The sequence below is a fragment of the Molossus molossus genome, unplaced genomic scaffold (assembly GCF_014108415.1).
Source record: "Molossus molossus isolate mMolMol1 unplaced genomic scaffold, mMolMol1.p scaffold_m16_p_19, whole genome shotgun sequence".
Lineage (NCBI taxonomy): Eukaryota > Metazoa > Chordata > Mammalia > Chiroptera > Molossidae > Molossus > Molossus molossus.
This window is the reverse complement of record NW_023425354.1, coordinates 30076825-30148913: the sequence shown is the minus strand read 5'-3', so window position 1 is coordinate 30148913 and position 72089 is coordinate 30076825. Positions and strand designations below refer to the sequence as shown.

General features: G+C 42.0%; 3 protein-coding genes across 3 annotated transcripts; 2 read left to right on the top strand and 1 right to left on the bottom strand.

The window, feature by feature from the left end:
- The first annotated feature begins 24336 nt into the window (after positions 1–24336).
- KRT20 (keratin 20) lies at positions 24337–32018 on the top strand. The gene is made up of 8 exons (XM_036269789.1): positions 24337–24732; positions 26646–26728; positions 28268–28424; positions 29164–29325; positions 29454–29579; positions 30419–30639; positions 31367–31404; positions 31921–32018. Exons 1-8 carry the CDS (start codon positions 24337–24339, stop codon positions 32016–32018), a joined length of 1281 nt encoding a protein of 426 aa, XP_036125682.1.
- A 6195-nt stretch (positions 32019–38213) lies between these two features.
- On the top strand, positions 38214–44334 carry KRT12 (keratin 12). Its single transcript, XM_036269406.1, has 8 exons — positions 38214–38798; positions 39465–39547; positions 40524–40680; positions 41533–41694; positions 41793–41918; positions 42029–42249; positions 43366–43436; positions 43908–44334. Exons 1-8 carry the CDS (start codon positions 38283–38285, stop codon positions 44003–44005), a joined length of 1434 nt encoding a protein of 477 aa, XP_036125299.1. The 5' UTR covers positions 38214–38282; the 3' UTR covers positions 44006–44334.
- A 12526-nt stretch (positions 44335–56860) lies between these two features.
- On the bottom strand, positions 56861–57209 carry LOC118634700 (60S ribosomal protein L37a-like). Its single transcript, XM_036269407.1, has one exon. The coding sequence runs from the start codon at positions 57189–57191 to the stop codon at positions 56913–56915; it is 279 nt and encodes a 92-aa protein (XP_036125300.1). The 5' UTR covers positions 57192–57209; the 3' UTR covers positions 56861–56912.
- Positions 57210–72089: the final 14880 nt, after the last annotated feature.

Here is a 72089-nt window from a genome sequence, read left to right as displayed (position 1 = left end):
AAAATTCTTTCTAAATTCTCTTCAAGGACCATTTCTTTATTCAGTGAACCAAACCATGGCTGAAGTTTTAAGAAAAACAACAATAATTCTGTGAAATTATATTCTACTCCACACTAAGCTAAACCAGCTTGGACTGGTTGTTTTTCATCATTGTTATTGATGTTAGTATTCTTTCTTTTCAAGAAATTTACATATGAATTGGAATTAAGACCAGTCAAGGAGTCCTTCAGCCTCTAGCATGTGTCTACTATGGAGCCAGTCACCATCAGGAAGACAAAACAAGAAAGTTCATGAAGTCAGAACTTCAGAGAAGGAAATTAAACATACAAAACAGTCCCTCGGCGCAACTGCAATTCCTGTCACCCATAATCATGGTAAGTAGTCATGATAATTACGACCTTTGCTGGTGTTATGATAAGGAAATTGATTTGGGCTGAGAGACAAGAAAAAGCATGTTTCATCAGTGAAGCTCTTCCACCTCCTTGACATTTTCCCCCACACCCAACAACAACTTTGTAAGCCATCGTGACCCTCTTACCCAGTTCTACCAAGTCAACTCCTCTGCCTGGCCTCACACCCTTCTCAAACATCCAGAGGCCCACCTGTTTGCCCAGAGGGCGGCAGTCATTACCTGAATGGCAGGTCTGCGCGGCAAGCTGCCATAATGTGGGGTTTTGTAGACATCACGCCTGGGTTGTCATTAGTGTCCTCTGAAAATAATAATCAGCTGGCAGACCGAAAAAGGGCACTCCAAGAAAACATGAATTCAGGTGTGTGGGGAAGCCATGGAAAATCTAAATTCATTTGTATTTTAGTTACTCAAAGAAAGATCTAACGTATACACGAGGATGATCATCTAAAAGTGTATGGACAACACTTGCTACAGTGCTGAGCTGGAAGAGGGTACACACCTGTGGGTCGGTAGCTCTGGGGAAGGAGGCAGCATCTTAATCCTTCCTGCCTGTACAGGGGGGCTGAGCCTCATTGCTGGGACACCAGTGACTCCATCTCTCACTCTGTCCCTTCTTCTTCCTTCTACAATGTTAGGTGCTTAGAAGGTTCTGAAAGAAGAGGCCTCTCTACAGGAGACAAGACATCACCTGGCTACCCCTCTGCCCCCACCGCTAGTGTGGCTGCACCTAAGGTCTATGTGGCCCAAGGGACATAACAGCACTCAGCTCTTGTCTCTTCCACCCCCGTCACACTGTCCCTGGGCCAACCAGAGGTCAAAGTGAGCAGAACAGCCTTCTGGGTCAGACACACTGAGGCTGCCTTTGAATAGCAGGTGTCCAGAGTCAGAGGCTCTCCGACCACAGGAAGCAGAAGGAAGAAGCCCCCCGATGACACGCACAGCCCTGCTAATACGGTTACAGCAGGCAAAGCAAATGCAGCCTCCAGGAAGCCTCCTGCAGTCTTCAGGCAGCTGGCAGAAGGAAGCCGGGAGCCTGCACCTCTGGGCAAGGCAGAGACAATCTAGGAGTCCAGACACAGGGCAGGCTGGTTCAGAGGGACCCAGAGACACCCGAAGTGGGGCAACAATGGAGGGTGGAGTCCGGGGCAGGGAGTTCAAGGCTGTGATATACAAATATTTCTTCCCGGATCTCCCTGGTGGTGGTTGGAATCTGATCCACCCTCCTTCCTCCTCTCAGGGTGTGTAAGGAGAATTCAGAGCTGACTCCCATAATCCTCTGGAAATAAGACTTTCTAAGTGGTCTCTGCCATCCTTAGAGGATCCAGATACTATAGGAAAGGCGCCCCTGTGCTTGTTTGGGTCCCACAGCAGGGAAGGCTTTGGGGACCTCTCAGAAATTCGCTTCCTGCTGGCCCCCAGCCGTGTTCTGGTGCCTCCAAGTAACCTCTGACAATTATATGTTTGTATAAAATTATCTCGATATAAAAGCACCTCCAGTGCCTTTCCTCTTAGTCACCTCCCCTCCCCTCTGCAGTCAGCCCCAGCCAAACGAGTCCCCGAAGAGACCTCGCTCTCAGAACAGAGAGGGGGTGGGGGAGTTGGGAGGAGATGAAAAGGGACTAAAACTGCAGAAATTATGTTACCTCAGTTTTCCCCAAACCCACTCAAACGTGGAAGAGACAGAACCCATTCACAGAAAAAGTGCAAAGGTGAGTTTGAGGTCAGGCAGGAGACCAAAAATTCCAGTTCCTGCTCTTGCAATCATCCGCCTCCAAGTGCTGGCTCCCTTTCCAAGACCACTCGTCACAGTCTCTTTCCACACTGGCATCTGTGTCTTCAAGGCGTCCAAGTATCTTGTGTATCTTCCACCAGATCAAAGGGCAGGAAGAAAAATGTCCTTGGATCGACTCCTAGAAAAATCTGAAAGCAGATTTTCCAGGGATATGTCAGGCCAGTCGGTGCCTGTTATTGTACACCGTGGCAGTTTTCCTTTAAAATGTGGATTACATGATACCGCAAGTGAAAACATTAAAAGTTCACAGCTCCAGCAGCACTGGTTTCTAAAGTGCTGTGTTATCGACTCAAAAACGTGTGTGGACGTTTATCACCTGCTCCCTGGGGCCGCTGCCTTCTTTACAGGGAAATCAGAAGGCTGAGCTTCCCCACCGGCGGGCAAGGATGCTGCTCAGGGACGTGTCGGGGGTCCCGGCCGCAATTCCAATAGGAGCGGGACCAGACGGACAGCTGAGGTTCGATTCTTTTCTTGTTAAGTAGAAGACAGTTAAAAAAAAAAAAAAAAAAAAGTTTGAGTCCATAAAGAATATAAAATAACTGCTACATGGAGGAAATGAACTGGTCTTTCAACATGCCTACAGGAGCCACGTTGTACAGTCTCATCAGCACACAGCCACCCCACTCATTTACATGTTTTCCACGGCTGCTTTGGGGGTTACAACAGCAGAGCTGAGTCATTGAAAAAGAGTCCTTCTGGCCCACAAAGCCTAAAATATTTTTCACCTGGCCTTTGCAGAGAAAAATTGCCAACCCCTGCTATACATACTAGTGGGAGAAAATGAGTGGAAATTACATGAGGAAGAGGAAGGCCCATCTGTATCAACCCCTCTGCCAGGGCAAGGCGACCGGCTATTAAACCTTTCCTAGAATTCAGAGGGCCTGTGACCCCTTGCCCGCTACTCAACATGAACATGACTAATTTCAAGAACACCTGGATAGTTTAGGGCTGGTGTAACAATTTTAAAAATTGAAAAGTATCTGCTTCTTCCCAGGTGATTCATGCTTACAGAAAAAAATAAAAGTAAGCCCTGGCCAGTTTGGCTCAGTGGTTAGAGCGTCGGCCTGCGGACCAGAGAGACCCGTGTTCGGTTTCCGCTAAGGGCACGTACCTCGGTTGCAGTTTGTCCGCAGCCCTGGGGTTGCGTAGGTGGAGACCAGTTGATGTGTGTGTCTCTCTCTCTTCCTCCCCCTCTCCCTCCCGCTTTATCTCAAGATAAATAAAAAATGTCCTCAGGTGAGGACAAAAAATAAAAATAAATAAATAAAATAAATAAAAGTAAGATAAAGAATATATTTTGCTTTTCACTTTTAAAATTGTAGGGTTTCCCAAACGCTGTTCGAGATGACTAGTCAACTGCTGCTCACCAAGAAGTAATGCTGTCCTTTGCAAGATGCCAACTTGAACACAGTTAAGAAGGATGGTGATGATGACGCACAAGCTTGGGTTTCAATAGGCGCACTGGAGGGGTTGCCTTGGTCTTTATTAAATACGAAGAGAATGAGCGCCCCCTGCTGCCCAGAAAGGCAACTTGAGCCTGAATTCATTTTCCTGAGCAGGACTCTCCGGTTGGACAAGGATCAACACAGACTTGTGAAGAAATCAAGGAATATCCTATGCTCACAATTCACGGCCCAAGGCATGGTAGCAACTTTAAATCTCAGTACATAGTTTGTAGAACATGTATGATAACAAAGAATGGAAATAAAACTACATATTGTCTTCTAGAACTTAAACACAAATTCCTTTAACAATAACAAATAATTTAATTCCTCATTTTAGAAAAAACACTGGCCGAGGGTTTTGTTCGAAATAGGTTGAACCATATGAGATTGCCAATATTCCACTTATATGACCCATAGAAATGGTAATTTCATCTGGTTCTACCTGAATATTATGAGCCCACCAACAACTGACAAAGATATACAGTAGAGCCTAAAGGTGTAAAGTTGGGAACAGGCTTCCTTTTTAGACTGACAGACACAATGACTGGAGGCTGGGATACAGACTATAAGCCTTCTGGTCTCACATTTGTTACATTTAACCCAGGACATTCTCTGAATACCTCTGACCAATAAAAGTAGAGGCTGGGATTTTAAAGTATCTTCTTGTCATGTAACTCTGCTCCATGTTAAAAAAAAAAAATTGTAAAATGTTTTTCTTTTTTCTTTTTAACACAATCATTCTAATAAAGGAGATTTCGGAAAGAGGAGATTTTAAACCCTGACCTCACCGTTGCCTGACCCTGACGTTCCAGAGAACAGGAACGTTTGCTACAGGTGGAGAAGCCCGCCCACGAACTGTCACTGTGGGGCTGCAGGGACTGACTGTGCGACGGAGACCAGTGGCAGTCCAGGACTGGGGCCAGGACAGACACAGACCTTGTCAAAGACCAAGTGCTCAGAGGGTAGGGACTTCTGATTTGAAAGTGGAAGAATCTGGGACGCAAAACATTTTTTTTTAAATTCTCACCCGAGGATGCTTTTCCACTTATCTTCAGATAGAGTGGGAGGGGGAGAGAGAGAGAAACTTTGATGTTAGAGAGACACATCGACTGGTTGCCTTCCTCATGACTGGGGCCCGAACTGCAACCGAGGTACATACGTGCCCTTGACCCGAGATTCTTTGGTCCACAGGCCAACAATCTAACTGCTGAGCCAAACGGGCCAGGGCTGGGACGTGAAACATTTAAAAGTTCTGAGTGCTAAGCAAATTAACAGGCAGACTTGTTAATGTATCCGAGTTTTGCAATAAAATTGACCACAGTGGCCTACGTAATAAGCACTCCTGTGGGCCCATTTATCAGGAACATCAGCTATGAGAGTCACAAAACAATGTAAGAGTTATCGGAACACTTTGAAGGAAAATAACAATGACAGAAGACACGTAGGACAGCAACTCATAGTCTTATAAAAACCTGGCAGGACCTAGAAGGCAAATTCTAAGTAAACGTATGTGAAGGGTCAAATCAGGAGAATGTATGAGTGACCATATTCTGAACTAGTCCAATAGTTTGATATAATCCTTCAAATGTCCATGATGATTAAGGCAGTGGTCCCTAGATTAAAAACACAAAGAATCATGGTTTCTGATTTCTCAGACTTGAAAGCACCGTGGCCAAGTGCCATCCTGCAGGATATAAACACTAAACACAGTAAAAGCCTGAATTACATACTTAACCTGTACCATCAAGCACCCCAGCCCCACCCAGAGAAACCAATGTGAAGCCAAAGGATAGGAACCATTGAACTGAAGGGTTTCCTTTGAGTCTAATTATAATTCAGTATAATCGTGGGGCTTTGTAAGTATAAAAAAAAGAAATTCCTACAGCCATGTAATATAGTCATTATAAGCCCAAAGCAGAAAGCCAATTAGCCAGCAGGGGGAGCAAGAGGCAACTAAATACTTTTTGAAGTCAAAACATAGAATCAAGAATTTAGAACCCAGATGATTCCTTTTATCTTCATATGGTTTATTTCTTTTTGCTAAAGAGTAAGTAAACTTGGTCACAGTAACACAGAGAATAAAATTTTATATCCCGGAACTCCAGGTCCTGTGTTCTTTCCCAGGACGAAGCTGATACGAAATGGTATTTTATGCTCATTGCCCTACAGAAACATACATCAAATTCCTTATTTAGACTAAGAAATATGGCAAAATGAATTTTCATTGGTAGTACACAATAATAACAGAAAGGACTTTTAAGGGAAATACAAATGATATTTCTTCCTCTTTAAAACAGATCAGTTGGACTCCTCATTCATTCATTTGTTCATTCACTCACTAATCATAGTATCACTGCGCACTTCCTGTTAGACATTGTGTCCACACCTCACCTAAGATCCCTTTACACCCCTGCATTGAAGTTTGGATTATATTAGCCCTTCTTCAGATAGCCCACGTCCTCAGGTATTATCCTACTAGGTGTTATCATGCTGTTTCCTAGGTGACTGTTGGCGTTACACTTGTACAGTTATATTTAGGGGGTAAGATGGACAGAATACTTCCAGACGAGCCTTCCAGAGTCACTGCACTTTACACGCTTACTCATTCAGCACACATTTGTTGGCAAAGGTCCTGTGATCAAACTTGAAAGTTCAGAAATTTGACTTTATCAGTCGGCTCAAGCGGAGCAGCAGCGAAGGAAATGGAATCACAGACACCCCATTAACAGACTCCTGAGCATTTACAATGAAAGTGGTGGTGGCGGTGGTGGTGGTCTACCATTATCCAGTATTCCTTTGTCTCGTGATTGATGTGCCTACAAACCAAATGGAATATCAAAAACTGTTTGGCAATCACGGAGGAAAGACGAAGGCTGTGAGTAGGCTGGAAAGGCGTTTTTCTAAGGAGTGGGGAAGCTCCAGACAATATTTTGTGATGAGAATACTCTCCCTGCCAGGTGGCATCCGTTCCAGTCTCCGCCTACTCCCCACTTTCACCAGGTGCTCCCGGGTGCTGCCACCTGCAAACCCGAGCTAGCCGCTCCGCCTGGACTGTGAGCCCTTGAGGGGGGACAGGATTACTCACATTTGTACCTAGATGACCTTGGTTCTCAGCATTTCTAATGACCAGATGGGTGGATGAAAGGGTGGATTGGGTGCATCAGGAGTGAAGGCAATCCCAGTTACCCGGACTCCTACGCTTCTTTCTCGCTCTGAGTCATCATTGGCTTGTGCTTTAGCTTTTTATTTTCATTTCTTTTTTTTTTTTAATGTATCTTTGTTGTTGAAAGTATTACAGATGTCCCTCTTTTTTTCCCCATTGACACCCTCCTCCCCGACCTCGCCCTATTTTAATGTCTTTGTATTCAAACCTGTGTTTTCCACGGATATTACTCTGCCTTCTCAAATGATTTTAAAGAAAAATAAGCATTTGAAATAGTGTGTGTCATCTATTTGGTTCATTTAAAATCAGTATTTATAAATGTGGTCTATATGTCTCTTTTTGAAGATACAGGGGATTAACTTCCCATATCACATGGAGTGGAAGCCAGCATCCTTGAGGGACCATGCCGTCTGCACACCATCCCCTTACCTGTGACCTGTCCTCGCACTCTCCCTCCATCACTCAGCACCAGCTCTGGGCTCCCCACTACGCTAGCCCTACTCACACCTCCAGACCTTTGCACCTGGAAGGTCCCCCACCCCAGATTTCTACATCACTCTTCCCTCCCCCCTGCAACTTCTGGCCATCACTCAGACATCACTCTCACGGTGAGGCCAATCCTAGTCACTGTATATACAAGCACCCCTCCCCACCCAACCTCAACCCAGCCCCTGCATCTGTCTCCATTGCATGGACCACCCTCTGACACACTCTCTTCGCCTCTAGTCCCCTCCACTGATCTCAATTCCATGAGGGAAGAACCTGGTGTTTTTTCACTACTGTGCCCCCAGAGGGCCTAGCACACACTTGAAATACTTATAAATATTTGTGAATGAACGAGTGAGTGAATGAACGGATGGAGTGTCAAATATTCTACAAGGCTCATCCCCAGTCTCCGCACTCCTGAATCTTCCTCTCCAAAATCTTTCAAATATTTCTTCAGGTGTTCACGTGCATGCTTCCAAAGAACATGCTTATGCTGCTCTTCCTTGATTATTCAACTTAAGACATCAAAGACCTCAGTTCCTCTTATGGAAGATGGCAATCCAGGGTTTATACCACAGCCGCAGTTCCCCTTCTAGTATAATTATATCACACTGTCTTATAATTTATTTATATCATTTTTGTCTGTATCCCTCTAGACATAATACAAATGAATGTATCAGGACAATTGGTTGATACAAAACAGTCCCTCTAGGTATAATTCTAGCTAGAATAAAGCTCCATCACCAGAAATGTTTGTAGGACTTGCTCATTGAAGTATCCCTGTGGCCTAGACCGATGTCGCACACAAATACATATTTGTGGAATGAATGAATTCTCAGAAGTATAGCATGTAATTAACCACAAGTCGTTCAAGCTGCAGTGGCGTGTGACCACCGCCAGGTAACGTTCAGTGACTCCCTTCATCCACTTTCACTTGGGCATCCCTCGTCTATATCTCCAAACTTTTCACTAACACTTACACTGATGTATAACAACTGATTTACTAATCAGCTTCTCCAACGAGGCTGCAACCTCCTTGGCCTCATGGAGTGTCTTGCTCATCTCTGAAGCCCACTGTCTATCAGAGCATCAGACCTATTGGAAGAGTCTCGAGAAGTTCTAAAGGAAGAAGGCATGTTGCTGATGGCCACTTGGAGGCAAGAGAGAGATGACTTCTTCCTGTCCCGAGTGAGCTCTTATGACAAGACACTCACTATATAATGAAGTGGGAATCAACTGCTTTTCCTTTCCCTCTTTACTCCCCTGGGTTAATCCCAGGTCATGTCGTTTTCTTTACTATGGCAACCATTTCGCTTCTTTCTATCCATTCCCTTCTTTCTATCCATTTCCTTTGTTCACATCTCCTTCAAAAATAATTTCAACTGAGTTCAATGAGAGCACCGGGGCTTCTTTCAAAGTTGGAATTGTTGCCTTAGGAAATCTCTGATTTGACATTGGGCTCCATTTGACGAAATAAAACATGTGAAACTAAAACGGACAACCGGTGAAACAGCCTCCTACGTCACTACTAGCTTTACTTTCTAGCAGGGGTTCTCGCCATGCATCAGAACCACCTGGCGGATTTAAGACAGACCGCTGGGCTCCCATCCCCAAGGTCTCAGATTCAGAGGATCAGGTAGGGCCTGAGAATCTGTGTGTGTGTGTGTGTGTGTGTGTGTGTGTGTGTGTGTTGTTTCGTTTGTTTGTTTGTTTTTTCAGAATTGAAGAGACTTTATTTTTTATACAGAAATGTTTTGGATTTTTTAATGCCCTGCCTGTATTTATTATTTTTTCTTTATTTTTATTGTTGACATTATTGCAGTATCCCCCATTTTCTTTCCTTTGCCCCCCTCCACCCAGTCTCCACCCCAGTTCCCCCTAGCCATCACCACACTGCTGTCTATGTGGGTTATATATGGCCATGGGTTATGCATATATGTTCTTTGGATAATACCTTCACCTTCTTTCATCCAGTTCTCCCCTGCCCCCTCTCCTCTAACAGCTATCAGACTATTCCATTATCCAAGCCTCTGTTTCTATTTTGTTCATTAGTCTATTTTGTTTATTAGATTCTAAAGATAGGTGAAATCATGTGGTATTTGTCTTTTTCCGCCTGGCTTATTTCACTTAGCACAAAAATCTCCAAGTCCATCTATGCTGTCACAAAAGATAAGCTTTCCTTCTTTTTTTTTATCCTCACGTGAGGATATTTTTATATTTATCTCCAGATAGAGCAGGAGGGAGAGAGAGAAACATCAATGTGAAAGAGACACATCGATTGTTAGCCACCCACATGGGATGAAACGCAACCGAGGTACATGCCCTTGGCCGGAATCAAACCCACAACTCTTTGGTCTGCAGGTTGACACTCTAACCACTGAGAAAAACTGGCCAGGGCAAGTTCCTTCTTTTTCATGGCCACATAATATTCCACTGTGTAAATGTACCACAGTTTTTTTATCCACTCATCTACTGATGGGCACTTGGGCTGTTTCTAGATCTTGGCTATTGTAAATAACGCTGCTATGACATAGCAATGCATATATTCTTTTAAATCGGCGTTTCAGGATTATTAGGACATAATCTCAGAAGTGGGATCACTGTGTCAAAATGCAGTTTCATTTTTAATTTTACTTTATTTTTCCCATCACCATTAATCCCTTCTATACCCTCCTCCACCTCCACCCCCACCCCACAATCACTACACTGTTGTCCATGACCATGAGTTCTCTCTCTCTTTTCTTTTTCGTTTTTGTTCAATCCCTCCACACACATCCCCAACATCTCTCCCCAGAGCTGTCTGCCTGTCCTCTATCTATGACTCATCTCTATCTTGCTTGGTAGTTCAGTTTGATCATTAAGTTCCACATATGAGTGAAATTATATGGTCCTTATCTTTCTCTGGTTTATTTCACTTACATAATGTTCTTGGGTTCATCCATACTGTCATAAGGGGCAAAATTTTCCTCCTTTTCATGGCTGAGTAGTATTCCATGTGTAAATGTACCATGGCTTTTTTAATCCACTCATCAAGTGATGGAAACTTGGGCTGCTTCCAAATCTTGGCTATTGTAAATAATGCTGCAATGAACATAGGAATGCATCTATCCTTTCAAATTAGTGTTTTGGGTTTCTTTGGATAAATTCTCAGTAGTAGAAGCACTGGGTCATAAAACAGTTCCATTTTTAATTTTTTGAAGTAATTCTATACTGCTTCCCACAGCGGGTATACCAATCTGCATCCCAACCAACAGTGCACAGCGTTCCCTTTTCTCCACATCCTCACCAACACTTGTTGTTTGTTGACTTACTGGTGATAGCCATTCTGACAGGTATGAGGTGCTGCTATCTCATTGTTTTAATTTGCATTTCTCTGATGATTAGTGAGGTTGAGCATCTTTTCATAGGTCTACTGGCCATCTGTTTTTCCTCTTTGGAGAAGTGTCTGTTCAGATCTTTTGCTCATTTTTTAATTGGATTGTTTGTTTTTTTGGTGTTGAGTTTTATATGTTCCTTATAAATTTTGGATATTAATCCCTTACCATATTATTAGCAAATATGTTCTCCCATTCAGTGGGTTGTCTTTTCATTTTGTTGATGGTTTCTCGTGCTGTGCAGAAGCTTTTTAGTTTGATGCAGTACCATTTGCTTATCTTTTTTTTATTTCCCTCACCCTCGGAGACATTTCAGCAAAAATATTACTCCAAGAGATGTCTAAGATCTTACTGCCTATGTTTTCTTCCAGGATTTTAATGGTTTCGTGACTTGCATTTAAGTCTTTTATACATTTTGAGTTTATTCTCGTGTATGGTATAAGTGGGTGGTCTAGTTTCATTTTCTTACGTGTACCTGTCCAATTTTCCCAACATCATTTATTGAAGAGACTGTATTTATCCCATTGTATGTCTTGCCTCCTTTTTCCAATATTAGTTGACCACATAGGCATGGGTTGATTTCTGGGCTCTCTGTTCTGTTCCATTGATCTATATGCTTGTTCTTATGCCAGTACCGGGCTTTTCTATTACAATGGCCTTGTGGTATAGTTTGATATCAAGTATTGTGATACTTCCAACTTTGTTCTTTTTTCTCAAGGTTGCTGAGGTTATTTGGGATCTTTTTTAGTTTTATATACATTTTTAGAATATTTGTTCTAGATCTGTGAGATATGCCATTGGTATTTTACTAGAAGTTGTGTTGAATCTATAAATCCTTTGGGTAGTATGGACATTTTAATGATGTTAATTCTTCCAATCCATGAACACAGTATATGCTTCCATTTATCTGTATTTTCCTCAACTTATTTTTTAATGTCCTACAGTTCTCCAAGCACAGTTCTTGTACCTCCTTGGTTAAATTTATTAGTAAATACCTTATTTTTTTGTTGTTGTAGAAAAAGTATTTTATAAAAACAGCATCCATTTATGATTTAAAAAAAAAAAAAACTCTCAGCAAAGTGGAAATAGAGGGAACATAAAGGCCATATATGACAAACCCACAACACCATACTTAATGGGCAAAAACTAGAAGTGCTTCCCTTAAAATCAGGAACAAGATAGAGATGTTTGTCCTCACCACGCTTACTCAACATAGTACCGGAAGTCCTAGCCATAGCAATCAGACAAGAAGAAGAAATAAAAGGTATCCAAATTGGAAAAGAGGAAGTAAAACTGTCATTATCTGCAGATGACAGGATACTATACATAGAAAACCCTGAAGACTCCAACCAAAAGCTACTAGAATTGATAAATGAGAATCTGTATTTGTAACAAGTTCCCAGCGATGTTGATGTCGCCATCTGAGGACCACATTTTGAGAACCATGGCTTCCCCATAACTCTCCAGGTCTCAGGCACTAAGCTGATGCACTTATGAATGAGTTACACTTCCTGCCATCACCACCCCAACCAAGCTAATCAGCTGCTGAGCACATGATCACAGAACTTCTCAAACTTTAATATGCACACAAATCACCCAACGGTCTCTTGAAAACACAGATTTTCATTCAGCAGGTCTGACGTGGGGCCCAAGATCTATATTTCTAACCAGCTCCCAGGTGAGGTCAATGCTGCTGGTCCACAGACCAAACTTTGAGTCTAAGGCATTACAAATTGTACCAAGTAGATTAGTATTAAAATTGAATAATTGTCTTAGGTGTCAAAGCTTTGAGTTTGTTCAAAGCATATGATTTTTGCATCTGAGTACTAAAACTATCTAATATACTTCTACACTTTACTAAAATTTTTGACAAAATAGAAGCAAGTTAACATTTTAACTTTCACCCATATGAAACTTGCAATATAAACAGGCCCAGCTGACTCCTTGGCACTGCCCAGATGTACCCAAGCTCTGTTCAAACAGTGCAGATAATCATAAACCTGGTGGAGATAGCTGGTAGGGTGGGGCTATTCATACATGTTGTTGATTTAGAAACTTGCTCTTTGTCCTGTGGTGAATGGTGTTTTGCTGCATAGTTGTAGCATTGAGTCTTCATTGACATCTGGCTTTAGAACACCATCATCTAATGCATTATTGAGCCCTCCCCTCCCCCTCTTCCCTGCAAGGCCTGCGTTATCTCTTTTATTTCTTAGGCTATAAAAAGATTGTGGTGATCAGGAAGTGAAAGAGAGCATTAGCTCTTCCCAAAACCTACCTAATCCACTTAATCTTTTATAGCTGCATATAAATATTAAGTGCATTCTTAGGGGAGGGCAGGACCAGCTACATAATTTGCAGGGCTCGGTGCAAAATGAAAATGCCAGATCTCTTGTTCAAAATGATTAAGAATTTCAACACTGTGACAACAGAGCATTAAACCAAGAGCTAGGTCCTTGTGAGGTCATATGCCCATGAAACCAATTGTGGAGGAGAGACTCTAACTAACATCATGAAAAAAATCCATGAATTAGGAAACTGACCAGACCCCTCACTCTTCCCCGTCTTCCTCTCGAATCAAACGTCAGAAATGAATAGTTATGATGAGAATGGTGGTGTCAGTGGTTACATCGTTGACCAAAAAAAAAAAAAAATACCCATCTTATCTCTGTCCTGCCTTACCTTTGGTTTTTACTAAAAATATCTCAACTTTCTGATGAAGAAAAACCTAACTAGATGCCACTGAATCCAACCAGAGTGAGACTGAACTCTGTCTTTGGTTTAATTCTGATAAAATGGTTTACCAATCGATGATAAAAAATGTAACAGCACAAATATGACGGGAGGAGAGGGTGTGTAATCTCAAACAACAGCTCTTCGAGTCATCAAGCAGCACATTTCAAACTTCAGTGGTTCACTGAGGATCTCGTTAACACGTAGATCCTGATCCGCAAGGTGGGTATGGGACCCAGGGGACACTTGTCCTGAGACTGAGGACCACACCTTGAGACGCTGAGCACTAGAACTGCCCTCTCCATTGAGTAGCCACTGACCTCACGGAACGGCGGTCTGTCCAGGTGATGACGCGCCGCGAGCGGGACATGCACACCGCCTCTCCACGCCCGTCCGAACAAAGGGGAACTAGCTCGATAATTTCATATCGAGTATATATGTTTTGGATATATTGGCTTAAATAAAATATATCATTGAAATGAATTTCAACTGCGTGTTTTTTTACCTTTTTTAATGGGGCACCCAGATAATCTTAAATCACATGTGTGGCTCACTGTTGGACAACACTGTTTCAGAAGCTTGACGGGAGCTTCACTTATGCATGCTCGCCATGTCACGACAGACAAGTGGGGGTGGGAGCGTGAGACCCAGCGAGGGAGCGACGTGCCAGTGAGTTCATCTCTCGAGGTCTCACCACACCAAGTCTGCTTCTCTGGCTCCCTCCACCCCAGCACGCGCACATACACACACGCATGCACGCACAGATGCACGCACAGACGTGGTGCAGCCTTGAGAACGGGACCTTGTCTTACACATCTTTCTATCCTCAATGCCCAGCACAAAGCCTATTATTTAAGTAATCCATGCATGTCTCCTCCCACTTATAATACTTCCAGGTCACAGCATATATTTCCAAGTTATCACATGCTCTCTGTTATATTTTCATCCAGAAGATTGTCCCTCAGTTTACCTAGCTACATGAGCTCAATCAACAGCAATGACACAATGCTACTAGCCTGGTGTACTCTGAATGGTAAATGTTAGTGACCCTTTTCTTGTCACCATCCCCAAGTTTTTTAATGACTGCACTTCCACAGTGATCGCTGCTGCTACCAGTAGTTACGAGTCAGTGAGAGCTTCCTACATGCCAGGTGCTAGGCTAAGCGCTTCAAATCCATCCTTTCGCTTAATCCTCACAACAACGCCATGCTGGGCATCATCACCATCCCCCACTTCACATGTGAGTAGAGTGGGGCTCAGAGACACCAAGACCTTGCCCACATTCGCACAGCAAGCAAGTGGCAGAGAGAGAATTCGAATCCAGATCTCCGAAGTCTGTGCTTCCGATGCTGGGTCTCTGTAACCCCGGCAGCGTGGGCAGGGTCGCAGTGCAGCGAAGAGGAGGAAGTGATACTGGATGGTTTCGGATCGTGCTTTTTAATATCCACACCAGGACAAAGGTGTTCTTTAAATCTTTTTCTGGGCCTATTTTTAAATATACTACTTCTTGATAAATAAGAAAATAGAACAAAGTCATCAATCTTTTCCCCTACTAATCAGGGGACATGTAAATCTGGCATTTCCTTTATACCAGGTGTTGTGAACATATGTATCTATACATATACATGGATTATATACAAATATGTATGTATCCACATGCGCTGCATTCCATTAGTTTTTAATATGGGGTATATCAAACGAACACATTGGGCACATAGGCCTGTAAGGAAGAGTGGAAGGATCATTTCAATCAGTTACCAGTGAATTGTTTCATGATAAAGGCACAAATATTGAAATGATCTTTGAAAACCAGATTTAAAAATTGGGGGTTAGTTTCAGGATTGAAGTTTTTCCTCATCCAAAGAACTGGTTCGTCCCCAAAGAAAGCTTTATGCTGGCTTCTACTTTGGGGATTGTCACCTGTGTATATAAATATCTTAGTACAATTTTAAAATACCACAGCTTTCAAATAATATGCAAACTATTTGCTAAATCCATTTTGACAGAACTGTAAAAAGAACAAAGTCGCCCTGGCCGGTTTGGCTCAGCGGTTGGAGCGTCAGCCTGCGGTCCAGAGAGACCCAGGTTCGGTTCCTGCTAGGAGCACATACCTCGGTTGCAGTTTGTCCCCGGCCCTGGTTGGGTCGTGCGGGTGGCAGCCACTCGATGTGTCCCTTTCATGTCGATGGTTCTCTCTCTCTCACTCTATCTGAACAAAAAATGGAAAAATGTCCTTGGGTGAGGATAAAAAAAAAAAAGTCCATGAAAGATTTCTTGTAGTTCTACCAAAGGAGATTTTATTTAAGTTTCTGCATTTAAAATGTTGGATAAAATTCCTGAAATGCTAAGATGCAAAATGATGGAGACAAAAGAATCACAATCACAGTGACAACATAGTTTAAGGATCTTGGTTTTAACATGAGAGTGTGATAGGCCAGAAAACTTGGTTTCCATTTTCACTCTTTGAAAAAACTGATCATTGCTTCTAGGGTCAATTTTGCTGAATTTTTCCATTTTGATAATGCTAAGTTACTGTAATTTGAGGTGATGGGGAGTCTGCATTAAAGATTAAAGACCTGAACTCTGGTCGAATGTCACACTTACTATATTCAATAAACATAACTGGTAATTGAACCCACAGCACAGTAAATACTATGCTTTTAAAAAGCCAACAGGTAAACCTTTAATAAAGCCTCAAATGACTTACGAGCAAGATAAATACTGCAGTAAAAAACAAAATGAGTTATTGGTACAGATCACATTGCCCAGAAACATCATGTGTCAACATTAATGTCAGTTCCTCGGAACCAATATATTGCTCCTTAATTACTCCAGGCTTCCAAAACCCATAGTCCTTCTGACAGCTCATTTCACAGAGATGCATTTATTTTGAAAAAGCGTATGGAGCCACCAGCCTGTCCATTCTGTCAACGAAAGACTTGTCCATAAAATCCTGTTATATTTCACTCTGGGCAGCAATTATTAAGTATCCCTCAACATATGTGTCAACACATAAGCAATTGCTCCAGGCTCTTTCTACCTTTTCATTGCTTCAAAAAAGCAGAAAACACCAAACAAAGAGGCCTTCGTAGAACATAAGGCATCAGAAATATTAGTTGTGTTGTGAGAGCCAAAGAGTAGCAATTCATTCTCGAAAAACATCAATAAACCAAGTTTCCACTGACATCTAGTAAGTCCCCAGAAAGGTGTAAGGCCCCAGGTCATAAGGCCAGGAAACATCACAGAAACAAAACACAAATCCGCAAAAAGCTATACTACCTGCAATGGTTTCTGTGGCTTGTTGCAGTGATAGTGGTTCTCTGCCTCCACTTTTCTTTTTTTAAATCCTCACCCGAGGGTATTTTCCATTTATCTTCTGACAGATTGGGAAGCAGAGAGAGAGAGAGAAGCATCGATGTGAGAGAGACACATCAATGGGTTGCCCTAATCAGCACGGCCCTAATCAGGTCCAGGGACCGAACCGCAACCAAGGTATGTGCCCTTGACTGGAATTGAACCCGAGACTCTGTGGTCCTCTGGCCAACGCTCTAACCGCTCAGCCAAACTAGCCAGGGCTCTGCCTCCACTTTCCTAAATCGGGTTAAATGGGGCTCCTTACTGTAGGTTGTTTTCTCCTGACCCTCGGATGCCCACGCTGGATTATCTGGGAATGTATTATCTTATTATACGTTAGCATCCCAACTCCACAATTAATACACATCCTGGACCCCAGGGCCTACAGACTGACCTAACTCACCTAATTCTTTATCGTCAGGGTCCCTCGGGTCTCCGTGTTCTGCTCTCACATCGCAAACTTCCATCTTTCTTCTCTACCCACGTGAACATTAAAATTAAAATCCATGTCAGTATTTCCCCTGCTTGACCACAAGCTCCTCGCAAGCTCTGAACACCCTTTTTAATTGAATGTAAACATTCAGCGAGTACTTGTTGAAGAATAAATGATTTGATTCGTTTACCTGGTTATTTTTCTACTTTTAAAAGCTGGTTGTCAAAACTTCATTCCGTGCTTTGCCAACTGCCTGCCTCAGAAAGTGCTGATCTTTACACATGCGGTCTTGTTCACAACTCCTTCCAAACTCAACATCAGGAAATGCTTTTTCTCTCTCAGTCTCTATTTACCTCTCAGGCATCTAGGGGTTCTCTTTTAATCCAAATTATACTCTATATAGTTCTTTTAACTGAAATGTATGCACACGAAAGAGTAACGGCAGAACACCCAACCGAGCTGAACCGGGAACACATCTGCCGTCTGTGCTCTGAAAGGTGAATGAATAATACATCTCTTCATCTGGCTTGACGTGTCTGCATGACACCGCCTTGCTCCAGGCGTCCTCGGAGGCCAGTGATCACTGCCCGTCTTAGAGCATCTATTCCAATTTGTGCTATTAGGAGCAAATGAAGAGTAAGTCTTTAGCCCCAGGGTGGAAACTAGCATGTGAGGGTATTGTACCTTATTTTAGTCTTTTAAGCAGTAATTTAATTGGTGAGAGTTTTATTTACACATCAGGGTGGTGTTTGTAAAGCAGCTTTCCTGGGTCAGGCAAATTCACTGGAAATCAAATTAGAGAGCAAACATGATGTTGATTAATCTCAACTTTCTATATTTGTATTTTTTGCTATAGGCAAGTCATTCAACCTGTGAACACCTCAGCCTTCTTGTCTGTAAAATGAGAAGGGTGATTTTCAAAGTCTCTTCCAGGTAGGAGAGTCTATAGTTCTTTGTATTTAAAAATAAACACCATAAAAAATAAAAACACATGGTGAGTCATTACCACTTGCTTACTTGTTTTCAAAAGTACTAAATTTGAGTTGTTCAAATAACATAAAAGTACACCATAAAACAGAATCATTGCTCACTTCTTTCCTTAAATTATAATCCAAACAGTGCAGTGCTAGTTGGTTATTACCATTCAGTTAGCTAAATCCAGTCAGGATTTTCTGGGTCTTTCACAAATCGCGCCCGAGCACCATAAATACCACACTTTCATGCTGTTGAAATGAACGGTGCTCGGTCGCGTGGTGATGCAGCGGGGTCGTCTAGACCAAGAGAAAACCTCTAGGCAGCCCCGAGGGCTGGGCTTCTCCCAGTCACCTGTGGCCTCTGGTGCAGAGGGTTGACTCTGAGTTCTGAAAGACCCCGAGTAAATTCGAATTACAGTGGTACTTTATGAGGGACAATGTCACCACCACCAAGGTCAGAGTCAACCTTTCCTCCGTCTTATGACACACCTCCAGCCCAGTTCTCTCCAGAATACCAGTGGATGAGAGTTCCCCTCGACAGCGGTTGATACTGTCCGACCTTCTGCTGTATTCCAGTTGGCAGCTGAGAAAGGGGCCGTTTAGCTTTCCTCTTCTGTGCAGGTTTATCCGTAGTTTTGCCCACTTTAATCATTGGGTTGTTTTTCTTATTATTGATTTGTAGACATTCTTTTCATATTCTAGAAATGAATTCCTTGTCAGTTACATGTATTAAAAATATCTGCTCTTCTGTTTGGGGCGTTTTCCATTATAATTATGGTGTCCTTTAATGAACAAAAATTGTTAAACTGGTATCAATTTTATACTTCATAGTTTGCTTTTTTGTCTTATTTAAGAAATACTCCTTTACCCTGATTCCTAAAGATATTATTCTCTATTTTCTTTTAAACATTGTATAGTTTGTACCTTTCACCTTATTTCTTGAATGAATCTGAAATATATGCATAGTTGTCCTGAGATAGAAATACAATTCCATTTTTTAAATACAGAAATACTTAAATCTTTTTCATACTTATTTCTAATACCAAAGCAGCTGGAAATGATGTCTCCACATACACTATATCTGTTTCTGAGCTTTTGCTGCTGATCCATCCATTTATTTGCAGATCAATGTAGAAGCCATTACTCATCATGTAAAGAGCAAAACAATAAAACAATAAAATGTAATAAGCACTCTTAGCTTGTCAATGTCTGGAGTTAATGGGCACAGAGAACCTCTCCACAAATGCTTCTTCTCTCCTGGAAGCTGGACATCAGCACTTTCATTCATTCACTCATTTGTCATTCATATGGTAAGTGGACATCAAGTACCTACTATGTTTGAGCCACTGTGAGACAACAAACCTACCAACTCACGGAAATAAGACAGAATTACCAAATAAGCACAAATCAAAACTCGAATATGCCAATGCATAACCAATGGACACAGACAACAGTGCAGTGAAGGGGGGTGGGGGACAGGAGCTGAGAGGAAAGAATCAATGGGGGGAAAGGGAGGGACATCTGTAATACTTTCAACAATAAAGACAAATTTTTTAAAAAACTTGAATATGCCAGATTAATGGTGTAAAATACAATAATGTAAGTTTACTGCATCTGGATCTTTAAATGTCTTATTATAGAAATGTTCAAACCAACACTAGAGTAGTTAGAACAGTATAATAAATCCCATGTATCCATTTCCTAGCTTCAACAAATAACTCATGGCTAAACTTCCTCCATCTATACTCCCACCCCCCTTCTCCCTCCCTCCTATTTTATTTTGAAGCCAAGCAAAGACATCATATCATTTCACATGTAACTATTTCACAAAGTAAACCAGTTTTTAAAGCACAGAAGCCATGATTATTTTCTGACTTCACTTTGTGTTGTTGGGTATCTAGAACCTCAATGCCTACAAACACCCACAGTTCCTATATGCCATCCTTCTCAACCAAGCAGAGCAATACATCCTGACTGAGATGTCTGGGAAAGACAACCCTTCCCCACAAAAGATTTCAGATTCTCTATGCATCACATGTGGGTGGCAACAGCTTGTCCATAATGGGGGGGGGGGGGGGCGCAGATTTCAAAATCCTCTAAAAACAATAGTGCTCATGATAACTCTCCAAAATACTGGCCATACTTAACATTAATCATTAACAGAGTCTGTCTACAAGGTAAAAAATGTGCCTCCTATTAATCATAAGGAAGTTGGAATCCAATAAATATTTATTTACAGATGCAATCATCCAACAGCCTGGGATATCAGGGGTTGTAAATTCATGACTCGCATATGAGTAAGAGTCAACAGGACCTGTTCTAGTCCTCAAGTATAATTCAGAAAACTTAACTGCTGTGAAATACTACCCTGATTTCCTGTGATCATATTATAAGATATAAAAATCACACATAAAACTCAGTGTGACGGAGAAGCCGTCACACTCTCCTGCCTTACATACACACCTGGAAATTTTCACCACAGAACCTGTTCTACTCAACAAATGAGTAGATTGGATGACTGAACCCCATAATTTAGTGCTAATGTCTCATTTAGTTTAAATTTGAAATCCCAAAAACCTACAAATACCAAAAAATTGGCAGAATAACACATAGACAACTTATTTCTCCAAAATAATCCAAATGATTTTTAACTCTTTCACTTGAACATAATTAGATGCAGACATAAGGAACAATTGTGCTCAGGAAGAGAACTCCCAAAATTGTTATGTGTAATAACTGCACTTATATTCCTTTCTAGCTATAAAGCTAATTCTTCATTCAAATAATGCTGCTACACAACTGCAAAATGGGTACAATTTAAACAGTACAATTTTCCAGTGACTTTAATCAAACCTCCTTCTCCCCCATTAAGCAATAACAAAAAGACAGATTAATTTTGTGAACACACATAAATAGAAGAACATAGTTCGGGTGTTTATAAAAAGTTCTTTACTGCAGGTTTTAGCTGCGACATCCTTTGCAACGTAATGTATAGCTCTTTAATGACTAGTAAGGTCTGCTTATTACCACTTATTAGTGACAGGCCCTTCCAGTCATTACTGGGGAACACTCAGTGGGTGTTGGTTGATGCATATGTAGATAATATTCCATATATATACATGGAGTATTATTCAGCCATAAAAAAGGCAGGAGATCCTACCTTTTGGAACAACATGGATGGACCTTGAGGGCATTATGCTTAGTGAAATACGCCAGACAGAGAGAGACAAATACCGCATGGTACCACTTATGTGTGGAATCTGAAAGAGGAGGAGAAGTTGCCAAACTCATAGAAACAGAGAGTAGAAAGTGGCCACCAGGGGCTGGGGTGGAGGAAATAGGAAAAGATTGGTGAAAGAGTACAGACTTTCAGGACTTCGGTCAAGACGGCCACGTAGGTAAACGCGGTATCACCTCCTCCCACAACCACAGACCGGCTGGTCCCACACCCACGTGTGGCAGATAAAAATCAGGAGGATAGCTTGGCTGTGAAGATCCTCCCTCAGGAGTGAGGGGTCCCCGTCCCACACCAGGCCCCCCATCACTTCTGTGATGGGTTCCAGCGGGAACTGAGGCTGAAGGAGGCTGCGGCTGCTGGAGCCCCAGGCAGTTCCTCTTAAAGGGCCCACATACAGACTTACTCGGACCAGCTCCCTCCAGGCTCCAGCACTGGGGAGACATACAGGGAAGAACTGAGCTGTTTGGCATCAGGGTGAGAGCTGGAGGGGCAGCTTTCTCCTGGACAGACCTGCTGGTGGAGGCCTTTGATCTTTTGGTGAGCCCTTCCCCCACAGGCCCGGCAGATAGGTACCATATCCGGGACTCCAGCAACATGGCTCACATGGTTTGCCCCTCCCTTGTGATTCCTTGAGGCCCTGTCCCATCCAACTTCCAGGCCCACCCAAGCTGTTTCCAGTGGCTTTGCCATAGGATTGGCCAGTCTTGGATCCTGCTTCAGATTTTCCTAAATTCTCTCAAACAAGCAGCATCTGGCCTCACCAAGCCCCATACCTCTCACTAAGTGGCCCCAGGCCCTGCCCTAGAATCAACCAGCCTTGGTTCACAGCTTGGCTTTGCCTGGGCACCTCCAAGCCCAGCACAAGAAGCAGCCATCAGCAGATCGCTTTGTAGCTTATGCCTGGTGGCCCCAGGTAGAACACAGGCAGTGGCTGACCTTGCCCCAGAGCCAGCACACCCCATGGACAGCTTCAGACCATGTTGAAGCACCACCAACCAACCACCTCTGCAAGCGACACACTCAAGGAGTGGGCTGAGTGGGTACCAGAGCCCTGCTAAAGTAAGTCTTGTTCTATGTGACACGTAATCAAAACGCAAAAGGTTAAAGACAAAGAGAGAATCTTAAAAGCTGAAAGAGAACCCTGGCTGGTTGCTCAGTGATTAGAGCAATGGCCTGAGGACTGAAGGGTCGCAGGTTCGATTCCTGGTCAAGGGCATATACCTGGGGTGCAGGTTCAATCCCCAGCCTGGTCAGGGTCATGCAGGAGGCAACCAATAGATGTTTTTCTCTCTCTCTCCTTCCCTCCCTTTCTCCCTTCCACTCTATCTAAAAATCAATGGGCAAACATCCTCTGGTGAGGATTAACAACAACAACACACACAAAAAAAGCAAGAGAAAAACAGTTAGTTACCTACAAGGGAACTCCCATAAGATTGTCATCTGATTTCTCAAAAGAAACTTTTCAGGCCAGAGGGTAGTAGCAAGAAATATTGAAAGTAATGAAAAGCAAGGACCTTCAACTAAGATTACTCTATTCTGCAAAGCTATCAGTTAGAATCAATGGATATATAGTTTCCCAGACAAGAAAAAACTAAAGGAATTCATCACCACCAAACCAGTGTTATATGAAATGTTGAAGGGTCTTCCAGAAGAAGAAGAAGAAGAAGAAGGAGAAGAAGGAGAAGGAGAAGGAGGAGAAGGAGGAGAAGGAGGAGAAGGAGGAGAAGGAGGAGAAGAAGAAAATTATGAACGATAAAATGGCAATAAATACATATCTATTGCCAATTGAATCTACACACAAAATGAACAAGCAGAACAGAAACAGACTCATAGATACAGAGAACTTTTTGTTGGTTGCCAGATGGGAGGGAGGGCTGGGGGAATGGGCAAAAAAGGTGAAGGGATTAAGAAGTAGAAATTGGTTGTTAGACTGATGAACCTCAGAGGGAAGGAGGGTGTGCAGAAAGAGATGAAAAAGAACTTACATGCATATGTGCATAACCAATGGACACATATAATAGTGTGGGGAAGTCAGGAGCAGGGCAGGAGCAGGGAGGAGGGGGTCAAGGGGGACATCTGTAATACTTACAACAATAAAGTGTTGTTTTTTTTTCAAGTTTTTTTTTTTATCCTCACCCAAGGACATTTTTTCCATTTTTTTTGTTCAGATAGAGTGGGAGGGAGAAAGAGAGAGAAACATCAACGTGAAAAGGACACATCGAGTGGTTGCCACCAAGGTACGTGCCCTTGGCGGGAACCGAACCCGGGTCTCTCTGGACCGCAGGCCGACATTCTAACCGCTGAGCCAAACCGGCCAGGGCAAGTTTTTTTTTTTTAAGTACAAATTTTCAGCTTTAAGATGAATACTGTCTGAGGATCAAATGTAGAACATAGTGACTATAGTAGATAATGCTGTATTGTATAATTAAGAGAATAAAACTTAAATGTTATCACCAAAAAGAAAAAGATTAATTTAAATTTTTTTTTTTAAAGTTGTTCTTTATCACCAGCGTGACTTACTATTATGTAGCCATATCTGTCTTTTTAGGAACCTAAATTATTCATGGAGATTTCAAATATTCTTCATGTGTGTATTCGGATGAAAAAAATTTTCCAAGGCAGGTGCAAGAGCTAAAGAACACACCTTATTTCCTTTTGTTACCTCTGCTGAAAAAAAAAGATATCACCCCTGAGAAAAGCCTCTAAGAAATGCCTCTAGTAGTAATTTCTGGAATGGAATTAAACAGATTGCTGTACAGAGGTGGGGGGAGGAGGGAAGCTAGACAAGGTGGACTGTGGTGTCAATCCTAAGGTGAAATGTCAGCAGAGGAGGAGTTTCTTACTGTGACTGGTATAAAAGGTTAGTTCATTCACCACGGAGGAACAGACTCTCCAGCCATCCTGAAGCTACAGGTGCTCTCTCCTAGGATCCCCAATGGAGTTCACACGCAGAAGCTTCCACAGGAGCCTGAGTTCCTCCTCCCAGGTCTCTCCAGGCAGCCTGTATAGGAATGGGGGCATGCAGCTCCTGGGGACTGCACCCAGCGTCTATGGGGGAGCTGGAGGACATGGCACCCGCATCTCAATCTCCAAAGGCTCAGTAAGCTATGGCAATGATCTCAACAAAGGGGAACTGGTTTTTGGCAATGAGAAGATGGCCATGAGGAACCTCAATGACCGCCTGGCAAGCTACCTGGAAAAAGTGCGGTCCCTGGAGCAGTCTAACTCCCAACTGGAAGTGCAGATTAAACAGTGGTATGAATCAAACGTGCCCAGCATCAGCCGGGACTACAGTGCGTACTACAAACAAATCGCAGACCTGCAGTCTCAGGTGAGGGATGATGCCTGCGTGTTCTACTCCATTGTTAGCTGCATGATCTATCGAGAGGGCGTGTGCATTAGGTGGGTCCAAATGGACCCTGTAAAGCAAATTAGGCTGAAATGCAACATCTATAAAAATGGTATAGTATCATCTACCTTTAGTGCTGGAGTACCTGATTACATAATAGGGTGGCTGTAAATCATCATGCTTTTTAAAGTTTTAAAATCGAATTATATAGCAAATAGGAACATTCATCTTCCAATCTTATAATCTGTAGTTTTGTCATAGTTTACCAAGTCATTTGGGGCTATGCAAATAGTAAACCTTTTTTTTTCTTTTTCTGAAAAAGCTACATTTTTTAAGTGATGATGAATCTTTCTTAGTTTTTCACCTAGTTCCCATCGGCTTTTGAAACCCCAGTTGATTTAGAGTTTCCCCCTTTCATCTATGTAAATGGTATGATACAAGTATTAGACTCCAGTATCGTAGCTTTCGATAATTGAGTGATGCAGGATGGAAATGGGGGGAGGGGTATTGATCTTGGTGACACCTGGATTGTTCAGTGTCCTGCTTAATGATCTGATTGGCAGCAGCCAGCAGTGCAGGAAACACTTCGACAGTAATAAAAGGTTCTATTGCCCCCAATTCAAATTTATTGCAACTGTATCAGAACCATGTCACCCAAGGAAGGTGGAGTTCTCTGTGTTATCAAACATGTGGAATAAAAGAAGACTTTGCTCCTAGCTGAAGATTTCAGCTATGACACAGAGCACTTACACTGCTTCAATATCCTTATCTAATCAAGAACAGTGGCCCTTTGCTTTTGCTTTCTATTTTAACATTCGTTTCCTTTTAGGGCAAAGGCCACTCACCAGCAAGTCTTTTTTTTTGTTTTTTTTGTTTTTTCCTTGTGTTGTATTAGACAGCAATATGACTCGATTCCCATTCTACAGGAAGTGATGTTGGAGGCGAAGGTGTTTGAGTTGCCCTTTCTGCCAACATTCTTCTCACTGAACACTTTCAGAATCAGCCAACCATTCTCCCTACCTGTCTCCTGGTTCCTGTTTCTGAATCTACTTTGGGTCATCCCAAATCCATAGGCACAGCCATTTCTTCCATGTGGCTGGATAGACCGAGTATTTGAAGGAAGCAGTTCTCTCTAGAATGGGATCTGCTGAGAGAGACGTGTCGTTATAACATCTCCTACAAGCAGACTTCCGATCCATGAGCATCTTAGAGAGGTCACCCATTAGGTAATAGCTCCTTAAGAGCAGGGGCTCATATCCATCCTGACAGCCGCGGCGCATGGCACAGCTCCCACCACACGTGTCCATTCGTCAGCCAGTGTTTAGTAGACACTGACTAGGTGCTGGTCAGCATTCCGGGTAATGGGAAATATGATGGTAATTCAGGGAGAAACAGGCAAGGACAAAGGCAACGTTTACCCCGCACAGAAGGGTAAACGCTGGCATGGACAGCTGCGTAGGGCAGAGAGGGCGCAGGCAGTTCATCCGTCCAGTTCTGTTTGGAGGACATCGTGAAGGCCTACAGCAGTGAATGTCTAAGCCGAGCCGTGGAGGAGGAGGGGGAGGAGGAGGGGTTCACCAAGTGAGAGGAGCCCAGAGGAATGTTCTAAGCAGGAACAAAGGCAAGGCACTCAATAAGGTGTGATGCCTCAAGTCGAATTAAAATCTCCTTTGGTAAAATCACAGGAAAGCTGATCAAACTCTGGGACTAGCGTTGCGTTTGACAAAGCTGTTATGTCAAATACCCATGTCACTATTCTTCCTTTCTGTTTTTACATGGAAATTACTGAAATGAACATCATCTTTGATATAGTAGAGGTTGTGTCTGAGGATGAGCGCAATCATTTAAAACTCCTATGCAGTTGAAAATGTCATTCTTTCTCATGTGTTTTCCAGATTAAAGATGCTCAAATGCAAAATGCCCAGTGGGTCCTGAAAATTGACAATGCTAAGCTGGCTGCTGAGGACTTCAGACTGAAGTAGGTTCTCTAATGCCATGGCAAAACTTCCTGGAAAGGAATTTCTTTTAGTCCTTCATGACACTCGGCTTTCCATTGTTGGCAAAGGGGCAGCCACTAAATGTTTCCGGATTCTTGGCATTTAAAGGGTGTTAGAAGCTATCTGGTATAGCCCAGCACTCAGAGCTGTACTTCCCTCCCCCAGGCTTAAGACTTCATCACCCAGCGTGTAACTGAACACCTCCAGCAACTATTATTATTCTTATTGGTTAGCGCTACTTGCTAGAATATTCTTTTTTAGGAACCTGGCATCTACCTTCTCACATATGGAGCCTAACTCTGCCCTTTGGAATCATAACACAGCAATTTAAAACCCTGCATAAGTGTCCTTCTGTTATCGAAAGTGAGTCATTTGTCTATCTTAGGGATTCTGGAAGTGAATTACCCATATTCCCTAACTGCCTACAGGTGTATGACCAAAGTCCCGGGGTGACGTGACTCTTGGTGCTTTCCAGTTTTTCAGTGTTTTAAGATACAGTCTGACCAGCCAAAGAACTCGGACTGTGATTAAACTGTTCAAACAGTGCTCGCTGTCCTGTAGTCATAGCACACTACACGTGATCGGGGTTGTCCTCAGAGCCTGCTGCTACACTAAGGCTTCCGCACCCAAGTGTGTGCAATGCAGCTGCACTAAAGAGTCCTTTACATTTTAAAAGGGCAGCATCTTAATGCTACAAGGGATCAAACAGGAAAAAAAATGAGAAAGCAGATATGAAGATTAAAGCAGTAAAATTCACTAATTCCTGTCAACATCTGAGTGTCCTATTGCATTATCATTTTTGTTTTTGTTTTCTCCTTTTTCTTTACTGATTTTAGAGAGAGGAAAGGAGAGGGAGAGAGAGATAGAAACATCGATGAGAGAGAACATTGATTGGCCACCTCCTGCATGCCCCCCACTGGGGATTTAGCCCACAACCTGGGCATGTGCCCCGATGGGGAATCGAACTGGCGACTTCTTGGTGCATGGGTCAACGCTCAACCACTGAGCCATACCAGTTGGGCAGCATTATCATTTTTTAAACTTGACGACTTTAACAAAAATGGGAATATATAAAATTGTAGAAGAGAATGCATGAATTTTTAAGATAATTTACTTTGGATTCATCTGTTTACAAAGTAATAAAAATAAATTGGTCGTGTATACTCATTAAGTAAATTTAACTATGCATTTTTTAATATCTATAATGAGAACCCTTTGCTCACACAGTGATTAAAGCAAAATTTTTTAATTTCTCTTTAAATATACCCTAGAATTCAGAAACTTTTAAAAGCAATTTCAGATTGCTTTTTTTTAACCAAATCACAGAGATTATATTATGGCTCAAATTATCTGATTTCTAGGTTCCCATGAACATTGTTGAAATGTATAAAGAGGGATACAATGATATATTGAAATTGATATTATTATATACCACATAGAAACCTATCTGGTTATATTAAGATGACCTCTCCTATAATGGCTTCAGGACTCAATTATCTCTGCTTATTCATTAATTTCAGACATGAGACGGAGAGAGCGATGCGCCTGACAGTGGAGGCCGACATCCACGGCCTGAGTAAGGTCTATGATGATCTAACCCTAAAGAAAACAGACTTGGAGATTCAAATTGAAGAACTGAATAAAGAGCTGGTTCTCCTCCAAAAAGAACATCAGGAGGTAAGAAACTATTCAGAATTGGTATTGGGAACGGTGGAAGGGCTATGACAATAAGGAAGAGGAGGAGGAAGATTTGGTGGTGGTGTGATGGTGAAGAAGACAACAATATGAGGTTGCCCCTAACTTCCTTTCATAAGGTTCTGTCAGGGTTAAATAACTTAGAGCAATACCTGGACTGTAAAAAGCCCTGGCCGGTTTGCTCAGCGGTTAGAGCGTCGGCCCGCAGGCCAGAGTCCTGGGTTCCATTCCGGTCAGGGGCACGGACCTCGGTTGCAGTTCGGTCCCTGGCTCTGATCGGGGTTGTGCAGGAGGCAACCAATCGATGCGTCTCTCTCACATCGATGTACATCTTTCTCTCTCTCTCCCTCCCTCCCAGTCCATCTGAAGATAAATGGTAAAAAGTGTCCTTGGGTGAGAATTTCTAAAAAGGCCCTGCCTAAGTTATTATGTTCTTCCTTTTTTGACTCACTCCCAGTGAAAGAAGCCATAAAACTTATAAAGTCTTCTCTGCCCAGCCTCTTCTGGGAACACACTCGACCTTGGTTAGAGTGTTCTTATAGGCTTTATATGAATTATGTTAATTTAATACCAGAACATTAAGTTGTTGGTCTTAGTCACTGGTCTTAATACTAAAATAGAATACTGAGATTTTTATTTACTTTTACTTTAAGATGAGACTATAGAAATGCCAATTTAATTGAAATAGTACTGTAATCAGCCAGGGTCTCCTTTCCCGCAGGAAGTGGACATCCTACGCAAGCAGCTGGGCAGTACTGTCAATGTGGAGCTGATGGCCGCTCCGGGCCTGAACCTCAGCGCCGTCATGGACGAAATGAGGCAGAAATACGAAGCCTTGGCCCAGGAGAACCTTAAGAAGGCCAAAGAAGAGTTTGAGATCCAGGTAATAGCACGATTCTGGAGGATGAGCGAGTGTGTAGAAGCTGCCCTTCCTGCTTCCCTCCCTCATTCTCTCCTGCCTTCTTTTCTTCCTTTCTTACCTTATTTATTTCTTCATTTTTGGAATTTTAGACGGAAACCCTGCAGCAGCAGGTCACAGTGAACACGGCAGAACTGAAAGAATCGGAGATTCGAGTAAAGGAGCTGAGACACACCTACCAGAACGTGGAGATCGACCTCCAGTCCCACCTCAGTATGGTAAGCACACCTCGCTCCCGGCTCTCGGCGCCGTGCGTGTTTACTGAGCGCCTGTGTGAGGAACTTTGAAAATGTGAAGGCCTATAAGAAATAACCTCTCCCCTTGCAGAGCCAGGGAAACAGACCACACAACAGATTACAATTAAAGGACAGAAAGAAACCAAGGGAACGGGCAATGGACCGCAAGGACACAGAGGGAGAAGTCGATCTGGAAGACCTCACAGGGAAAGTGGCATTTAAACCAGATAGGAAACCTAAGATGAATTTTTAAAAGCTAGAGAATAGGGGTACAGACATTCTAGGCAAAGCAACTCAGTCAGCACAGGATAAATTAGGCTGTGGTAACAACCCCCGAATCACAGTGGCTCCCACCAGCCCGCCTCCACGGTGGCCTGGTGGCAGCTCTGGCTGGGGCACACGAGTGTGCGGCACAATGAAAAGAGCCTGCGTTCACCCGTGAAGCTTCTCAGAAAAGCCACTTGTCAGGTTCACTTGCATTTCATTACCCAAAGAAAGTCATCTGACCAAGCCTGGTGTCCAGAGGATGAGGAAGTCCACCCCTCGGCGTGGAGAGGCACCGGAAATCGCAGGGAGGGAAGCAAATACTGAGAACTATAACATAACACACAGTAAGAGAACAGTGAATGCAAAGCTAGGAGCGTGTGACCCTGGCTGGCGGGCTGGGACCGCCTAGAGGAACAGGAGGGAGATGAAGCTGAAAACACGCATGATGCCCACAGTAACTCGCTATAGAAATTCCTCTCAAGAGATACGAAAATTGAGCCGTCTCTTAAATCCAGCTCTCACGTAAGAAACATCCACTTTCCTTGTGCTCCTAGAAAGAATCTTTGGAGAAGACGCTGCAGGACACCAACGCTCGTTATCAGAGCCAGCTGGCCGCCATCCAGGCCCTGCTCAACTCCATCGAGGCGCAGCTGATGCAGATCCGGACGGATGCGGAGCGCCAGAACAGAGAGTACAACGAGCTCCTCGACATGAAGATCCGGCTGGAGCAGGAAATTGCTACTTACCGGCGCCTTCTGGAAGGAGAAGAGATAATGTAAGGATCTGTGAGGATCTTAGAACCAAGGGATGTGTGTCAGTGTCTACCTGCTGGGCTATTTTACCGTGCACACATCACACCATGTCCCTCATTCCCACGCACCAGTGCCATCCCTGGCACAAAATATACACCAACATCAATAGCCGCATGAAAATATACCCAAAAGTACACACACCCTAAAGATACCAAATACAGGCTTTGTACTTGAGGTTGTGTTGTAGGGCAGAGTTAGAAGAGGTTATACAGACGAGGAAGATTATGCTAATGGTAATTTTTATAATTCATACATAATGGAAAGCACAATAACTTTTTACAATTCTCATTGAGAGGTTGTGAATTGCACAGCAGGCCCCAGAGGTCTGTGGGAACCAGTTTAAGCATCATCGATGCAGCTGCAACTCCCCTCAAATACCACACCCAAGGAAATCACACGAGAACACAGATTGCAACTTCCACTGTAGTTTCATTACTTTAATTAGAAAAGCTTCTAGCATGTGTTAAATGGGTCCATTTTGAAGCTATGTATTTTCCAAGTTAAAAAGGAAGAAACTCAAGTTAGAAGAAACAAGCATAGTAAAGGGGGGTGAGGGGGACAAACAGAATTAAAACACACATCACTCAGACTTAATTTTGAAACAAAAAAGGCGGGATAGTGCTTCATTTTCAAAATGGCAATAACACTTTTCTTCTGTTTCTTTTTCTTTTCTTAAAAAACAAAACCCAGGACTACAGAACATCAGATAAGCATCGCGGGGGAGAGAGGTAAGTGCTCTAATTTTCACACACTTTCTACAAGACTGAATTCTCCCTCAGTAGCTTACCACTTATTATCGGCCGCTGGGGGAAAGGAAGGGAGCTCAGTTCTCAAGTGAGCAAGTGCTCCCCTCGGATTCTGAACATCAAGCATATCACATAAAGAAAACCTCCCTGTGGGAAATTGTCACACTCCCTATGATGGGGTGGCCTTCTTGGCCCTATGCTATTGTCCTGAGACATCCTGAGGTCTTGAAAATGAAAAATTAGATGAGAATGTGCATTTTGCTTAATTCAATGTTGTATATTTCTCTTTGGGGGCGGGGACAGTAGAATATGTATAAATTTGGGAACAGTGGCAAATTTTCTGCATTTGTTTTCAAAATGGACTGAAGATCATGTCAGAAAGAGAACATTTTTCTGAAAGGAAAAAAATACATACAAAATAATAATCGAAAGTTAAATATTATAAACTAGCAGAGTTATGTGTCTGAATTAACATTTTATATTTACATCTAAATTCAGATATAAAGAAAACCAGGAAGATTAAGACAGTCGTGCAAGAAGTAGTGGACGGCAAGGTTGTGTCGTCCGAAGTCAAAGAAATGGAAGAGAGTATATAAACCCCTGCCAAGAGATGCTGCTGAAGTCTTAGAAGAAGTGTAGCTATAATTTTTGCTCCCTCCAACGCGGCCGTCAGAAAGCACCATGAATGCTTTCTAGTGATGAGGCGGAGGGGGCAGCCCATGTATCTATCAGTCTCTGTAATTGAACATAAATGTTTTACGCAAAGGAGCTGCAAATTGCCAGCAAAAATGAAATGCAATTAGCATTAGGATATTTAAAACATCATTACTGCCATCTTTACCACGGAACACATTAATTACAAGCTATAGACCACCTAATATCAATTCATTACTGTTCCTGAAAATTACAGCACATTTCAATTATACTAAACCTCATGGAGAAAAGAAGCTATACAAATAAACCTCTCTCTCATTTTTCGTGTTTCTGAACTGCAAAATCTCCTTTCCGGGGCCCCTGGATTCTTGATTAAGGTGATCTCTTGGTATATGTCATAGAATTTTTAATATCAGTACAATTCTGCTAGCTTCAAATTATATCTGCTTTTTTCCATGATCTCCACTGCCTTTTAATACTCAACTTGGCTCTTTGAATAAGTTGAGAGTCAAATTCCAATCATTCTGCTGAGCAGAATAAGAAAGAAGTATTATTATGCTTGAAGTGGGAGTAGATTAAAAGCAAAATTAGTGAAATACTTCTCAAGGAAGAATGCTTTTCCTGATGATAATAAACTGCATAAATCATTGGGTTCTCTCTTTCGTTGTATGGTGAGCATATATTATGTAACGTTGTTTCTCACTATTTTTCATAACAACTTTAACAAGTTGTAACTCACATACATAAAATTCATCCTTGTAAAGTGTACCATTCAGTGGTCTTTAGCACATTCACAGGATTGGCAGCCATCACCACTGCATACTTTTAGAGCATTTGACCATCCCGAAAAGAAACCCAATTAGCGGTCACCCCCACTCCCCGTCCTCCTAGCCCCTGACAACCACTGATTCACCTCCTCTCTCTATGGATTCGCCTAATCTGGACATTTCATATAAATGGAATCAGGCAATCTGTTCTTTTGTACACAATGTCTATAGCAGCATTATTCATAATAGCCAAGAAACGGAAATGATTCAAATGTACATCAACTGATGAATAGATGAACAAAAATGTGGTATATTCATACAATAGAATACTATTTGGCACTAAAAAGAATGAAGTACTGACACAGGCTACAATATGGATGAACCTTGAAAACGTTATGCTAAGTGAAAGAGGCCAGATACAAAAATATGCTTACTGCATTCTCACACTTTTTGCATTTTAGTGAGTAATAACTCTCTTGCAAATGTTTACAGGAAAAATTAATTTTCCCTCTATCATTGTAGTCATTGTAAATGAATAGGTTGGATTTAAATTTTGATATATAAGTTTGTAAACAAATAGGATTTTGAGTGTGATTACTATATTCAAAATAATGTGATTCACTTAAGAATACTATCCACCATTTATTGAGCACTTACTATGAACTAAGCATGTGCCAGGCACTTACAACCAGTTCTCATTTACTCTTTACAATAACACTATGAGGTAGAAGGTACCAGGTTGAATTATATGAACTTGACAATATGTGATCAGTTTTGACCTTCAAAAATAGCAATTTTGTATGGCTTTACCTTATCATATTACCCCCATTTTATGTATGAGGACAAATGAGAGTTATATATGAAGACATGAAGTACTGTATGTACTTTCCCAAATTAGCAGTTAATGAGTAATAGAGAGAGACCAAAGCTCAGGGCTGTTTGTCTAATTCATCCTGGGCTTTGGGAATTACTTCTACACTGAGCCTTGCAACATCTAAAAAGAAGACTGACATGGAATTATAGAAAACCAAACCCTGATACCCTTTTAAGCAGCTAACTACATGACAGCTACTGAGTCACACTTGCAGTGAGCACTGGCCTATCCTTAGCTGTTTTGTTTTCTTCTTTTTTTTTTTTATCCTCACCCAAGGACATTTTTGTATTTATCTTCAGATAGAGCGAAGAGAGAGGGAGGAAGGGAGAGAGAAAAACATCCATGTACTGGTTGAGAGAGACACATCGAGTGGTTGCCACCCACACGACCCCAACAGGGGCCGGGGACAAACTGCAACCGAGGTACGTGCCCTTAGCGGGAACCGAACCCGGGTGTCTCTGGACCGCAGGCCGCCCCTCTAACCGCTGAGCCAAACCGGCCAGGGCTTTAGCTGTTTTGTTTTCTAATGGTCATTTTCACCAGCCAGACACTTACAACACCCCATTGTCACCAATGGCCGGCTAACATCACACAGCACAAGACATGATTCAGCACAACTCTTGTCGGAAAAGATGGTCTTTTCACCCACTCTCATTCCTTTGCTTTTCAAAGAAGTAAAGAGGTTTCACCCTCATGTTTTTCTAAATGTCCTTCCAAGTCACTCTACTTATTAAATTGCTTTTAAAGGTGTTAAGAACTTTCAGAAGTGAAGTTCCTTTTTCACCTACTGGGACTCCTTCCAAAATAGCCTGAAACTTGGCCACGAAGATACCAGAGACTGTGAGTCTGATCAACAAGAAACCTCCAGAAGATGGGTTTGAAATGCACCAGGCCTGGCCATGGTCACATGGGAATAATGATGCTTTGTTAAAAGAGGTAGAATTATTATTTTTAACTCAATTTGTCCTGCTGGCATGGCTCAGCGGTTGAGTGTCGACCCATGCACCAAGAGGTCGCCGGTTTGATTCCCGGTCAGGGCACATGCCCAGGTTGTGGGCCTGATCCCCAGTGCGGGGCATGCAGGAGGCAGCCAGTCGATGTTCTCTCTCATCAATGTTTCTATTTCTCTCTCCCTCTTCCTTCCTCTCTCTCTAACATCAATAAAGGAAAATAAAAAACTTTTTTAAAAAATCAATTTCCTATCATAAAAATAAAGATCAATCCTTGCCTTTAGTTTCTTCCAAGTAATCTTTCAATGAAAGTAGATGGACTATGCATACATGTGGAACTAGATGGTTCTACCTGTGATTCTACCAGTACTTACTGTGTGAAAATGAAGCATTAATCTCTGTATATCTATGCTTCTTATATGAGCCAAGAAAAAGAATAGCATGATCCTGTTTCTGACAGGCAGGCTGATCCAGAGAAGATTTGTAGTCCTTAAACATAGGTCTCTTGATCACCCATTATAATCATCATCAATATATTTTACGACTTTATATGAAATCATCAGTGCAGAAGTCACGCTATCACCCTCAGAGAGAATCCCGAGAGGTGAGGTTAGGATAGACAAAACAATTTTTTCTGGGCTTTGGGAATTGCTTCTACACAGAACCTTACAATGTCTACACAGAAGAATGACATGGAATTATATAAACTCAAACCTTGACCAGCGTCACCCTCTGCTCTCACCCTTACTCACTTGGGGGTACTCTCAGGTACCTGTTTACACCCTCAAATAACATTTCCAACTTAAAGCACTAGTTAGTGATTTCTATTTTTTAATTTCCCTTCAAGCAACTGTTTTCTTTCCCTCAGACTCGTTTCTAAGATTCCCCGCACCAGTGTATCATGTTATCTTCCTCTCTCCCGCCATACACAGTCTTTCCCCGCTGTTGAGAACCACGGAGCTCTGAAGGCCAAGAACTCATCCTCCAGTGTGACCCCTGGGGTCCTTGCTCATCTTCATCTCAAAAGCACAGGATCTTAACATTTTACTCACAGCAAAAGAGCAAGGTGTTACGGACCACGTGGTCACAGAATGGCAGAACGTGAAAGGTCTGTCTGTCTTTAACTCAGATGCAAAATTCTGCGATCCAAGACCAGAAAAGTAACCAATATGACATGAGGAGATGAACACACATTTTACTTAATAAAAATCTAAAGATTTACAAATACCACATAAAAAAATTATCTCTATTTTTAATATTCCCTAAACTCTACAAAAATGAAGATAATCTTTTTGAACAGTTCACCCTGGTTCTGATCATTTTCCTCTCCGCCTCAACTTACATAATCACATTGCCAACAAAACCAAGATTGTTTCTCTTTTATACATTCCACCTGCCTACATTTCTACAGCTGTCAAAGAAATTATTTCCACTTCTACAACCTTCAGAATAGAGGCTTGATTATTTAACTTAGCCCTCCCTCCCTGCCCCCCAAAAGAGAACCACTGAAGAAGAAATATTTCTCTTTTCAACTTCTGACATTGCTCCTCATTTATAATTGAATTCAGAATAAATCTTGGTCAAAGCATACCAGTAAATTAGAGCAAAGTCATTTTCAAATGAAATGAATTTTAAATGACGCTTTCGAGCATATTAAGGATTAAGTTCTTTGAAGTGAAATAACTCCAGGAGTCCATGAATAAAGGTTAGCCAAACATGAGGCTGTGATGCAGGATAAAAAATGAGTTGGACATAGTCCCTACCTGAGAAATTTATAGACTAGGATAATATATATATCTATATTTTAATATTTTCTCTTTATTGATTCTAGAGAGAGAGAAAGGGAGAGGGAGAGATAGAAACATCGATGAGAGAGAACATCGATTAGCTGCTCCAACCAAGCGAGCCACTCAGCCAGGGCAAGGACAATGCTTTTTGGAAAAGGAAAGAGTTAAAGCTGCTGGTTGATGTGCAGGGCAGAAACCCAGTCTTGCAACTGAGGAGTCACAATGACCTTCTCTCCTTTTTGTTTTCACTGTTAAGCCGTAGGGTTGTCATCCACAGAAGGCACTTCAAACCTGGGTCCTGTCTTTGTTACCCTCTGACTGTGTGGCCTTGAATAAGTCACTTAACATTCAGACCCTCAGACTGCTCATCTGTAAAACGGGATAAAAGTGTCCACCATAAGTAGTTGCCATGAGGGTTAAAAAATGTCTGTAGATCACCTGGCCCAAAGTCTAGAACAGAGTAAGTACACAATAACCATTGAAACAAGGACGAGCTCAGCCAAAACGCTGATCATGCAGATTGAAGGAACCCTTGGTAAATGCAAGGCTGAGGCCCTACACTTCCGTGTAACAAGTTTTCCTTCTCTCAAGAAATGAACAAATGCATGATGGCCTCTCCCGTCAAGCTGAGTCTGCACAGATTGCTGCACCCGCTCTGTGTCTATTTGGAATGAGAATATGTACGTTCCACCCATCTCTTTATTTGTAAATCCCACTGGCTTGCTCTTTGGAACTTGTCATTGGATTTCACTACAGGTTCATCATTCCTGCCCCTGGGAAAGTGACGAAAAGGGGTCACAGAATCCTTCCATTTGCCAGAATTGATAGTGGGTGTTCCCTACAGAGGTTTGACATGGGCTTCTCGGTAACCCCTTTGCCTTTGCCCCAGATCACCAGAGGGTACTGCCAGCTCTGGCTCAGGACCGGTCACAGGACTAAAGAACTTCACCTGGAGGGTGGGGGCAGGGGTTGAGGGTGTAAGCGCGGATACAAATTTCAGTATCCAAAAAAAACAGCTGTATTTTGAGAAACGAGCAATGCTAGTGAACAATCAGGCAAGGCTCCTGATTTCATGGAGATTACTAAGAAGGTTAATTCTTCTGTACAGGAAGATCTGCTGAAAATACTATAATGTTCTACCCCAAAATAGCATTTTTCAATGTTTAAGGCATCTGCTTTCTGAATCAGAAAGAAAGGAACTATGCAACATCCTAATGGCAATGTTTTTAAATCCTTGAAAATTCTAATTTCGTTTTCAACCTGGAAAATGTATTTATTCCCAAATGCATTTCACAACTGCTTCTAAAATGATATTCCCTAGAAGATAGACTAGATCATGAGTGGATGGTTTACACAGAGTTTTCTAAGGGAAATGAATAAAAAATATGAGTGAGGAACTTTAAAAAGCTTATGGTTGAGAAAGAAGTACTCATTAATTTATCCATCAAAAGTCACTCATTACTTTTCCTACTGCGCGTTAGATACTGGGCAATGCTGAGAATACAGGCAATAGAATAACCCCCTTATGACAAATTCCTTATGACAACCTATCTCTACTCCACCCAGATTTTTTTTTCTGTATATCAATTATGTAATGGACACAATTATTCAATTATTTCTATGCCAGTGAATTTTCAATATGCATTAATCATTTAGGTGCTGAGTTGGTCAAAAGGGGGGACATTATATTTTTGAATGCAGAGAGTGAACTTTTCAACTGCAGCACCCATTTCGTGATCTATAAAAGGATAACCTTTCTGCCTTGCTGACACTGCTTCCTCTCAACCTGGGGCCACCTTCTCCAGGCTGTGGTCTCTCCAGCGCCAGCATGTCACTCTCAGTGCAGAACAGTGAACTGTCCAGGCGGCTGTCTTCCCAGAGTGGGACACTGGGCAGTGGTTATGGGGGAAGTGCCCTTGGCTTTGGAGGCAGCTATGGGGAAGGTTTTTCTGCTGCTTCCATGTTTGGTTCTAGTTCTGGCTTTGGTGGCGGCTCTGGATGTTTCTTTTCAGGAGGACTGGGCACTGCTATTGGGGGAGTCCTGGTGGGGGGCTTTGGAGGCCTGGGGATTGGATTTGGAGGAAGCCCAGGAGGTGGCTCTCTAGGTATTCTCTCTGGGAATGATGGAGGCCTTCTTTCTGGATCAGAAAAGGAAACCATGCAAAATCTTAATGATAGATTGGCTTCCTACTTGGATAAAGTGCGAGCTCTAGAAGAGGCTAATACTGAGCTGGAAAACAAAATTCGAGAATGGTACGAAACACGAGGACCTGGGACTGCAGACCCTGGGTCACAGGATGATTATAGTAAATACTACCCACTGATTGAAGACCTCAAGAAGAAGGTAAGAATGTGGTTTTTGGAGGGGCTTTGGGAATTATGTTTTATTTCTATTTTTTTGCTATTACAGTGTTTTATCGTGATAATCACCATTTAAAACGAGTATTTTTTCAATTCAATTCAATTTGGAGCAATTTGTCATATCGAGATATTTAGTTTCATTTTATCATTTACCATAAAGCGACTCTATTTCCACTATCTTTCTGTAGGAAATGTATGTTCCTTAATTTTTAAATATTCTATAAATATACATTCTTTTAAACATTGAATTGCCTTAAACTCTTAATAAAATAGCACTTAACATCACCTAAAAATTTCCTGTCAAGCCCTGGCCGGTTTGGCTCAGCGGTTAGAGCGTCCACCTGCGGTCCGGAGAGACCCGGGTTCAGTTCCCACTAAGGGCACGTACTTCGGTTGCAGTTTGTCCCCGGCCCTGGTTGGTCGTGCGGGTGGCAGCCACTCGATGTGTCCCTTTCGCGTCGATGTTTCCCTCTCTCTCTCTTCCTCTCTCTCCCTCCCACTCTGTCTGTACAAAAAATGGAAAAATATCCTCAGGTGAGGATAAAAAATAAATAAATAAATAAATAAAATAAAATAAATTTCCTGTCAAAACATAATCGCATCATGGCGATCTTACAGCCGTGTTTTGTGTGTGTTCCCGTTTTGCCAGGTCGCTTCTGCCCACATCGGAAACGCCCAGCTCATTTTACAGCTCGACAATGCAGGACTGGCTGCCGACGACTTTAGAACAAAGTGAGTTGAATAAAAGATAGATGAATGCAAATTGACATGTCCCACCATTTCTTCTTATTCCCTATTTTCCTGCCTTCATTGACGGTAAATATTTCAAACCTGCAGTTCACACGCTCCATACCTTGAGTGTTTTGGTAAATTTACACTGGGCTTTCTGGGCAGTAACTAGATTCAAACAAAACTCACACATGACATGTCCTTAAGTGTAAGTTGCTTAAACTTAGGGCTATGGATCACCATGTTTGTAATTTGCCACTGACTCATGATGTGACTTGATAATTCCACCAACGTCCCAAACCTCAAACTTCCATGTAGAAAAATGAATTAATAATGATTTTGCCTGGGAGTTAAGTAAAATGATCTTTTTCCTGGTGACACATACACCTAAAATATTAACCATGCACTTATTTTTATATTCTCGCCTCCTTTCCCATACTCCACCCTCTGGACATAAAGAAGAAATACTAATGTCCTTTCTGCTCCACAAAATTCCCACACAGGAGGTAGCGGTGGCGATGATCCTGAACCTGCACAATCTTGGTAAAAGCCACTAAAGAAGCATCAATGTTTTAAATTAAATCATGAGTAAACGTTAAGCAAAAAAAAGATGAATTATTATTTTATTTCCAACTGCTTTTAGGATTCTGGCTGAAACTCCTCGAGAGGGGCTGCTACTGTTCACAGCCAGGGCAGCCAGCCAAAGGGGGCATTGTTCTCGGGGATGCGGTGCCGCTGGGGTTCACTGCTGGTGGAAAAGTGTTACCTCATGATATTTTCCATTCTCTCCAACCGAGCAGTAAGCTAGCATTTAAAGAGGAAAGGAAAAGTTATAAAAGCAAAAACAGCATCATACATCGCAATGCTGCCATTTCAAAATAGTCCCACGGGTTTATGCACAAACTAGCCCTGAAGAGGGCCGGCGCCCTATTCGAATGGGTGTGTTGAGTCCTTAAACTGTTTTGCACGTGGTTTTCAGGTACGAGAACGAGCTGGCCCTGCGCATGAGCGTGGAGGCCGACACCAACGGCCTGCGCCGGGTGCTGGACGAGCTGACCCTGGCCAGGGCCGACCTGGAGATGCAGATCGAGAGCCTCGCGGAAGAGCTGGCCTACCTGAGGAAGAACCACGAGGAGGTCAGCCAAAGGCGCAGCTTCAGTTTCAAATTTGCAAATGTGGAGTTAGAACAGATAGAGAGGATACATTATTTCTCTGTTAAAATGGCCATTTGTTCTGAATTCTTGTGTGTGTGTGTGTCTGTGTGTGTGTGTGTGTGTGTGTGTGTGTGTCGGCTGCTGGTGGTAATATTAATGGCAGTTCCTGTTAAAGTTTAGCAGATTAAAGGCACTTTCTGATTTTGTCATTTTCATCATTAGGTAAAGACAATAAGAATTTCAATTACCCTGATCTAGTGATTTTTGTTTTAAAATTAAAAACAAATATAATACATAATGTCATATATTTAGAGAAAGCGGCTATAGCCAGGGTGATGCACACTCGAACTCTGATGTGCCAGAGTGTCAGAGCCTGGGATATAGAACGGACATTAATCATGACTCCAGCCACAGGCTTCTAAAGAGCTTTCTACCGGAAGTCAGTGACTGTTACATGTGAGAGCCTGGGTACTGTCTGCCACCCCCGGATTGGCAGCTGTAGCTGAAACCCCCAAAAGTACTGTTTCTACCAGAACTTCCCTTCTTATTGGCCCTGGATCCCCAAGAAGCAGGTCCAACTCATCCATTAGGCATGGCAGGCACAGCACCTCGGGCCCATGGTAAGTTTAGGGGCCCAGGAAAAGGTCTTAAGTTCTTTTTAAATCAAAAGAAAGATATTCGTTTTTAGGTTTGAAAAAAAGTTTTAATACATTGTATTAATATGTTTGTCTTATACCAACGCAGTCATAAAATACGTTTACTATTTTATATTGAAGACGAGGCCCAAGAAGGCATAACGGGCCCCTGCGCCCTTCTCTCCCTTGCTGTCCGCAGGAGCTCCAAAGCTCCCGGTCCCACGGCCCGGCCCAGGTCAGTGTAGAAATGGATGCTGCCCCCGGAGTGGACCTCACCAGGCTCCTCAACAACATGCGGGCACAGTATGAAGCCATCGCTGAGCAGAACCGCAAGGACGCAGAAGCTTGGTTCATGGAAAAGGTACCGCGGACAAAACAAAAGGCTCCGTTTGGTACATTGGCAGACAACCCGTCAGGGCCGCGCTCACACGTGCCTCCTGCCCCTCTGTTCTGTGGCAGAGCAGGGAGCTCAAGAAGGAGATCGGCACCAACACGGAGCAGCTTCAGTCCGGCAAGAGTGAGATCGCCGACTTGAGACGCGCCTGGCAAAACCTGGAGGTTGAGCTGCAGTCCCAGCTCGCCATGGTAGGGCCCTCGCAAAAAGACGCAATATCGGCTTCCAAAAAAAATGTTGCATCCAAGTTATGTCAGCCCCCTCCATCCTTACGTCTGCGCCATTTCTCTCCCGCGTGCAGAAGAAATCCCTGGAGGACTCCTTGGCCCAAACCAAGGGCGACTACTGCGGCCAGCTGTCCCAGGTGCAGCAGCTCATCAGCAGCCTGGAGGAGAACCTGCTCCAGGTGCGCGCCGACTCCGAGCGCCATAGCGCCAACCACCAGCAGCTGCTGAACGCGAAGGCCCGCCTGGAGCTGGAGATCGAGACCTACCGCCGCCTGCTGGACGGCGACGCACAAGGGTGAATAACCTCAGTGGCTGACCAACACAGTACACCTGATGCAGTTGGGGGAGGGGGCAATAGAAGAAAGGGTTCTATAGTTGACAAAAAAAAACATGCCTTGGATTTATTAATCGCTCTACACTTTTCAAAGTGTTGTCATTCATTATTTTACTTGATAATAATTCATAAAGTGCTGGGATAAACAATGGCACCAAAGGCAGAGGCCTACTGCAAAGGAGTACTAGAAAAATCAGCCGGGCCAGTGCGGCTCAGTGGCTGAGTGTCGACCCATGCACCAAGAGGTCACCAGTTCTATTCCCGGTCAGGCACATGCCCAGGTTGTGGGCCTGATCCCCAGTGGGGGGCATGCAGGAGGCGGCCAATCGATGTCTCTCTCATTGATGTTTCTAACTCTCCTTCTCCCTTCCTCTCTCTCTAAAAATCAATAAAGAAAAAAAAATGTTTTTTAAAGACAAGAAAAATCACCCGTTTGTGTTTGGATAGCACTCTCCTGATGCTACAAATAATAGCCACCTGAACCATCTCCGACCTACTGTAGCAAACTTTCCAAAAGTCATAGGAGCTTGGCCCAGTGGAAAGGACTCAAGACTACAAATCAGAAATCCAACTTCTGAGGCCAGGGCTTCCATTAATTGCCACTTCGCTTCCACTTGAGGTGCCACTTCGGGCAGGGTTAGAAAACAAAGGTGCCCGGCACCAACTGATGACTCTCAGGGTGCAGCATTCAATCACTTCTTTTTTTCAGTTATAACACTAGGACATTGCTTTTGGGGGCGGTCAGTTGAGTTTATTTAAATTTTATTTTTCAATTACAGTTTACATTCAATATTATTTTGTATTAGCTTCAGGCACACAGCATAGTGGGTAGACAAGCATATACTTTATGAAGCGCCCCCCCCCCCCCCCCCCAGTATTCCCAATACCCACCTGGCACCGTACACAGTTAACTACAATATTATCATTCAATCATTCTTGATCAAGACTTGGAATGCCTTTCTCATTTGGCCATAGATTTATGTACTTTTCTAACTTTTAACTCAAATAGGAAACTCCTTATTTTTCCTCATTGCAGAAAGCATGATGTGCTATCATCTCTCTCGTTTTCTTTCGCAGTGACGTTCTGGGTGAAACTTCTCCTGGGACAGACTCCGAATCTCAAGCGCAGCCCACGGATTCCTCTGAAGGTGTGCAGCTTCCCTAAGAATCACTTAGAATACGTCGCTTATTAATGACTAAAACTATAGGATCTCGTTGAATATTGCAGTATTATGAATAACTTAAAGTATATTTATATTCTGAGCCAAGGAAAAACATTTATGCATCCCTGCAGAAAATGAGTAGTCTATACTGTATTAAAACCTTTGGCAAGCCCAGGAAGAAAAAAATCTACTCTGCAAAAAGGCATTATGAGCATCAAAAGTACTTTTAAATGCTTAAACATATTTTCATTTGTGCATAAGACAGCACTGAATACATTTCATTTCCACTGAATAAAATACATTCTTTTAGAACGCAAAAGTCAGTTTTGAAAGTTTAAATGTGATGTGTTGTATCCGTCAATACCTAATTAAGAAGGGTCAGTTAACCAACAACCGGTTTTGGATGAACATTTGAAACACTAACTTTTGGCCCCTTTGTTCCATCTTTATCTTCAGACTCTACCAATACCCAGAAAATCAAGGCAATTGCCCACACTGTGGTGAACTACGAGGTGGTCTCATCCCAAGTTCAGGAACTCGAAGAACTAATGTAAAATTTCACAAGATCTGCCTGCCCCATGATTGCTTCCTTAGGAACAAGAAATTTACAAGTAGTTATTCCTTTCAGAGTAAGATGCTATATTAGTTCACTCTCTATTTTTGTCTGTTTCATTTTCTCTGGATTCCGATTCACTTTGAGTCCTTTTTGAATTGAAACAGTATTTAATTATGAGTCATCATGGCCATGCCAGTCTCTATAACAAACCCAAATTTCCTTATATCTTTCTGGATATAGTCTTTTAATAAACTTTCTTCTAGTGATTTTAATCAAAGGACCTTGATCAAGTAGTATTATTTTAATAAAGTTCATTTTAAAATATGAGTGGGCCCAGCCAGTATGGCTCAGTGGTTGGGCATCAACCCGTGCACCAAGAGGTCGCCAGTTTGATTCCTGGTCAGGGCACATGCCCAGGTTGTGGGCCAAATCCCCAGGGTGGGGCATGCAGGAGGTGGCCAATCAATGTTCTCTCTCATCAATGTTTCTATCTCTCTCTCCTTCTCCCTTCCTCTCTCTAAAATCAATAAAGAAAATAAAATATTTTGAAAATGTTTTTAAAAAGATGAGTGGTAATAATGTGAAATCTATACCTTCTTGATTCCAACAATACCGCCAAGGGCATAGAGAGGGGTTTGTGAAACACCCATAAGAAAAGTAGATAAATACTGGGATAAAAATGTCGAAGTTTGAGATTAAGTTAATAAATTCCTTTTTGACGCCCTTTTCTTTGTACATTAGCCCATCAAGTTTATAGCAAAGTTATATTGCCCACTGCAGGGTGTAATAGTTGTCCTGTTAATTTTCTAGGATCTTCTTTCATTCAATCAAGAAACACTTACCGAACCCCTCCAGTGTGCCAGACCGGAGACTCTTCCAGGGGCGGTGGTACCATGAGACAGGGCAAACAGAAGTTCAGAGAGCACACAGGGGAGAAAGTGAGCTATATGTCGGGGGCAACTAAATGCTTCATATAAAAACTGACCAGGCAGAGAAAGGAGAATGGGAAGAGGAAACACATGTGCACAGGGGTGTGAACAAATATTGCTGGGATGTCCTTTCTCCTACCTGATACCGGTGACGCCAAGGCTGGATTTTCTGTTGGGGTGGGTCAGATCCATAAGTCAATAACAGATGTCATGTTCTGGGTTGGAGCAGAAGGTGGCCAAAGTCTAAGCCTGAGTAGGTGGTGGTTCAGTCTGGGTTTGACAGATTCAAAGCCGTAAGAAGAAAACAAGAGCAGGATTTAATGATTAAGAACTGGGGCTCTGTCTCGGCTGGTGTGGCTCAGTGGTTGAGCAGCAACCCAGGCACCAAGAGGTCATCAGTTCAACTCCTGGTCAGGGCACATGCCCAGGTTGTGGGCTTGATCCCCAGTGGGGGGCATGCAGGAGGCGGCCAATCAATGTTCTCTCTCATCGATGTTTCTATCTCTCCCTCTCCCTTCCTCTCTCTCTAAAATCAATAAAGAAAATAAAATAAAAGAAGAACTGGGGCTCTGAAGCCAGACTAGGTTCAAATGCTGGCTCTGCTACATAACAGCAAGTAACAAGCTCCATGTGCCCCACTTTCCTGATCTTTAAAGGGGGATGAACTCTGTGAAGATTAAATGAGGTGACATACATAAAACTAGGAGCAGTCCCTGGTGCCTAGCAAGTACTCAATGTCTGTGTCCTGTTAGGATTTACTCTATGGAACCAAAATGGTATGGAGAAATCAGGGGAGCTGATGAGCAAGGAGTGTCAAGGGGAGCAGAAGGGAGAGGGAGGATTCTTGCAGACCTGGAGGAATTCCAGCCCTGCGTGCAAAAGCCCAGGGAAGGGGATTATGCCATTTTAAGATGACTTGCCTGGGTAGGCAGCTTTCTGAAGTCACGCTTCTAACATCTGCTGGTGGTTCCATTCATCTCACTTGGTTACACGTGCAATTCAGCTCTCTGTCTAGCCCTCTCCTTCCGGGACATGTCCTACGGGAGCCTTACCTTGCAGACCCGAAGAGATTGTCAAGGTCTTTTCCTGAACAAGGTCCACAGCCCACAAGTAATAAATGTCCCTTTCCTAGTATTTAGAAGTGGCCATAAATAGTTACTGTTTCAAACAACATCTGTTTCCTTACAACTACATCTGAATTGTGTGAGAGTCAAAGGAGAAAGGGATTTTGCACGAGTATTAATCCGGTGGTTATTTCTTAGCTATTATCTTAGTTTCTCAGCATTCCCTTCCCTTTGCAAATATTTCCTCCACTGGGCTCCCAGAGACATCATCTCACTGAAAGCTTTCTCAGACTCTTCTGTGTGACCTCGGGTGTTGGCTCAATCCTCTGGTCTCCTCTCCCTATACTCTCTCCCTACGTAACCTCATCTAAGCCCATGGCTTCAAAGTAACTATCTATGGATGAATGTAAGCTAGACTTATTGTGGTGTTCATGTCAATATAGATAGATAGATAGATAGATAGATAGATAGATAGATGATAGATATGCACACATATATACATATATAGTCATTATGTTGTACACCTGAAACAAATATAATGTTGTATGTCAATTATACCTCAATGAAAAATGAAGTGACCATCTATGCCTTGATTAGTTCTTATGGTAGCCTCCAAGATGGTCCCAATTATCCTCACCTGTTGGTACTCGTGCCCCTGTGCATATTCCCCTCCCACGATGAACAGAGCAGACCTATTGAACAAATGACAGGGTGTGGCCTTCAACACTGGGTGGCAAAAGCATTTCAGTTCTGGTTTGGTTGTTAGATTGCTCACTCGGGGAGCAGTCAGCTGCCCTTAAGGTTATTCTATAGGGGAAAAAACTACCTGAAAAAAAATCAGTGATTTCACAAAATTTCCCATCCAAAATCACAGTCTTATCTCAATAATATCTCGATGAAAATATTCTACAGTCTTCGGTTGGCAAAGGAAGCATTATATTTCTTATTAAACGTACTTTGCCCTATTCTCACACAGCCAAGAAATCTTACCATGAGATTCCAGCCCTCATTCACTAAGCCACAAGCCCTCACTCAATACGGACGCGGAAGATCCTTTGGACTCAGCACTAATGAACCGCAGAAATGAGAAAGCAAAGAAAGCACCTCATTAGGAAAAAAGAAAGAAAGAAAACACCTCATCAAGAAACAACTCATAAGGAAAAAAAGAAAGAAAGAAAACATTCAACTATAGGATTGGACAACAAAAGACAAACATAGCTCTGGCCAGTTTAGCTCAGCAGTTAGAACATTGCCCACAGAGAGAAGGGTCTCGGGTTCAATTCCCGGCCAAGGGAATGTATCTGGTTGCAAGTTCAATCCCAGCCCCAGTCAGGGTCATCTGGGAGACAACCAATCGATATGTCTCTCTCACATGGATGTTTCTCTCTCTCTCCCTCCCTCCCTTCCACTCTATCTAAAAAATCAATGGAAAAATATCCTCAGGTGAGGATTAACAACAACAACAAAAAAGACAAACATATTATTTATTATTATTTTAAAATCTAAAATTTTACTAATATAAATTTTTACTTATATATGTATTTGTTGTGTGTAGAGACTAGAAAAAAGTTTGGAAAATATTGTTTACACTAACCTGTTATAGTGGTTATCTCTTGGGGATTAGCAGACACTTTGAAGACTATTTTATTGTTTCTAGTGTACATTTATTTTGTAAATGCTTAACAAACTACGTGTATAACTTTGATAATTGGGGAGGGGATGAATTTTAGCTATCCAGAATAAATGGGTTTGCAAGTAGGTCACAAGAAGAAGGGATCTAGAAAACAACCGTCCATCACCAAAGCATTTTTATAGACTTTGCAAGAGCGCCACCTACTGGAATATTAGAAAATGAACTTTTTTAAAACCCTCGCTCACTGCTATAGGAATGTAAACTGGTACAGCCACTATGGAAAACAGTATGGAGGTTCCTTGAAAAATTAAAAATAGAGTTTCCATATGATCCAGCAACCCCTCTGCTGGGGATTCACCTGAAAAAGTTTAAAACATTCATTCGAAAAGATATGTGCACCACTACATTCACTGCAGCATTATTGACGGTGGCCAAGACATGGAAACAACAGAAGTGTGCTCCCATAGATGACTGGGCCAGGAAGATGTGGGACACATACACTGAATACCACTCGCCATAAGAGAGATGAAACACTGCCATTTGCGACAACAGGGATGGACCTCAAGAGTATCATGCTAAGCGAAATAAGCAAACAGAAAAAGTTAAGAACCATGTGACTTCACTCATATGAGGGATATAAAACTGAAAGTAACAAATGAACAAACAAGAAAAACAAAAACTCATAGACACAGACTATAGTATGGAGGTCATCAGAGGGAAGGGAGTGAGGAGGTAGGAAAGGGGGTCAAATAAATGGTGACAGAAGATGATTTGACTTTGGGTAGTGGGTTTACAATACAATATACAAATTATGTATCATAGAAATGTACACTTGAGCCCTGGCCGGTTTTGCTCAGCGGTTAGAGCGTTGGCCCATGGACCAGAAAGTCATGGGCTTGATTCCAGTCAAGGGCATGTACCTCAGCTGCAGTTCAGTCCTCGGCCCTGGTCGGGGTCATGCGGGAGGCAACCAATCGATGTCTCTCTCTCCCACTCTCTCTCTTTCTCTTTCTCTCTCCCTCCCACTCTATCTGAAGAAGAATGAAAAAAATATCCTCTGGTGAGGATTTTTTAAAAAAGAAAATGTACACTTGAAACCTATAGAATCTTATTAACCAATGTCATCCCAATAAATTTAATTTTTTTAAAAATGAAAAAAGGTAAAACAAAATAAAACTAACTGCTTTTCAAGCCACCTGAAATATACATGTTTGATACTAGAAAGTTTGGGCTCTTAACTTTTTTTTTAAGAAAGAGAGAAAGAAAGGAGAAGAGAAAAGAGCAAACCTTTTTAAAAACATACATTTAACAAATTAAAATATCCTTATTTAAACAAATGGTATTTGTTTCCAGAAAGTCCGCCGGTAAGAAGGCAAGTTCTATAAGGCATAATGCAAAGAAGACAGCTAGTAATTATTTAGAGTTTAGAGAACCAGATAGGCAATCTGAACTACTCAAGCTCTTTAAAATATACTCAAACATCAAATGAAAATTTTCAGCCTGCTTGTAGTGGCTCAGTTGGTTGAACAGCGTCCTGTAAACCAAAGGCTCGCCAGTTCAATTCCCAATCAGGCCACATGCCAGGGTTGTGAGCTGAATCCCCAGTAGGGGGCGTGCAGGAGGCGGCCCATCAATGTTTCTCTGTCATCGCTGTTTCTCTCTTTCACTCTCCCTTCTCTCTCTCTAAAATCAATAAAATCTATTTTTTAAAAATGTTAAAAGAAAATAAATAATTTTTTGAATCTTTTAAAAAAATCTATTCATATAGCTGAGTATGTGGCTTTTTGTAGGGTAATAAATGTTTCTTATATCTAGAACTGGATCTAAGATTTAAATGTCAATGTTTAATATTAGTATCATCAAGTCAAACTAAAAGACATTATTGCCTTAATTAAATGGATCTTCTTCATCACTACAGCTTTTTAATAAAAGCCATAGCTGCAACTTTCAGCAACATTTTTATGAAAGGATTTATGATGAACAGAATTCACAGCTGAAAAGAATCACCTGGAGAATAGATACGTTATGGTATATCCACACAGTAGAATACAACATGCCAGTTAAAAAAGGATGGATCTATTAACACAAATTTTGCTGAACAGTGGAAGCCAGACTCACAAGAATACATACTATATGATTCCATTTATATGAATCTCTAGGGAAAACAAATCTAATCTATAGTGATAGAAAGCAGATTCGTGGTTGCCTGGTCTGAAATGGGTGGAGAAATAGGGATTAACTGGTTAACTGGGAAGGGTCACAGGAGAACCTCTAGAACTGATGAAAATGGGCTATATCTTGATTATGGTAATGGTTACATGGGTACATCCCTTTGTCATAACTCTTCAAATAGTACACTTAAGACGGGTACGTTTTATTATACGTAAATCATACATGATAAAGTTAATTTTAAAAGAGTAATAATAATAATAATAATAATAATTTACTAGTCTGTCTTCATGACGATGCTGTGTTGAAAGCACAGAGAGGCCAGGTAGGATAATCAATGGTGTGCTAGGAAGGGCTTGCACCTGCTCTTAAGGATAACTGACAAATATTCAGGAATTTTTCAATCTGGCTGTTAAGCCGTTGGTAGCTTGACATTGGCCATGATGGGAATATTTACATTACGGAGCCCGGGCTCTGTTTACGTATTCCCCGGGAGAGCTGGTTTACACCAGCACACCACCGAGCAGAGTTCACCGTACAGATACAGAGGCCGACTGCCTCGGCTTGGGGTCCAGCCCTCCCACCTTCTAGTGGTTTTCTTTACCCCTCTGTTCTTCAGTTCAAATTAAATTGACTGTGAATTTTAGTTGCTAAAAGATGTCACTGTCAATGTTTCAATATGCATATGTTCTTAAAGAAATGTAATTTTTCTTCAAAATCATGGAAACAAACCTTAGAAGCAGACCTTCACATAAACCATCCTAACCAAACAGTCCACAGAGAGGTAGTAGGTTTGACAGACAGAAACTAGATGGTATTTCAGGCTTCGCTCAGTGAGTCATTATTTTACTCAGAACAAGTTATTCAACTTGAGATGATTCATCTTTTACAAAAAGACAATAATAACATGCATAATCACATTAAGATTTAGAATGCTCATTAAAAACATCACAAACACTGGGCACTAGGAGCCTGGCTGGTCAGAATATGTTCCTTTGAGTTATCAGCTTGGAATCCACCTCCTACAGTATATATAAATATATATATATATATATATATATATATATATATATATATATATATATATGCAGTTTCTGCTCAGAAAAAGTATGTCTATTTTGAAATGTTTCATTTATTCTCAAATACCTTGGGATTTCTTTTTTAATCGCTTAAGGCTGCAATTTCACATTTCAAACAGACAGACTGCAAATTCAACCTTTTTTAACCAGCTGAAGTGTAATTGTTTTAAAAAACATTCAGTTGGTATATTTATGTGGGGCATCACATATATTCATTTATTTGTGTACTCATTCATTCAACAAATATTTATTTAGCACCAAATATATGTAAGTCTTTACACAGACTATTGAAAAGAACCTGTTTTTATGAACTAAAACTAAATGGATGATAAAGTTTCACACACTTCTGTTGCATTGGTGCAAATGAAATAAGGGAAGTCATCATCATTTTTCTTTAGCAAAGGTGTCATGGATCCACAGGTGGTATATGCTGATTATTTAACAAAGGTGTTGAGGAGGCTCCTTTTGGAAGATATGACACCTCCTTGTTCATTTTTATGAATTTTGTAAGTTTTATAAAGGGGTAACCCATACTGTTTAGCAGATATTTATTTACCGGGTATATTTTTAAATTATGATACTCTTAAATATTTAATTACATCTTATACTATATTTCTCATGATATAAAAGTAACCTCAAGGTACTTTAAGGTGTTCTCACTGGACACACATTGTGAACAATTTTATGTGCTAATCATGACAGTAGAGTAATTTTAATGTCAAATTTTCCTTATCTTATCTAAAAAGTGACTGAGTAGGCTGATAAATAATAAGATACATTTTCATCATTGTTAAAAAAAAAAAAAAAGCATACAATCTGCATCTAATCATGAGATAATCCTGAACAAAAACTGCAGAATTAGATTCAGGCCAATGAGAACTCATTCCCCGGTGGTGTTCTAGATAAAGCAGAACAATGAAGTCTAGTCTCCTGGTCTCACTGATCAGAGGCTGGTGGTAAGGAAAGTCTTCCGGGCATGATGTGAAGGTGGGAGAATCTGACTCAAGGTCCCACAGGAGTCTTCGATGGAAGATCTCTGTCCCCTGTGTGACTCTGGGAGTGTTTTTACAGCTTGTAGAGCTGGAAGGAGCAAGGAGAACTGAATGCTAACCAGTGGGAAGATAAGAATCCCTCCAGGGGAAGGTGGGTCTCAGCAGGGAGGAGAACCCAATGAACATTTTAGTCATCATTATTCTCATCTGTCACCTCCAGGGTACACAGGGAGTATATGCATGACAGCGAGAGAGAGATGATTTCTGAGTTCAAGGACAGCATCATGTTGTAATTCCCAAGACACAAAGCTAAAGCAGTAGGTTACATAATTCTTTGCTGCTATATCCAGAGGTTGATTTTTTAGCTGCATTTTCCAAAGTATTGGCACTCTGAAAACCTAATCATTCCAAAAATGTGTCCTATGCATCATAAAACACTTGCTATATAAACATATATCCAAACATCTCATTATAATACCTTGTCTCTGTTTACAATGTTTATAGGTCATTTAATTTATGTTTGGTTTGGTCAGAAAAATCACCAATTAAGAAAAACTTTTTTTTTTTCTTTTATCCTCACCCGAGGACATTTTTTTCCTTTTTTTGTTCAGATAGAGTGGGAGTGAGAGAGAGAGAGAGAAACATCGACATGAAAGGGACACATCGAGTGGCTGCCACCCGCACGACCAACCAGGGCTGGGGACAAACTGCAACCGAGGTACATGCCCTTAGCGGGAACTGAACCCGGGTCTCTCTGGACCGCTGACCGACGCTCTAACTGCTGAGCCAAACTGGCCAGGGCAAGAAAGCATTATTTTAATAAATGTATAAATTCAGTCAAACTGAACTTAAGCTAAACAATCCAATAGAAGTTTATTCCACCATCAATGTTGGTCTAAAAATCCTTCAACTGTACCTTTTTAACTAGGTCAAGGTCCATGTCTCCTAAATCCATCAATTCATTCAACAAATAATGTAAACACATCCTGACCAGATTTGGCGTTTTGACTCCTAAATATCTAATATCTGTGATCTAATTACTTGCTTCCATTTCCACCACCACCACCCTGGTCCTGGCCACCCTTCATCATGTCTCACTGCAGGGCCACACAGCTTCCGCTTGCACCACAGCCAGGGAAAATTGTTCTGAAACACAGGCCTTGTCCGGTCACCCCATTGCTTACAACACTCCAAAGGCTCCTCATGGTCCTTGGAGTAAAGACCGAAATTTAGCAAGGTCTGGCCTGGCCTCCCTTCCCTCTGTACTTCTCCAACCCTTCTGGCTTGGTTCAGCTTTTCTACAACAGGCTTTTCCTCTTTGCCTAGAATGTGTTTCCTCTCCATTTTGGCCTAGTCACCAGTCAGGTTTGAATTCAAATGTTACCTCCCCTGAAAAGCCTTGACTACCCTCTGGCCCTCCTCCCCCCAACACCATTATCCAAGTCAGGATCTTCTATTATACACTCCCCAGTACACTGTAGTCTTCCTTCATAGCTCTTAGCAAATTGGCAGTTATGTACTTAATTGCATGACTATTGAATGAATGTGTCTGCCTTGCCTACTTTAAGAAGCTCTCTGGGTCTCTACTGTTTTGCCTTCCCCTGCAGCCCCGGTGTCTAGCACAGTACATAAAACAGTACGTCTAGTCCACTGCATAGGAGGCAATCAATACTTGTTGAATATTGTGTATGCAACTGTGCACCAGTGCTAGACTATGCACTCAGTAATAAAAGCCGGACCAACCTTGCATAGGGCTACCACATAAGAGGCGCTCAAGAATGTTTTGCATGAACAGTGAATGGTGGTGATATATTTCTTCTATTATTTTCTTGAAACATTTATCAGACTTTTATCTATTTATCACTCATCTTTGGTAAGACTGAATGAACAAGCCTTAGCTTATCCGTGCACAACAACTAAGCAGTGTCCATCATTAGGAAGCACTAAGAGGGCGCTCTGGATATATTCAATTTGACTCTATTTGTCTTGGTTACTTTTTTTTTAATGCACAAGTCGCATGGAAATGAATTCCACTTACCTTATTCTCCTTAAATCTTTTTAAAATAATGTATTTGTATGGCACTGGTTAATAAAATTATATATAGGTTTCAAGTGTAAAACTCTATAATACATCATCTGTATATTGCATTGTGTGCCCACCACCCAAAATTGAAGGAATTATGCTATCGGGGACTAAACTACCAGTAAGAAGTTGTTTGCATTTTACCAGGAAATTCATTGAATTCAATTATTATTTTCAGAAAACCTTCAAGATACTTGACACTCTCTGGAGACATTTTTTTTTTTTTTTTTTTTTACCAAATATACACAAATCCTAACTTGGAAATTTTACAAGGTATATCGATACAAATAGTATTGGTCAATATACTATTTCTGATAACTCAGTAGAAAGTGATCTGCCGTTTCAATAAGCAGTCTTTTAACTTATGGTGCTTTTTCTTTTTAGGAAATTAACCGAGGACTTTTTCCCATACATCTAAAAAGTACTAGAAGTTGTTTTCACAAAATGGAGTGACTTGGTTTCTATAAAGTCTTTACAAGAAAAAAAAAGTGTCCGTCAATGTTCCCTTCTGGAGGCAACCTCAGAATCTTCTTGTTCATCATTAGACTGTGCTTTGTACACAGGCCATGAACACAAAACAGTTCTCTTAAAGCAACTAATGGAAGAAAGACTAGCTTTCCCTGAAAAAGGGGAGTCTGAAACCCTAATACTCCTGGCAGTCTAGACCAAAATAGAACTTGTTCCCCTTTAGTCGGCCAAGGGGTTCTATCTAAAATAGGCTTTCAAGCAAACTTATATTTACTGGGCATTACAGAAGCAGCTGTGAGCAGACACAGACAGGGGCGGATAAGCTGACCCTGAGAGTTGGGAAGAGGGAGCGAATATACAGGGCTGAGGCTTCAGCGCCAGGGCGGCTCTTGTGGGGAAGCAGCACTCGAGTGGAACCTTGATGATACATAAAATCTCGAAGCACAATGTGAAATGGCAGGAACAGGATCAAAGAGCTTCTCCCTGGAACGCTCTCCCACAAGACTGAGTGACCTGCTTCTGAGAACCCTATGTTCTTTGACCACGGTGGCCTGACCTTTATTTTCAGATGAGTTTGCGTGTCTGACTCCTCTTCCAAGGCAGGGCCACGGATGATGGGTCCCCCGGAGACAACTCCCCAGCACTTACTGCAGTGCCTGGTAGAACATAGGTGTGCTCAACACACGTTGGTCGAAGTGATGTTTAGAAACATCACATTCAGTTTGCACACTGTCGAGATGATTGAAAACTTCAAAGGAAAGGACGGGCTGAAGTCCAATGGAAACTATTAATGGATCACATTATTTGGCACAGTTTAAAATGGAAGCATATGTTGACTGAATTTTTCATTTTAGCACCAATTACGCAGTCACCTAAGTATGGCTCTAGTTCATGAGTTACTCAAAAATCTGTAATCTGGAAATAATAACATAGTATATTTTAATCACTATATTATAGCAGGTGAGGATATAGGAAAACAACCGATAGTACTGCAACGTGCCTACTGATCAATCTTTGTTAGGAGGAAAGTCCTGCTCAGCAGAGGTATAACAGCAACACCTAACATTTAACCAACCCAGAAGAAAAATATGAATTGTCAGGGAAAGTTTGCTAACAGGGAAATAAAAATCCGATGTGAATTATTAGATTTTGCAATAGCTCATGTTGTAATATAGAGATGTGACTTTAATTGAAGGAGGAAGATAATTATAGTTTAGGAGCCAATTAGTTAATCAACACCACAATCAGAAATGTCTGAGAGAAGCCTCGGTCCCACACCCAGGAAAAAGGGTGAACCCAAAAAGTAAGTAAAACAAGTTTCCATTAAAATGTGTTCAAGACACCTGAGCTGTTCTGAAACCAAGCCCTGAAACCAAGGCAGGAGGGGAATCTTATGTAACTAATAATTATTAAATTTAAATAATCTCTATACATTTAATAGGAAAATGAGAAATTCTGTGCTATATTACATCTCTGAAAATAATATTATGCTGGAAATTGATGCAATGGAATAACACACAGTTAACATGCATTCCTCAGAAAAATATATTCCTTGAGCTAATAGTAAAGACAGAAAAAAAGAGGCTAGGTCAATCCTACAGGTTTAGGAGTGATCCAAGTAATGGCAATATAGGTGATAATGGAAGTAAAAAATCATGTTATCTAAGAAACAACTGAATGAACTGATGACTGACTCCTTAGCTTAAAAAACAAAAGATCTGCCCTGGCCGGTTTGGCTCAGCGGTTAGAGCGTTGGCCTGCGGTCCTGAGAGACCCGGGTTCGGTTCCCGCTAAGGGCATGTACCTCGGTTGCAGTTTGTCCCCGGCTCTGGTCAGTCCTGCGGGTGGCAGCCACTCGATGTGTCCCTTTCACATCAATGTTTCTCTCTCTCTCTCTCTCTGTTCCTCTCTCTCTCTCCTACTCTACCTGAACAAAAAATGGAAAAATGTCCTCGGGTGAGGATTAAAAAAAAAAAAAAAAGATCTAGGAGGATAGAGTAACCCTTTTCAAAGATCCAAAACTTCTAAGTTCTATGTGGCAGAACGCAAGCTATATTCTGTGTGGCACATTTCAGTTCAATATAAAGACAAACTTTTTAGTAATTAGAGTAGCTCAAAAATAGAAAGACAATGGGCTTCCCTTCACTAGAAATATTCAAGTAGATACTGGAGATACTTGGAGATAATGGAGTTCTGTTGGGTTTTGAATATTTTTAACAAAAGAAAGAAGAGAACTAACATTTGTGGGTACCTACCATTTGCAAACACTTTGTGTGTGTTATATAAATTGGCAGTCTCAAATTCGTGAATTAAGTATTATTTCTCATGTAAGGATGCGAAGGCTCATAGAGGTTAAGTGGTTAAAAGGTTATCACACACTCAGTAAGAGGCAGACCTAGGATTTAAAACCTGGAATTGACTTTGTTGTTGTTGTTATATAAATTAACCCATTTATTATAGGTTGGCAAGGTTTCAAACTGTGGAGCTTCTACTGGTCTTTCAGTTCCTTCAGTCTTCTGATGGCAGACTTGACAGTGACGGCAGAAGTGGTGTTGTAGGTCCAGGCGCCACCCGCGACTGTCTTCACGCAGGAACCACAGTGCCAGGTCCCCACCACCCGTCTCTTCATCTTGGTTTTGCCACAGAAGGAGCAAGTGTGCTTGGCATGCTGGCTGATCTCGATTTTCTTCACCATTTTCCTGAGGGAGGCGCCATAACGGGTTCCGTGTTTACCGACGATTCCGACCTTCTTGGTACGTTTAGCCATGTGGCCACTAACGAGGTTCGAACCTAAGAGCCTGGAATTGACTTTTCATGTCCCTTGAAAATTCTGTGCTGGTTGCCACCATGACACAGTGAACGTGTTGGTGGTCTAGACTATTGCATTCCGATCATTTCTGTCAATTTCTCTAGTCTGGTATCATTTCTGTCGGAATACCCAGAGACTCTTGTTCAAAGAGCCTATTCGCTTTCCCCATGACATCGAACCTAAAAGACAGACCATCCTCTAGGTCCTTTCCAGCTGAATTCTGTAATTTTGAGGACCCGAACCCCCAACAACCCATCTAAACTAGAAAGGGCAGAGAGCTTTAGCTCGCATGGATCCGATCTAGGCAGCTGGTTCCGGCTTCCCGGATTCATGTTGTCAGTGGGAGTCCCACAGCCAGTCTGGCCTCGGCAAGAAGTGTCGTGATGGGTCAGCGGTGTCTGCCCTGAATACGGAGAGGAGAGTGGCAGCAAGGCTCTGGGCTTGTCAGCTCTCCCCTGCACATCTCCTAAAACTCTTCCTGTTTTTCATCATCAGTTTGTTTGTTTTTTAATCCTCACCCGAGGACATTTTTCCATTTTTTGCACAGATAGAGCGGGAGGGAGAGAGAGAAAGAGAGAGAGAGACAGAAACATCGATGTGAAAGGGACACATCGAGTGGCTGCCACCCGCACAACCAACCAGGGCCGGGGACAAACTGCAACCGAGGTACATGCCCTTAGCTGGAATCGAACCCGGGTCTCTCCGGACCGCAGGCAGATGCTCTAACCGCTGAGCCAAACCGGCCAGGGCTCATCATCAGTTTTTACAGAGATGTTTAAAGTTCCATTTTTTTTTTTTTTTAACTGACTGTTGAAAGTAATGCTTAATATTATTCCTAAAACCACAAATGGAGGGCATAGGAATACAGAATGAGGCAGACAGAAGGCAGCTCAAAGACTGATTATCAATATAAATAGATACTATTTTTCATATGAATTAGAATTACTGTGAAAAACTTGCCTTGTCGATTCGTTCCTCTCAGCCTTTCGTGTCCAGAAACTGGACTTTACCAGTATACCAGACAGAGGTGACCTGACGCTTGATGGCAGACTTGAAATCATTGTATTCCTATAATACTAACGTCTAGATTAGAATGCCAGTTTATTAGCAATAAGGAACCTTTCTTTCCAGGTGTTCAAGACCTCTTTCCCAATCACTCATTTGTCTATGGGTGTACTTGGTAGGATGAATTAGGGACCCAGAAGCTTCAGAATTTGAGCAGAAGTTAAGAGAGCTGAGAGACATTTCCTCAGACCCTACTGAGGCCGGGTGAAACACCTTCGCCCCACGCTAGACCACTCCTCTCTGGTGGCTGGATTGTTCCCGTGCCCACATTCAGAATCTCTCCCTAAGAACCAAAGGCCACTTCCCTGAATCTCCCTTTTGATATTCCCTGCTGCCCATACTCCTTACCCAGTTGTTGGCCCCGGGAGACAGATTATATGTTGGTTTTATCCGGTCAGTTAGGAAGACAACCATATATCCTTTTCTCCCAAGTTCATGGGGATCCCTCACTGTCACATCCACATTTACAACTCGGCTTCTTTCAAATATCAGAGGGCGGCCCCTCGGTCCCCTGTACATAAAAATGAAGTCTATTATTTTTAAAGCACAAAGGAGAATGATACACACCTTCCAGACTCAATGCACATTCACCACACTGTGGAATTTTTCCATCATTTTTCAATGATACCACGTAGCCTGTTCTTTATGATGAGTTCCCTATAATTACGTTTAAATTAATCATTCAGCAAGTGGTTTCCTATGTCACGGAGGCTTCAATGATGCGGGGATCACCATTATTTCTGAGGACTCTTTCCCTCCAGGTACCTCAGTGCTGTATCACTTGGTTCCCTGAGTGGTCTCCTTTTGTGTATTTCCCAGAAGTTCCTTCCAGCAGTCTTGTCTTCGCTCCACCCTTCTTTTGTCTTTTCTGCCCAGTCGGAACGCTGCAGCCCTCCAAGACACAGGTGGCGCCATTCCACCTCCATCCTTCCCTTCCCTCATGACACACAGTTTGGCTTCTGTGCCCTGAACTGTCCAGAAAATTCTTGCTTTCAGATCTCCAAGGAATTTGGGTCAATATGGTGGACATTTTTCCAACCCTCTTTCTCCCTGATCTCTCTGCAGAATTTGAAACTCAAGACCCGGAAGGATCTCTGGGAGGTTCTGGAAACTCTGCCGGGTGAATCATCCATGCTTAAATCCATGTTGTGAATTCCTGAGACTTTTCCAGCTTTCCAGATCTTTCCTCGTTCACTCCCTTTACTGGGTACTTACTTTTCCTCGGTATTAAGCCTAACTTTGAGATTTCCTCACCATTCGGTCTTAACCTTTTGCCTTCTCTTCCTTAAAAAAACTAATGTTCTCAAGGCTTCATCTATCACCTCAATATGGATAATCCTTAGTCGTAAGCTCTCTCCTAAATTCCTATATCAGCCCTGGCCGTTTTTGCTCAGTGGTTAGAACGTCGGCCTGTGGACCAGAGAGTCCTGGGTTTGGTTCCCGCTAAAAGCACATACCTCGGTTGCAGTTTGTCCCTAGTCCTGGTTGGGGTCCTGTGGATGGCAACCAGTCGATGTTTCTTTCTCTCTCTTCCTCCCTGTCTCCTTCCCACTCTATCTCAAGATAAATGCAAAAAAAAATGTCCTCAGGTGAGAATTAAAAATAAATAAAGTAAAAAAAAATTCGATATCAGTTTCCCTTTTAAAGAAAATTAAAGTTGTCCTTTAACTTGTGCAAATGGTCATGTTATATGGTCCACAAACTATAAAGACTGAGAGTATGTGTGTATTTTATTTAGTAACTTTGAGCGAATTCATTCCCCAGTACTTAATGGTCTTTTCAGAACCCAAAACAGCCCACTGGAAGTCCTCTTACTTGACATCTCTGAACTGTTGGCTGATATTTCTGACACTGCTGACCATTCCATCTTGAAACTTTCCACCCCCTTAGCTTTTTTTGAGACATCTGTCTCCTGGTTCTCTCTTTTTCCTTCGAGTGTTGCCTTTCAATCTCTTTTGTTTCTCCTTAAATGTTACAGTTCCTTGAGGTTTTATCCTTGGTCCTCATCTCTACTGTTTTCTCATCCAGTTCCACAGTTGCTCTTTGCCAGTAACTTCCAAACCTACACACGATTTCTAAATCCCAGACCCACATTGCAACTGCCTGTGGAATACCTCTACACCTGAATGTTGACAGGTGCTTCATCCCCGACCTTCCCTATCCTGCACTCACTCTCTTTCCCACAAAACCTGCTCCTCCTTCACATTCCCATATTAGTTAATGGCACTTCCCAAAGTCCAAAACTGGAAATCTCTTGCCTTAAATGGTCCACCCCTGACTATGGGAACAAGTCCAAATTCCTTAGAATGTTATTGAAGGTCCTTCCTTATCTGGCCTCAACCTACTTTTCCAATCTTATCTCTTGGCACTCACTCATACAGACATTACACCCCAGCCAAAGCAAACTTTTCACAATTCTTAAAATATACCATGCGTGTTTGTACCTCCTTCACACAGGCTGGTCCCTCTGCCTAGAATTTTTTCCCCGACTTGTTTTTCAAGACACTGTTCAAAGGCATTTCCCTACATCCTCTAGAGACTGGTTTCTCCTTGTTGGTGTTTCATACGTTTTATATAAACCTTTATTATTAAATTCCTTACCTTATTTTGTAATTATTTATATCTTAGCCCCTACCCTCTGCCCCCAAAGATAGGACTTTCTTGAAAGCAAGGACCACATCTTACTTACTCATTTTTGCATCTTCAGGACCCCCAAAAACGTGTGGTACATAATATATATTCAGTGAGTAACCACTGTACAAAAATGGGGGAACCAAAGCAAAGGTACTGCCCCTTCCATCCAAAAGGTGGGGGAGAAAGACCTAGAGACCCCCCCCCCAAAAAAAGAACCCTTATTACCCTCTTTCCTAATGCAGCTAATCTAATAGTCAAGTTGTATTAACTGAAAGAATACCAAAAATAACCCTTTCTCCAAAATGTTCTATCATCACAGTGCTGGAAAGTCCACTTAGGTTAAAGTTACCTTTTTTGTTGTTGTTGTTTAATGTAAACAGTTTCAGTGACTCTCTCCACCCTTACCCACCTTTATCAGTAAGTCACACCTTAGACTGCATTAGACTAACCAGATGGTTATCCTCCCAATACCGGTTCCCACAGACTGGAAAGTTTCAGAAGGGAAGGAGAAGAGAAATGGAGATCCTCGGGGAGGACACACTAATCTGGGATGTGGCTTTAGGGTCCTAGGGAGCAACTTCAGAGAGCAGGATGGGGGGGGGGGAAGAAAGCTGCAGAGAGGAAGGGCAGCAAAACAAAGATCAAACTCGGTAATGGGAACTTGGTAGGTACTGGTTCTTCTACTCCTCCCCAGAGACGGGGGCAACACCACTCCCAAACTCTCAGCAAAAGCAGCCTCACCTCTGCACACAGGCCTGGCTATTTGGGGGGAAGCTCATCTTCCACTGTCACTTAACTCCAGCTGACTCCTGTCACCTAACCATTGTTCCCACCCACTGCCCCCACCACCCTGCCCCTCACCTAGTGAGGAGGTGAGGAAAGGGGTGACAGGCTTCTGTAGTCCCAAGCCACAGGCTGCCACAGAGGATCAGACCCCACCTGAGATGCTGTTTCTTCCTACCTTACCTGCAGTAGTGAGCAGGGTTTCTGAGAGGAAAACTGGAAAGAAGAAGCCCAGAAAGTTTTCATGCAGTGATTATTACATGGCTCCAGAGATGTTTTCTGTCCTGTGAAACCTGTATCGATACACCTTGAAGGAACGGAAGCCAAAGGCTGTCCATAAGGATGCCCCACGTGTACTGAATGCATGGCTTCAGCTAGGTTCTGCAAACTAGCCCTCCAGAACGCCCCAGCTCCTGTCTACTGTCTTCCAAGCCCTGTTCTCCTGCTTTCCTTGGATTCTAGAAGCTGTTGCTATTCTTCCAGTAAATTCCTTGATTAAATGCAGCCAGTCTGTTTCTGGTGGCCTAATTAGCTCCCCTGTGAAGGCCACCTGGATCTTCCTGGGACAGCTGCTCAACGCCACCCTCCATTCCCCCACCCTTTATACACCCCTCTTCCATTCCACAACAAAAGGCACCCGCTTCATAACTAGGTTAAGTGTCAAGAAAGAAACATGAAGAACGTGTGGTCTCTACCCTCCAAGATCTTACACTTTAATAAGCATTTATTAACCTTTATTTCACAGCATTGCAATTATTCATTTTCCTATTAACCTCCCGGAGGCTAAGGACTTTATACAAGCCGACCATATGGGCACATTCAAATTAGGAAAAATCAAGGCGATTTTAATAAAAGCACTATTTACAAAGGCAGGGCGCGATATAAGGAGACCACCAGGGGTAGCTATGATTACCCCCGTATCCAAAGAGACAAAGGAAGGTGACGAAGAAAGGGAAGGTCACACAGAGGGCCACTGTGAAGGGAGCTGTGGCTCTTAATGAGAGGGCACAGCCAACCTGTAGAGGAGGCCAGGGGAACAAACATGCCAAACTCGTTACCCTCCCTCCAGTTTCCTGATTGGGTCCCCACTGGGCATAATGAAAGCCAGAGGGCAAGGGCGCCTCCTGGAGCAGAAAACAGGATGGAGAAAGGCAGGAAGTGGCTGCGGAGGGCCACCTGGTCTGTAGGGTCGGCATCCAGTGCAGGTGTGCTGAATTAGATTACTCCTACATGTGTGTAGGCAAGTGATTGCTAGTTTCTCTTTTCTCCTTTTATTAGTTTTCAAGCAGCTGTCTTAGTGCTTTCATTGACAGCTTTCCTGATCCATGCAAGTTTAATTCTCTTCTTCCTCTCTGCTACTGAATTTTATATTTATATATAATTTTTTTAAAAAAAGAATTGTCCTGAATCTAACTATAACTAGTGTGGACATTAATAAGCAGCATCTATGATGAAAACTACTGTTCTATCTTTCCGCGCATTTGCACCCTCCATTCTGTGCACCTGCGTGTACCCAGTCACGGGCCTGGGAGCCTGGGAAGCTGGCGGAGAAGAGGCAGACCAGCCCCGTGCTGTGGAGAGGGCATGCGGCAGACCGAGGAGGTGATCGTGGCACAGGGAGTGGGGTGGCACGGAGCTCCCGCTTGCAGGCATTTGGATTCTTAGGATGGACCAGTAGATTAAAAAGAGGAAGAAGTGGCAGAGTGCGCATCTAAAGAGGAGCTGACTTCCTGAAACTCAGAGCGGGCTCCAGGAACAGGACTCTGAGAAATGCGCGTGGGAACAGGAGGCTATCTGTGTATACAGTAAGAACAAAACAAGTGGTGCATTCTGAAAGGTTGTATCACATTTTTGTTTAAGAATGACCTTTTAAGGGAGCGACTGGGATTTCAACAGACTCCTGCCCAAAATAGTATCTCTTCTCCTTACTAAGAACTGAAATTCCTATCACAAGGAACAACCTCCCATTTCACAATTGAAGAAAAAGTTCAAAATGCAAACGCTTGCGTGCCTGGAACAACGCAGTAAATAAGGTGTATTTCTATTAGCATAAATGAACAATGTCATATCTTTTCCGTAGAAGAAAAAAATAGGCTAAAATACAAGAAAGCCCATGGCTTCGGGTGAAGGGCAGAGAGAGATTTCAACCTGAAAAAGCAAGTATTAAGAAAGAAGCGAGTAGAGATGCCAGAGAGAAACTTTAACAATGCTACAATTTTGTCCCAGGGCACTCTGTCCAGTTTGGGATGGGATAACCTGAACCAGTGCATGCTCAAATGCTGAGCTGAGGAGGAACTCTGACCCAGAAGTGTGAACGACAATTGTCAAAAATCTAGGGTTACAGAGGAAAAGAGGGTGGGAGCAGGGAGAATAGGGTACAGTGGGGATAAATGGTGATGAAATAAGACTTGACTTGAGGAAGTAAACACATAATACAATATACAGATGATGTATTATAGAATTGTATGCCTGAAACTTATACAATTTTATTAACCAATGTCACCCCAATAAATTCAATTAAAAAGTAAAAAAAAAAAAAAAGAAGAAATCTAGGGTTATGAGTTTTAGAGATCTCTATTGGTTAAAATGGGAGAAGAGGGAAAGGGAGAGAAAGAGCATTTACTGAGTGCCTACTATGTGCTAGGCACTACTACTTACTTCTCATTCATTTCCCCAGCATATTTTGGAAGTCCTACAGATCAGGAAACCGAGAGAAGATAAGTAATTTGTATCCAAGCTGGAAAACAGTAAGCCAGGACCCCACACACCTGTTGAACTCCCAAGGGCATGCACCACTCCACACAGACTCCCTGGGAAGGGACTGGTAGTTGGCTTGAAAGCTGCATGGAAGGAGAGAGAACTGAGCTGAGGTCAACAGCAGGAGAATGATATAAACACAGCGTCAGAAGAAGACAAAGATTGTCTGTTAGAGGAATACCCATCGTGCTTTGAAAAATGATGATTCATCATGGTTCAAAAGATAGTCATGAAATAATGGTTTTGTCTGTTTTCCCCTGATCACACATAGTTTTCTATCATACATAACCAATACCCTGAGTAGGCATCACTTTAGCATATGGGCTCAACAATCACTAAACTAAGGGGTAGAGAGATTAAGTTGATCAAAAAATATACAGTGATACCTCGGTTCTCGAACATAATTCGTTCCAGGAGGACGGTCGAGAACCGAATTGTTCGAGAACCGAAGCAATGAAACCAATAGGAAAGCGTGACTCCACAAAGCGTGACTCTCTCTCTGCACTCACACTGAATATAGCCCTGGCCGGTTTGGCTCAGCGGTTAGAGCGTCAGCCTGTGGTCCAGAGACCCGGGTGCGGTTCCCACTAAGGGCACGTACCTCGGTTGCAGTTTGTCCCCGGCCCTGGTTGGGTGGTGCAGGAGGCAGCCACTCGATGTGTCCCTTTCACGTCGATGTTTCTTTCTCTCTCTCTCTCTCTCTCTCTCTCTCTCTTTCTCTCTCTCTCTCTCTTCCTTTCTCTCCCTCTCACTCTTTCTGAAAATAAAATGGAAAAATGTCCTCGGGTGAGGATAAAAAAAAAATTTCATATATATATACACACACACTTTTTTTAAACACTGCTTATTAAAGATGATGTCATAGTACAGTGGTACATACGTAAACAGCGCTACAACGGTCTTCATAGTTCACAGACTTCGAGGCTATACTTGGCCCTCAGACCTTTGCGGCACTGGGTCACCTGGCTTGTTCCTCCAGGGTTTAGCAGCACAGTGGTGCTAGAAGTGACTGTGGGTCTGGTAAGGCCTCAAGGTGAAGCTTGCAGAGGGCTCGGAGAGTGCAGGGGCCTCTGGTGGAGTTTGTGGTGTTGGGATGGGTCGGTGCTGGCACAGAGTGGAGGAGCATGAGTGCTGGACCGCTGGGGGCCTTGTAAACGCAGGCGGCTTTGTTGGCGAAGGCCTTCTTTCAAGTAATGAGAGGGAAAACACGAAGAAGGTGAACAAGTGCAGAGCCTCCTACCTTGACAAGGTGCATCACCTGGAAGATGTCAACGCTGACCCTGAAGTCAAAATAAAAAGATGGTATGAGAATTTTGGGAAAGGAAACATCAATGGTCAAGTTCAAGACTATAGCAAATGTTATACCATGATTGAAGACCTAAAAACTCGGGTAAGTTGTCTTACATTAAAAAAAAAACAAAACTTTTTTCCCTGGGTAACATACATTATATATCATATAAATTAATGCATTTAATTCAAAAAGAAAAATATATGATAAGCATAAAAATTAATATAAATGGCTTAAACTCATTTGAAAGGAGCATTTGACTTATTTTTCTGTATTTCAGAGGTTCTAAAAAAAATAAATTTAGCTAAAAAACTCCATAACATTTGCAGAAAAATTTGAATTTATTGGTTATCTAGTTTATACAAACATAGTTATGATTGGCAAACACTTATAATTATTAAAATCTATGAAGTATATAATCTGGACCTAATAATACCTAATATATTTTGTTGAATGATATGATTCTTTTTCCTCTCTCAAAGGTCAATTCAAACATTACTTTGAAAAATGCCAATAGTCTACTTGAGATCAACAGTTCTAGGCTCATTGTGGAAGACTTCAAGTTAAGTCGCAAATCATGTCAAGAACTGTCAAAACACAGGGTGGAGCAAAAGTAGGCTTACAGTTGTGAGTATGCGAAACAGAATTTATTCTTGTATTCTTATTTATTAATTATTGTATTATTTTCCATACAAACTGTGAACTTACTTTTGCCCCACCCTGTATTTTCCCCGTTCATATCAATTAAATGTAACAAACAATTACTAAAAAAATTACAATATCATTTTTTCATATTATTGAACAGCCGAACATCAACAATCTCTTTTAAACACTTAGATTATAGCCTTGCCAGTGTGGCTCAGTGGTTGAGCATCGACCCAGGCACCGGTTTGACTCCCAATCAGGACATCTGCCCAGGTTGTGGCCCGATTCCCATTTGGGGGCATGCAAGAGGCGGCCAATTGATATTCTCTCATCGATGTTTCTATCTCTCTCTCCCTCTCCCTTCCTCTCTCTCTAAAATCAATAAAGGAAAAAATTTTTAAATAAATAAAAAAACACTTAGATTATAATAAACAACAGTCATAGGCTAGCTAGCTGAAAACTCGCCGCTCTTTGACATATAGCATATGACTCGCAAATCATAGGTCAGAGACTCGTTTTTATAGAACTGCAGAAAGCTCCCAGTACTATACTTTAAAAGAAAAGAATTCAGTTCCTTTCCTGGTCAAAGAACAGAGGGTAGATTTTCATTCTTTTATAACTTTACTAATACCGTATACATACCATCTGCTGGATACTGATGATATCCTGGGTACTGTGCTAAGCACTTGTGCACATATTAACTTATATAATCCTCACAATAATCCCATTTTAACAATGAGGAAAGTAAGGTTTAGAGAAGAGATTTGCCCAAGGTGACAGTTAAAAGTAGAAGAGGTGCAATTCAAACCCAGGTCTTTACACTCCAGAACTGTGCTCTTTAACCTCCACTATGTGGGGTGTTTCATTATCATTGGATGAGGGGAGTTCCATTACCATCTAAGTTGTATTTGTTCTAATAATTGTGCTTTATTCAGATACCACAGTTAAGTTTCCCTTTATCAGAGTATTGAGGTTCATAGCATCAGCCTGAGAAGTCTTGGATGGGTTGTCACTGAACAACCTTGACCTAGCATTGCAACTGGAGAGCCTGATGGAGGAGCTGACTAAACGCAAAAAGAATCATGAAGAGGCCCTGGCCGGTTTGGTTCAGCGGTTAGAGCGTCGGCCTGCGGTCCTGAGAGACCCAGGTTCGGTTCCCGCTAAGGGCGCGTACCTCGGTTGCAGTTTGTCCCCAGCCCTGGTTGGTCCTGCGGGTGGCAGCCACTCGATGTGTCTCTTTCACATCGATGTTTCTCTCTCTCTCTCTCTGTTCCTCTCTCTCCCTCCCACTCTATCTAAACAAAAAAAAAAAAAAAAAGAATCATGAAGAGTTAGGAACTTGCCACCCAGTGTGGCTCAGTGGGTTGAGCATCGTCCCATGGACTGAGAGGTCCTGGTTAGATTCCCAGTCAGGGCACATGCCCGGGTTGTGGGTTCGATCCCCAGTAGGGGGCGTGCAGGAGGCAGCCAATTGATGTATCTCTCACATCAATGTTTCTCTCTCTCTCTCTCTCTCTCTCATTTTTTCTCTAAAAATTCAATAAAAGCATTTTTTTTAGTAAAAAAGTAGGAACTTCATGAAATGTTAAGCAAAAGTTTCAGTATGGCCTTGGCCAGGGGGCTCAGTTAGTTGGAACATTGTCCAGTACATCAAAAGGTTTCGGGTTCGATCCCCAGTTGGAGGGCATACAGGAGGCAACCGATCAATACTTCTCTCTCGCATCGATGTTTCTCTCTCTTTCTCTCTCTCTCTCTCTCTCTCAAAAATCAATAAAGACATATCCTCCTTGGGTGAGCAATAAAAAGAAAAAAAGTTTCAGTATGTCAGCACTAGTGAAGATATGGTGGTGGTGGATATCATTATGAGATACTTGTTTCATAAAACACTGGTAAAGTAATACAGACTATAAAGTCAACATATCTATAAAGTTTTTCACATCTCTCTCCCTCTACCTACTCCTCTAATCTCAGCAATGGCCAACAGGGGCCTGGGGCCTGGTTCATGGGAGAGGTCTCACTAACTTACTTCCTAAGAGAAGCATTGTAATGCACTGCAGTGCTGGAAAAAACACTCAGCCGGAAGCAATATGAAAAGTAAGGTTTGACTATGCTGGGTGGGAATATGATATTTCTTACATTATTATTTTCACCTTTCTGAATCTTAATTCTTAGTGCTTCTTTGTATTTTGCAAATGTCTCAAATGTTAAGAAAGAGTGATGGACTAACAGTCAAAACCCTTGGATTCAGATTCATGCTTTGATGAGTTGCTACTCTCTGAGTCTCAATATTTTGCTAATTAAAAAAATAACAACTCTCATTACTCCCTTTTCTCCACCTCCCAGAAAAACTTACTTCTCGGGGCGAGAGTAAAGATAAAATAAATCACTTATATTAAAACACTTTGTAAAATATAAAAATAAAAACATGATCTTATATTATGGTGGCCCTAAATATGTTTACAATAGGTTTGCCTGATAAAATACAAGACACTCAGTTAAATTGGAATTTCAGATAAACAATGAATAATATTTTAGCACAAATATACCCCAAATATTGCATAGCACAAACTATAAAGGCATTGTTCGTCTGAAATTCAAATTTACTTGGGGGCTCTGTATTTTTATTTGCTAAATCTAGTAACACTATTTTGTAATGTCCCAGAAATGTTTTATAACCTTTAAAATGATTTCTAAAAACTACATTTCCAGATTTAGCTTTTTATTTTATTTATTTATTTATTTTTAATCCTCACCCAAGGACATTTTTCCATTTTTCGTTCAGATAGAGTGGGAGGGAGAGAGAGGAAGAGAGAGAGAGAAACATCAACATAAAAGGGACACATCGAGTGGCTGCCACCCACACGACCAACTAGGGCCGGGTACAAACTGCAACCGAGGTACATGCCCTTGGCGGGAACTGAACCCAGGTCTCTCTGGACCACAGGCTGACGCTCCAACCGCTGAGCCAAACCAGCCAGGGTGAGGTTTAGCTTTCTAAATCTTTTTAAATTTTCCATTAAAAAATTTTAATGTTGCTCTGGCCGGTTTCTCAGTGGTTAGAGCATTGGCCTGCGGACCAATGAGTCACAGGTTCGATTCCAGTCAAGGGCACATACCTTGGTTGCAGTTTGTCCTGTTGTAGACCAACGAGACAGACCAGACTCAGACTCCGAACTGGGTTCAAATTAAGAGAGCTTTATTAGCCGTGCAGCGACTGTCCCATCCTACTCAGAGGAGAGAGCACCCCCGAGCTCAGGGGGAGGGTTGCTTATATAGTTGTCTTAGCCCTTGTTAAGGAATTTGGGTTAAGGGTATGCTAGCAAGCAAGCACAGAAACAGATATTTGCAGTTAGCTGTTATGCCTGAGGGAACAATCAGTTTCTGTGTACACAAAGCAATGGTTATCTATACAATGCAGTGGTTATCTATTAGCAGATAGTTCTTGCCATTCCATTAAAATCCAGGGGGCAAGGTCATGTGTTTGTCCTTTACAGTCCTAGTCGGGGTCATGTGGGAGGCAACCAGTTGATGCGTCCGTCCCATGTCGATGTTTGTCTCTCTCTCTCTCTTTCCCTCCCTCCCATTCTATCTGAAGATAAATAGAAAAATATCCTTGGGTGAGGATTTTTTTAAAAACAATTTTTTTAATGTTGACATAATTGCAGGTGTCTCCCTTTTCCCTGCCCTTTGCCAACCTCCAACCACCCTTGATTTCCCCTCCCTTGGTCTTCACCAAACTATTGTCCATGCCCATGGGGGTATGCAAATATATTCTTTAGCTAATTCCTTCACTTTCTTTATCCAGTCACCCCCAACCCTATCCCCTCAGGCACCGGCCAGCCTGCCCCATGTGTCTATGCTTCTGGTTCCATTTTGTTCATCAGTTAATTTTATTCATTAGATTCCACATATTAGTGAGATCATATGGTATTTGTCTTTCTCCAGCTTATCTCATTTAGCATAATACTCTCCAGGTCCATCCACGCTGTTGCAAAAAGTAAAAGTTCCTTCTTTTTTACAGCCACATTTGTAGTATTCCATTGTGTATATGTACCACAGCTTTTTTATCCACTCATCTGCGGATGGCACTTGGGCTGTTTCCAGATCCTGGCTATTGTAAATAACGCTGCTATAAACATAGGGGTGCATATATTCTTTCTGATTAGTGTTTTGGGATTCTTAGGAATATTCCCAGAAGTGGGATCACTGGGTCAAAAGGCAGTTCCACTTTTAATTTTGAGGAAACTCGATACTGTTACCCACAGTGGCTGCACCAGTCTGTATTCCCACCAACAGTGCACAAGGGTCCCCTTTTCTCCACATCCTCACCAGTACTTGTTGGTTATTGATTTATTGATAGTAGCCATTCTAACAGGTGTGAGGTGATACCTCATTGTAGTTTTTATTTGCATCTCTCTGATAATAGTGACCTTGAGCATTTTTGCATATGTGTATTTGCCATCTACATGTCCTCTTTGGAGAAGTGCCTATTCAACTCTTTTTAAATTATCACATTCCAGATGCAAAAACAAAGCAACCTGTGACACTTTAAATTATTTTATTTTAGATCAGGAAATGAAAGGTGATAATAAGGTATCTCACGTTGAAGTTAATGTAGAAATCAAGGTGGCCTGGGAGTAGAGCTCACTGCCTTGCTGAACCAGGTGAGGGGGTGATAGAGGTCTTGGCAGAACAAAGCCACAGAAAGGCTGAGCGCTGATTTAATGAAAAGATAGACCTATCATCACCCAAAAAAATCATCCAATATTAAGCAGAGCTCAAAAAAGCTAACAGGTGGTGTTTATATTTTTACTTCACTCTAATACTTCAGAGTAGAGAACTGAATGGGTAAGTTCTGGCTTCCATGACAAGACCTGTAGCAGAGTAAGACAGCTGAGCTGCAGCAAACTCTCCAGACTCTGGAAGTAAAGCTTCAGACTCAACAACCTCTGGTAATATGTTGCAACCTACTGTTTTGAAAGTCCAAATGATTATCTACATATGACAGTTATGTGACTCGTCACAGATCTCTCAGTTTTCTGTCTCCACAGAATAATTTCCACACCGTAAAAATTAAAAGCATCTCTGTTTAAGGATAAACTTTGGAAGAACCATAATTAGGATAGGAGAGAAAGACAATGCCAATAATAAATTAATTTAGAAATATTTCTTTAAAATTGCAAATTAAGTTCGGTCTGAGAGTCATTTAGATTATGTTATTCTGCTGTTTTTCTACATTGCAATTTTTAATGAATTATCTTTTCACTTTTACTTTCCATTCCTTCAGAAACAATCCTTTAAATCTAGTTTGACAGAAACTGAAAGTAACTACTGTGCTCAACTTTCACAAATGTAAGAGAAGATCAGCAATCTGGAGGTTCAAGTTCAACAAATCGGACCTCAAGCAGAGAGCCAGAACGCTGAACAGGAACAACTCCTGGGTGTAAAGATTTGACTGGTGAATGAGACTGAAAAGTACCACAAACTAATGAAAAGAAAATCTGGGTACCTGATACAATAAAGAATCCACTAAAACCCTAGCTCTTCCACTACTCAGTTCTTAAATTGACTGTGTATATTTACTCAAACCTAGAATAGCAGACCAACTAGCACTTGCCATAAAATAATGTACCACTGTGACTGACCCACCCCTAACCGAGTCAAATCCATTCCCCTCAAAACAC

What these genes read in the sequence shown, in the direction of transcription:
- KRT20 (XM_036269789.1), top strand. Translation starts at nt 24,337, where the DNA reads ATGGAGTTCACACGCAGAAGCTTCCACAGGAGCCTGAGTTCCTCCTCC. An exon ending in TCCAAAAAGAACATCAGGAG is followed by an intron (nt 28,425 to 29,163) that starts GTAAGAAACTAT and finishes CCTTTCCCGCAG; the next exon opens with GAAGTGGACATCCTACGCAA. An exon ending in TCCAGTCCCACCTCAGTATG is followed by an intron (nt 29,580 to 30,418) that starts GTAAGCACACCT and finishes TTGTGCTCCTAG; the next exon opens with AAAGAATCTTTGGAGAAGAC.
- KRT12 (XM_036269406.1), top strand. Translation starts at nt 38,283, where the DNA reads ATGTCACTCTCAGTGCAGAACAGTGAACTGTCCAGGCGGCTGTCTTCC. An exon ending in TTGAAGACCTCAAGAAGAAG is followed by an intron (nt 38,799 to 39,464) that starts GTAAGAATGTGG and finishes CCGTTTTGCCAG; the next exon opens with GTCGCTTCTGCCCACATCGG. An exon ending in AAGCTTGGTTCATGGAAAAG is followed by an intron (nt 41,695 to 41,792) that starts GTACCGCGGACA and finishes GTTCTGTGGCAG; the next exon opens with AGCAGGGAGCTCAAGAAGGA.
- LOC118634700 (XM_036269407.1), bottom strand. Translation starts at nt 57,191, where the DNA reads ATGGCTAAACGTACCAAGAAGGTCGGAATCGTCGGTAAACACGGAACC.